The sequence below is a fragment of the Zingiber officinale genome, chromosome 6A, assembly GCF_018446385.1.
Source record: "Zingiber officinale cultivar Zhangliang chromosome 6A, Zo_v1.1, whole genome shotgun sequence".
Classification (NCBI taxonomy): domain Eukaryota; kingdom Viridiplantae; phylum Streptophyta; class Magnoliopsida; order Zingiberales; family Zingiberaceae; genus Zingiber; species Zingiber officinale.
The window spans coordinates 97,426,436-97,498,524 of record NC_055997.1 but is presented as its reverse complement, the minus strand read 5'-3'; the positions used below and the strand labels follow the sequence as shown (position 1 = coordinate 97,498,524).

The 72,089-nt window shown below is 36.2% G+C and overlaps 1 protein-coding gene across 1 annotated transcript; it reads right to left on the bottom strand.

Annotated features, from left to right (window-relative positions):
• Positions 1-59,700: 59,700 nt before the first annotated feature.
• Positions 59,701-68,976, bottom strand: LOC121997065 (probable LRR receptor-like serine/threonine-protein kinase At1g56140). Its single transcript, XM_042551284.1, has 25 exons — positions 68,771-68,976; positions 68,349-68,529; positions 67,579-67,650; positions 67,126-67,197; positions 66,964-67,035; positions 66,701-66,772; positions 66,538-66,609; positions 66,395-66,466; positions 65,333-65,404; positions 65,039-65,110; positions 64,884-64,955; positions 64,677-64,748; positions 64,505-64,570; positions 64,326-64,391; positions 64,070-64,111; positions 63,898-63,962; positions 63,408-63,787; positions 62,816-63,017; positions 62,570-62,743; positions 62,373-62,491; positions 61,897-62,107; positions 61,563-61,794; positions 61,339-61,486; positions 60,759-61,185; positions 59,701-60,268 (listed from the first exon to the last, which is right to left on the bottom strand). The coding sequence occupies exons 1-24, from the start codon at positions 68,934-68,936 to the stop codon at positions 60,796-60,798; spliced, it is 3,162 nt and encodes a 1,053-aa protein (XP_042407218.1). The 5' UTR covers positions 68,937-68,976; the 3' UTR covers positions 59,701-60,268; positions 60,759-60,795.
• Between the last annotated feature and the right edge of the window lie 3,113 nt (positions 68,977-72,089).

Below are 72,089 nucleotides of genomic sequence, written 5' to 3'. Positions count from 1 at the left end.
AGAGATTGAAGTCTATTGATGATGATGGGCTTTTGCACTCATGTGTCAATCTTCAAGAGTCTTTAACACATGATGGACACTTTGATTTTGATAGATCAGATTTATATCTAGAACTAAAGTTGTTAAGATACTCATTACCAAGAGAATCAAAAAGAGTGATTGATGTGTTGAATTATTTGAAGTAAATGGATAATTGTTATCCAAATGCTTATATTGCTTATCGAATTTTGCTGACTATAACAATTACAGTTGCATCTGTCGAAAGGAGTTTTTCCAAGTTGAAATTGATCAAAACTTATCTTCGATCAACTATGACGCAAGAAAGACTAAATGGCTTGACTATGTTATCTATCAAGAAAAAAGAAGTTGAGAAAGTTAATTATGCTAACTTAACCAATACTTTCGCTTATAAAACTGCAAGGTGAGTAATATTCAAGTGAGATATACTGGTTCAAAAGATGAATTTTATATTTTGTTTGGATCGTTTTGACTTTATTAATATTTACTTATGACATATTGTTTTGGATGATATATTTTTTTATCTTTTATTTTTAGAATTCATGTTACAAATATTGTTATATTTACGTTGATTGAAAAATATCTCAAGCTTTGAGAGTACCATTTTTTGTGCTCGCCTCAGGCTCCAAAATCACACGTCTGACTGATTCCATCTTATTTAATGCAGATTATTCTGATTAAGCATGTTTTTGGGCTTCTCCAACTCTTAATGTTCATGCAAATAGGATGACTAAGGTTCCATCCCCTCAGCTTGCTGTTTTGAAAATTGATTAGTCTTTTTCAATCTTTGTTTTTCTTGATTTGCGCATGTATTTTCAAATAGAAGATCAATATTTGCAACATCCAGAATGCGAGGATTTTTCTTGACAAGTTTGAGGTGATTCTGCATTCCCCAGATCATATTGCACCAGTTGGCATTCTTCATCCTTTGACTTTCCATCTCCAACATAAAGATTAGCTTTCAAGTTCCAATACCAAGTATCACTAGTTCAACCAAAGCAGGTTATGTATGTGAAGTACAAGGATAATCTAAACCATATGATACAGTTGAATCTCTAACCACCTCTTTGCAATACCATATTCCTGCAAATAAGAATCTAAGCTTAAGCATTTCTAGAAGCAACAAGGACATGCTTTCCATCAGTTGCTGGGTTCAGCATCAATCCAACACTTCAGAAGGTATCAGCACTTCACCTTGATGGTTTGGATGACTGGATTCCAGTGATTAGGATTTTGCATTTGTAGGCCTACAGGAAGATCTCACTTCTGTTCTCTTCAAAATTGAGTTGAGACTTAAGGATGATGGTTTCGATTGGCTGAATGTTTTATACATTCACCTCTATGTTTCAGATTGAAGAACTTGATCCACCCACAATGGGGCTTCGTTCAGGCGGGCCAGCTATTGAAACTGAGCAAGCACTGATGGACAGTGAGGCTGTGGCCAATTCCTTCAATGCTTCCCTCGCTTCCTCTTCTATCTTTTTGGTGGTCTACTGTTCTGCCTCTCTCACACTCCGTGAGAGAACTCGAATTCAGCACAAAATGGAATCTTTCTTGGAGAATCATAACTCGCGACAGTCCAAAAGAGTGCACAATCCAGTTTTCTTGTACTTGGTCTTGTTTCATTCCTCCATCTTTTTGTTTATCCTTATTAACTCTTGTTTTACAGAGCTCTTGCAGAGGTAAACCCCATTCTACACGTTCTTGTAAATATAGATGATGAAGCTGGAAACAGAGCACTACAACCAACTGGAAAAACTGCAACATGTGATTTTCATTTCGTCGAATGTTGCAATTCTTGTTATCAGATTTACTCAGTTAGAGGAAAGATCTGTATATATGGCCTTGGTTTTTGTCACAAAAGATTTGGCAGCCAAGATCTGCTGGTTCACAGATAAATCAGAATTTAGCCCTGTCGATCAGATGAGAATAATAACAAAAAAAAATCAATAAGATCCTTATTGACCACTGTTTCATTTGGGACAACTTGATGGTAAATTATAAGTATCCTCTTGTTTATGACCTGGTCTCGTTGAAAGTTATAGAAGCTTGGAATTCTAAAATCAAATTTCTGCTATGCCGTATTTGAAGTTCTACTACACTACAAGTAGTTCTCTGACAGCAGAACCCCTGAATCTCATATTTTCAGAGGTTTTTGCTGAATTCGCAGAGGCAAACAAAAGTCTAAAGATAGGACATGATCAGATTTTCAATCTTATTCCAGTTTTGAGCTCAGGACGATCAATATCTATGGAAGACATCATCAATTGTGAGCTATTTGTTTCAAAACTATGAGATACTGAAAATGAAGGACAGACGGAGGACGGTTTAGATAACTAGAATGTATTTATTTATTTAATTTAATTTTTTCAACTATTGAAAATGGTTTAACTTGCACAAAAGCATCAAGGTTGAATTGGAAGCATAATCTAGGAAGGATTTCAGATCATTCTACTTTTCTTTTCAAATTGCTGTCTGATTGTTGTATAGATGGTTTAGAAAGTCAAGACTAAGCATTTTAAGTCATTTAACTTGTAAAATTTAATTGGCTACTATGCTCCTTTTAATTTAATTTTGTTACTTTTTTTTAGATAATAATCTTCTGACCTGTGAATAATTTAGAGTTGAATCTCTCTACTAAAAATCCTTAGAACTAATCATTAAGGTTTCCAATTACTTATTATATTGAAACTCTTTTGTGATTAACTACTTTAATAAATAATATTTTATATTAAAATTATTTTATGTTCCATACACCCAATTTGGATACAAATAGTCTTTTCAATTAAATAATTTGATCTTAAACAAAATGATCTGACAATTATGATGGATAAGTAAAAATTTAATTAAACCGAATAAACACTTTTAAAATCTGGTTCGATTTATTAGAAAATTCAATTTTTTACTAAAAAATTAGTTAATTGAATTCGGTTTCGATTTTAAAATTTTTTATTCGGTTAGACCGAATTAATTAAATTTTTGGATCAAATTGAAATTCTAAATCCTATTTTTAAGACCAAAATTGAATTTTATTTTAAAAAATTTATTTTAAAAAAGAAATCGGTTAATTCGATTTTTACTGAATTAACTAATATTTAATTAGTTTGGTTTATTTAATTTCTTGATTTGTTAAAAAAAATTGATTCGGTTTTAACCAAATACTATCTTAATTATAATAAGTACAAAATTAAATTTGAAATTTTCAAATTTTAATGGAAGTATTCATTTGGTTCTAAAAAATATGAACAACTCTTTATAAATTTTAGAGAATTTATAAATTCACAAATAATAAAAATAAAGAAAACATTATAATGAGCTCTTATAGTAGTCCTGTTTAATATATCGATTTAATAAAAAGAAATTAAATTGTCATTAGACTAAGGTATAGGAAATAAGGATTTATGATATCGAAAAATTAAATACTAAAAGACCAACCAAATAATTATTCAATTTAAGAGATATGTAGACATAATAAGTGACATTCTGCTGCCAAGAACTTTATTATCTTCCACCAAGAAAAGGAAGCCAAAGAATTAGTTGAAGGTTAAGTCATTTTATTAGAAAGTCTTTATTATCTACGGGTGATTATTGTGAATCTGTAAATCGGTGTTATCGGCCACGGGTGATTTGGGTCTATGTCGTCTGTGTCTAGATTTGGGTTTGCGTCGTCTGCATTTGCATTGGCGTCGAAGGTTTGGAGCTAATCGCCATCTGCATCGTCTGCGTCTGCATCATCTGTGTCAGAGTCTGCGTTTGCGTCGTTGTCTGCGTCTGCGACTGTGTCTGGGTGCGTCTGAGTCCTCTTGGAGCTAACCATCGTCCGCGTCTGCATGGGTCCAAACCGGCAAAGGCCGCTATGGCACCGGGGGAATCATCTGTGTCTGAGTCTGGGTTTGCGTCGTTGTCTGCGTCTGCGTGTGTCTGAGTCCTCTTGGAGCTAACCGCCGTCTGCATCTGCATGGGTCTGGGTTTGCTTCGTTGTCTGAGAATTGACCTTTATATACGGCGAAAAATAGATTGAAGTCTGCAATCTGAGAAAAACTGGAGTATCATTTTCACTATTTTTATTTTATATCTAAATAATTTGAAATTTTAGAACTAAGCAAATAATAAATCAGCGACATACAACGTATTTTTGAAAAAAAAAAAACATTTTATTTGTAACTTTTTATGGTTTCCTTTTCAACTATGCTCCTTTTAATTTAATTTTGTTACTTTTTTTTTTGGACAATAATCGTATGACCTTTGTGAATAATTTGGAGTCTCTCTACTAAAAAATCCTTAGAACTAATCATTCAGGTTTCCAATTACTTATTATATTGAAACTATTTTGTGATTAAATACTTTAATAAATAATATTTTATATTAAAATTATTTTATGTTCTACGGATACATTTTATGCACCGAAGTATAATTTATAATAGTTGACCCAATTTGGATACAAATACTCTTTTCAATTAAATAATTTGATCTTAAATAAAATGATCTCATGATTATAATGGATGCGTAAAAATTTAATTAAACTGAATAAATACTTTTAAAATCTGTTTTGGTTTATTAAAAAATTCAACTTTTTACTAAAAAATTAGTTAATTAAATTCGGTTTCGATTTTAAAATTTCTTATTCGGTTAGACCGAATTAATTAAATTTTTGGATCAAATTGAAATTCTAAATCTTATTTTTTAAGACCGAAATTAAATTTTATTTTTAAAAATTTATTTTCTAAAAAAAATTTGTTAATTCGATTTTCGATTGAATTAACTAATATTTTATTAGTTTGGTTTGTTTTTTTTTTTTTTTTAAATTTAGGTTGATTTGTTAAAAAAAAAAATTGGTTCATTTTTAACCAAACACTCATCCTAATTATAATAAGTACAAAATTAAATAGAAGATTTTCAAATTTTAATGGAAGTATTCATTCGGTTCTAAAAAATATGAACAACTCTTTATAAATTTTAGAGAATTTATAAATTCACAAATAATAAAAATAAAGCAAATATTATAATGAGCTTTTATAGTAGTCCTGTTTAATATCATCGATTTAATAAAAACACTAAATGAGAAATTAAATTGTCATTAGATTAAGGTATTACTGAGAAAGTCTTTACTATCTACGGACAGTTGTTGTGAACTTGCAAATCGGTGTCATCAACCACGAGTGATTTGGGTCTATGTTGTCTGCATCTAGATTTAGGTTTGTGTTGTCAGCGTGCATTGGCGTCGAAGGTTTTGAGCTAACCGCCATTTGCGTCGTCTACGTCTGTGTCGTCTGCGTCTACATCATCTGCATCTGTGTCTGCGTCTGAGTCCTATTGGCGCTAACCGTCGTTTGCGTCTGCATGGGTCCAGACGGCCGAAGGCCGCTATGGCACCGGGGAAGGACCATGGGGAGGAAGAGTGAGAGGCTGGGAGTGGGGGTGGGAAGAGAGGATGATAGTTGACCCTTATATACAGGACTTGAACGGTGAAAAATAGATTGAAGTTTGCAATATGAGAAGAATTGGAGTATCACTATTATACTTGGACGGTGAAAAATAGATTGAAGTTTGCAATATGAGAAAAATTGGAGTATCACTATTTTTATTTTATATTTGAATAATCTGGAATTTTAGAACTAATCAAATAATAATCAGTGACATTTTTGAAAAAAAAAACATGTTATTTGTACTTTTTATGGTTTCCTATGCTTCCTTTAATTTAATTTTGTTACTTTTTCTGGATAATAATCTTCTGACTTTGTGAATAATTTGGAGTTGGATCTCTCTATAAAAAATCCTTAAACTAATCATTCAGGTTTCCAATTACTTATTATATTGAAACTGTGATTAAATACTTTAATAAATAATATTTTATATTAAAATTATTTTATATTCCACGGATACATTTTATGTACCGAAGTATAATTTAGAAGTTGACCCAATTTGGATACAAATAGTCATTTCAGTTAAATAATTTGATCTTAAACAAAATGATCGAATGATTATGATGGGTGAGTAAAAAATTAATTAAACCAAATAAATACTATTAAAATTCGGTTTGTTTTATTAGAAAATCCAATTTTTACTAAAAAAATTAGTTAATTGAATTCGGTTTCCATTTTAAAATTTCTTATTACCCAATTAACTAAATTTTTGGATCAAATTGAAATTCTAAATCCTATTTTTTAAGATCGAAATTGAATTTTTTTAAAAAAAATCTGTTAATTCGATTTTTGGTTAAATTAACTAATATTTTATTAGTTTGATTTGTTTATTTTTTTTAAAATTTCGGTTGATTTGTTAAAAAAAATTGGTTCGATTTTAACTAAATACTATCCTAGTTATCATAAATTGGAAATTTTCAAATTTTAATAGAAGTATTCATTCGGCTCTAAAAAATTATGAACAACTCTTTATAAATTTTAGAGAATTTATAAATTTACAAATAATAAAAATAAAGCAAATATTATAATGAGGGTGTGTTTGGTTCAAGTTATCATATATAATCTCGGTTATGTGATTACCAAATAATCATATAACCAAGGTTTTGGAAAATAAAACATAACCAAATGTTGTTTGGTTTAACATAGATAATGCAACAAATATTTATCTGTTTGAAGGTTTTAATGAATAACCTAGTTTAATATTTTATTAAATTACCCTTAGTTACAAAACTAACTATATATAATAATATATATATATATATATATATATATATATATATATATATATATATATATATTATTATATATTTAAACTCTATATATTTTTTATTTTTTATTTTTCATGTTATTTTTTATTTTTTATTTTTTATTTATTCTGATTATTTTTTATTATTTTTCCATTTTTAAAATTTTTTTAAATTTTTTAACGTTTTTTATTTATTTTTTTTTATGTTTTTCTATTTTTTATTTATATTTTTATGTTTTTTATTATTTTTTACGTTTTGTATTTTTTTAAATTTTTTACATTTTTTCTATTTTTCTATTTTATGTTTTTTTTATTATTTATGTTTTTTTCTATTTTTTATAATTTTTTTTTATGTTTTTAATTATTTTTTACGTTTTGTATTTTTTTTAAATTTTTTACGTTTTTACTATTTTTCTATTTTTTTTTATGTTTTTTTTATTTTTTTAAATTTTTTCGTTTGATTTTTTCCATTTTTTAATGTTTTTTGTTTTTTAAAAAGTTTTTTATTTTATTTTTTATATATTTTTTTATTTTTTCTTTACATTTTTTATCACATTTTTCTCTTATTCGAGGGTATTTTGGGTAAAAAAATTTCATTAATCCCGGAATCAAGAAAATCCTCACCTTGACCTACTTCGGACCTCTCTGTGCGTATTTGGTCACCCTAACCTACTCGCCTCCCTGTAAGTATCCGATTATCTTGACTCGCTCCAGGCCTCCCCGTAAGCATCCAGGTATCCTGACCTACTCCGGTCTCCTCGCGAGTATTCGGTCACCCTGACCTGCTTCGAGGTCTTTCCCAGAAGCATCCGGTCATTCTAACCTGTTCTAGGCCTCCCGAAATTAGCTTGATCCGGTCAATCTTGACCTACTTCGGGCCTATCTGTGAACATCCGGTCACCTTGACTTACTTCGGGCCTCCCTGCGAGCATCCGGTCACCCTGACCTACTCGCCTCCTTGCAAGTATCCGATCACCTTGACTTGCTCCAGGCCTCCCTGCAAGCATCCAGTCATCCGGACCTGCTCCGGGCCCACCCTCAACTTCATTCAAGGTCACCTCACATGGCATCTGGTCCGGACCATGGCTCTGATACCATTTGGTGTGCCCAAAGGATGTCTACATATCTCCACAATGACATGATATTGTCCACTTTAGGCCTAGACCCTTATGTCTTTGCTCTTGGACTCTTCCCAAAAGATCTCATGTCAATGGAGATATCATGCATCCTTTTAACTCCATGATCTTTACCAAATCTTTTCAATGTGGGACTTTGATTGAACCCCAACAGCTAATCTTCTTCACGTGGGTGATACTCCGGTTATCTAGAGTTGAGTTCATCCGAACCTAACTTCGTCCTTCTCCTCAAGTAGACTTTCTCCTTAGCTTCTCATCCCTTGAATATCGTGCACGCCCTTCTTATTCATCGGTGTACTCTTTCACAGTACCTCATCCCTTGCATGCACCGAGCCCATCAGCTCCTTTCCCATGTCATCATTCTCGCTAGCTACATCTTCCACTTGACTTCTTATGCTCCTAAGTTCCTATACACTTAGACACAAGGTATCAAAGATAAAGAGGACCTAACTTAACTTGATTCACCACATCAAAACAACTATAGGATACTTACAAAAAGAACCTTGCGCACAAAAAGAAACAACAAGATAAAATCTCAAGACTAGGTCTTGGATTAGTAGTGTGGGAGATAAAGAAAGATAAGGCTCAAATGACATTGCACCAATTTCAAGCAGCCAAATAAACTTTCAATGAAAAATTATCTGAAGAGGTAATTGTACCAATTCAAATAAATACAAAAAACTTAAAATCGAAACAAAGAATGCAAAATAAAAATAAACCCCCTGCTCAATTGGTGGTTACACAAATTTAGAGTGACCAAGGCTCTAATGTCACTTGTAGGATCGATGTGCACATGAAAAAGGGGGGGGGGGGGGGGGGGGGAATCATGTGTATTAGAAAAACTATTTTTTTTTTATTTGTAAAACAAAGTGTGCAGTGGAAAGAATAAAAGATACAAACAAAAGAGACAAAACACGAGCAGTTTACCTGGTTCGAAGCCTTCATCAACTCCTACTTCATGACCTACAATCCCTCGGACCATATCGATAAGCATCCACTAAAAACCTTTTCCTAAACAATCGAAAAAGAGAATCGAGTACAAGGAATAAAAAGAGTGTAACAGTCCTACACTTTTTGGTTGCAAGTTTAAATAAAAGTGTGATAAAATAAATTGTTACCAACACTTAGAAGACGTGAACTTGATTAAACTCGTGTGTTGGTGTCAGTTTGTCGACAGTGGTAGGATGTCATTGAGCACTAGTGCAGTAGCAGTATAACGTGTTCGGAGCAGCAGAGGAATCATTGAAGCTTGTAGAAGAGATGTTGTCTATTGTGTTGGTAAAACACTACTTTTAAAGAGTGTTAAGGGTGCCTCCAGCCTCATCCAAGGTGCCTCCAACCTCAAATATGATCCCATAGGTTTGGTCACAATAAGTCACACGAACTGTGGCTTCTATCCACTCAAGGGTGCCTTATAGGTGCTCTGAGGCACTTCTAGCACACTCTAGCTACCTCCCCACCGTGAGAACTTTATCCTCAAAGTTTATCTGCACAAGAGCGCCTCCTCTGGATCCAAGGCACATCCACGGAGCTCTGAGGTGCCTCCTCGACCCTCTAAGGCACCTCATACATTATTCATCTAAGGGTTTACATTTTTTTTACTCCTATAAAAATTCATTAGTTTAATAGAAAGATACTTAACTTGCAAAACAAAATTAGCACAATTTAATAAGATTATTAATTAGATCTTTTCTTCTAGAGACTAGGATCTAGTTATAGTCTCAACTTAGACTTCCAAAATGGATCTAAGCTGGACCAGTGCATAAAGACCCTAATTGAAACTCATCCTCACTATATCACTTTCCTCCAGTGACTTACCTTACTTACCATGCAAAATCACTTGACTCTCTTTTGACCTAGCAGGTCTTTCTGCCAATTGTCAGGTTCGCAAACCCAACTAGACTTCATTCAACAATTAGGCCTCGTAGACCCAACCAGACTTTCTACCAGATATCAGGTCCTCTAAATCTATCTAGGCTTCCTACCAGCTATCAGGTCCAACAGACCTATTTGAATTTCAGCCTAGCGTCAGGTCCTCCAAATATGTCAATTCTTGTACACTATGTAACAAGGTTAGATAACACAATATTTAACTTTAATCCATTTATCATTCATGAAAATCTAAGTTTGATCATTGGTGTTACTGTACCAACAACTTATGAATATGGGTATCTCTCTTCATCAACCTACTCCGTTATATTCTGATAATCAGAGTGTTATTTAAATTGGGCACAATTTAGTTTTTCATGAGCAGACAAATATATTAAAATTGATTATCACATTACATATCATCATCTTCAGATTGGCACCATCACATTACCTTTCGTTCTTTTAAATTTACATATTACTGATATGTTTAACAAGGCATATTTCAATTCACGCTTTCGTTTCTTATCTAATAAAATCTTAATGCTTCTAGCTGTAGTATCGTGAGTTTGAGGGAGGATATATATATATATATATATATATATATATATATTTATTTATTTATTTATTTATAGTTTTAGGTCAATTTAGTCTTTTTTCCTTTTCTATTTAGGGTATAGGATTTGTTAACTTAACTATATAAGGCTTTATATTTTGTATTTCTAATATTCTTTTAGATTCAATACTACAGCTAGCTTTTTTCTCTTCTTAATTTCTACAAAAGTATCTATCAGAAGTAAGATATGTAGGTGAAGAATTATTAAAAGTTTGGGAATCTTGATTCTTATTGAACTATTTATTAACTACAACATGTTGGTGCAATCGGCCTCCAAGGTTTTAATGTTCGACAAATATGTTTAAGTATGTTTAATAGAGCTTGATCATGGGAAGTCCTAGTCATGGCTAGGCACGGGTGAGAAGTCAACCAAGTGACTAGTCCTAACTGCGGTTATGCATAAAAAGACCTAGTTGTAGGCTAGGCAAGGGAAATCTCGGTAGATCGTGGAAACCAGGTAGATTCGATAAGTTTGGAGGACCTGATCCCTGGGTAGCCGAATACTGAGTCCTAGTTGTAGGATAGGGAAGGGAAATCTCTGTAGATCATGAAAGCCAGGTGGATAGGTCTGAAGGACCTGATCCTTGAGTAGCCGAATACTGAGTCTTGGTGAGTGAAGCTAGGCGGAGAAAATCCTAGGGGTGTGATAACCTTAGGTTTTGGTGAGTGAAGCTAGATGGAGAAAATCTTTGGGGGAGATAACCTTAGGTAATAAGAAGTCTTGGAGGAGTGAACTCCAAGCAAGGTTGATTGGATGGTTTCCGGTCAACCGCTCACGGTTGACCGGACCAATGGATCTTGGTGATTCTAAGTTTAGTTTTACCATAGCATTCTGTATTACTATTATTGCTGCTGGCTAATGTAGTATTACAGGAAAAGTCTTAGTGGATCTGGTGATCAGACACTGAGCAGAGAAAGTCCAAATAAGTCTGGAAGACCAATGTTTGGCAGGTAAGTTGAGATATGCAACTGGAGGAGCGATAGTGAGATCGTGTTCCGGAAAAGAACAACCTAAGGTCGCTGATCCAATTGAAAAAATCGGGAAGGTTTTCAAGTTGAGATCAAGACAGTCTTAATTGTTATACTCATGCATATTACTACTCATGTATTATAACTGTGCTAACTTTGTTTTGCAGGAATATTATTATTTTATCGAACTAACTTTGTGTTGCAGAATTATATGACCCCTTAAACTTCAAAGGATCATAACTTTTAACTCAGAACTCAGAATCAGACTCTGTCAGCAGTCACACATCCAACACTCAGAAATCTTCATTTGACCAAGGGTTCAATCAATTGAATAGGAGGTTCAGTCAATCAAAAAAGGTATTTTATCAGTCGACTGAACATGTAAAATTGGTAAAACAAATCAGGCTCGCAAACATGGTATCACAGCATGATCGATCGACCGAAAATGAGGTTCAGTCAACTGAACAACAAAATCATTAATGGAGCTTTAAGTACGAATCTCGGCGAGAAGGGAAAGTTCACCATTCGGTCGACCGAACAAGGTTATCGGTCAATCGAACAATTAAAGATCAGTTAATGCTCGAAGATCATATCTCAACGAATCTCAGCAAAGAAGGAAGGGAGAGGATTCGGTCGACCGAACCTGGGGATTGGTCGACCGAACATCGACGATTCTTATAAAAGAGAGCTTGAGGTCCGAGGCTGGAAAACGGATTCTGATTGATTTAAAGTTCATCTCTGCACAAGTTACTCGTGCTACAGGTCTTCTGCACATCTTCAAGCAAGCAACTTCATCCGGCCAACTAAGCTTTATCTTCTACTCTTGACGGTATAATTATTTAAAGCTTGCATTGTATTTGATTTAAAAGAAGATAGTATTTTGTTACTATCTTCTATTTGCATTTGTACGATCTACTTCTTTCTAAGGATTTCGGAAAGAAGGGTTTTAGTGGATTGCCTATTATCTTTAAAATACGAAAAGAAAAGTTTTTTTTTAAAAAAGTGCGATATCCCCCCCCCCTTCTATCACACTTATTTGATCCTACACAACAAGTGTTGTTAAAATTTGCCCAAGTGAATGTTCAAATAATTCTTCCCCATATTGCTGTAAATTCAATCACATAAAAATGGAGACTGATAGAATCGACAACCCCAGTTTGTTGCCAATTAAATCCTAGAAGATTTCACAAAATTTGTATCTTAATTTTCTACTTTTCGGAAACATTAGTTGATAGATTTGTAATTGCTCTAGTTTAAATGGACTCTTGCATTTATGGATATGTCCAAACTAGGTAGTGTTAGTATTAACCTTTAAAGTCAATTATGAGATGATTGTCAAGGAAATTTTTGTATCATATTTCATTAATAAAAGTTAAAGTTTATGGTTATTATATTTACTTCAGATCTGTGCCAAATGAATAAATATAATAATATTCTAGGGTAGTAGATTCTAGTCTACAGTATATCTATTGGTCAAATTGATAGTGGGAGACTATATATATATATAGTTAACACTACTCTTAACTATTTCTAGTTAATCATTAATATACAAGGGCAATATTAATGCGTTGAGACTAGCATGTAGGTCAATTAATAATTTAATCTTACAAGTTATGGATATAAGATATCAAGTTAACATATGGGTATATATTAGAGAATATGTACTAAATTGATCTGCCATGAGAATGTTTCATGGATCGTTATATGAGTGTCATAAACATTCTCATGGTGACTATTGGTATGAATAGTCCTTAGACCTGAAGTCACTACGTTTCCCTACATAAGGAGTTGTGTGTTTTGGTATCAGTAAGCGTCACCTGTAACAAAGTGGACTATAAAGTCGATCACTAGGAATGCAATAAATTATGTGGAGAGATGTGAGTGATGTAGATGAGATCTATCCCTTCCTTATGATAGAAGTGATATCTGTGAACCCTTTGATTGAGTAGGACTACTAAAATACATGGTCATACTTAAATAAGTCAATATGATATATTGAGCTCATTTGGTTAAGTGAGTCTACTTGGAGATCAAGAAATACAAAGATTGATAAGAGGATGGCACAGTCTATGCCTTATGAATCAATCTAGATATCGAGAATAGAATGATTGAGTTATACAAAATAATAGACACAAAAAGATTACGTTGGATCTCGATATTCTCATCACTTGGTAATAATAATGTATTGCTAGATGTCACTCATTGTTTGTATATCTAAAATGGTTTAAAAATACTATCAACGTTACGAGAACCTATTGGGTCGCACATATAGAGAACATATGATTTGGAGATATATATATTTTAGTTTGACTAAAATACTATGGACCTTAAGATTAGTGGATTAATCCAAATGAATCTGGATTAGACTCAAATGGATTCAGATTAGTCTCATTGGATTAATGGGTTAGACTTATTGGCTTATTGTGTTAATGGCTAATTGAATTAATGATTAATCCAATACATTAACATCCAACCCACTAAAAAGGATTAATGTCCATTAATAGAGATTAATGGAACATTCATGAAAAGGAAGATCAATACCAAGGCCATTTGCATTGCATTTTGGATAAGATCATTTTTTTCTAGTCTTCATCCTTCTTTTCTCTTGGCCGAACACCTTGCTGTTCTTAGCACAATGAAGATTGTTCTTCTCCAAAGGCTGAGTTCGTACGACAAACGAAGGACGTGTTCATGTAGATACCGTAGAAGCGCAGTCATTTTGATCATGTTGAGATCTATCGAATCAAAATTGTTACCGGAATTATACCGTTTATGCAACAAAGGTAATAACTCGATCAAACATGTATATTATATTAGCATAAATCTATAGAGGGATTGGTTTTTCTGCTATGTATATATTTTTTTCACAAAAAATCCCTACAGGTAGTGCATCCTAGATTTTGTTCATATCCATAATATAGAGAAAAAATCTGTATTAAAATAAAAAATAAAGCATTATAATTAAAAAAAATTATGTTCTAAGTTCTTCTTTAAATTAATATTGAAATATTTTATAGACTGCAAATAGAGTAAAGAAAAAGGCAGAAAAAAATTCATAAAATAGTTTTAAAATATAGATTTGAATTCCTTTTTCTTTTCCTTTATTTAAATAAATTGATAACTCATATACAAGGGGTATGAAGCTTACAGTTCCTTTAAACTTGTGTATTGTGAAAAGTCTTGTGAATTAATATCAGAATTCTTGCAGTTCCTTAACACTCTACAAAAATAATTATGATGTTATATGGGGCATAAAGCCTACGCTAAACAAGAAAACAAAATTTAACCAGGTTATCTTATAAAGTGCTTAAAATGTCAAGTTACTAATAAACTCCAAAGAAGAGCTCCCATTTATTATCTCTCTTATTCTTCTGCATAAGAAAGTTCAATATTTTCTTAATCAATTAAGAATTTATAGTTCGAAATATGGTGCTTTGTGTGAATCTGAAACATCATAGGCAATGGGGGATTGCCACAAAAGCAAAGATTAGAGAAATCTTACACATACATAGCACTTGTCGAACTGAATTTAGTTTGCACCAAGAAAAGAATCTCACATGATTCATTATATAAAACAACTTACAGTTCAGTCATTTGGTTGAGGTTAGAAAATGTTGCAGGAATTGGACCTTCAAAGGAGTTACCTTGGAGATGCCTACCAAGAAAAATAGTAAAAATAATATTCGAATTGTCTATTGTTGGTGCAATATCCCTGGGTCAAGGTTGACCTGGTTGACTAAACTTGAGTTGGCTCAAGCTTGAGTTTCTGTGTTTGAGTTTCGATATTTGACAATATAGATAATACGTGGAGATTACAGGTGTAATCATCCTATTAGAGAGATTGTTGGAGCAATTCCCCTCTAGTTAGGGTTTGACCAGTCTGAGTTTGAAGAAGAGTCAAGTAGGTCAACATTGACTGGATACTTGACTAGGAATTCCTAGTGAGTGAAGCTAGGTAGAAAGAAAAATCCTAGTGAGCGAAGCCAGGAGAAAGACCTAGCGAGTGAAGCTAGGCAGCTAGAAAATCCTGATGAGTGAAGTCAGATGAAAATTCTAGTGGTTGAAGCTAGGTGAAAGTCCTAGTGAGTGAAGCCAGGCAGATGGGAAGTCCTAGTGAGTGAAGCTAGGCAGATTGAAAGACCTGGTGAGTGAAGCCAGTCATGTGGAAATCTAGGTGGGTCAAGGTTGACCGGACACCTGGTGTTTGGAAATCCAAGTTGGTCGACCGGATACTTGGCAAGAGGAAATCCAGATGGGTCAAGGATGACCGGGCATCTGGTGGAAGGAAGTTCAAGCGGGTCATAGAGGGCCGGACACTTGGCATGAGATGGTAAGTCCAAATGGGTTAAGGTTGACTAGACACTTGGCGCGAGGAGAAAATGTCTAGATGAGTCAAAAGTTGACCGAACTCTTAGCGGTCGTAAGTCCAATAGGGAGTTGGCATGGAACTAGGAAGTTCGGACGTAGTAAACTTTCGAACGCCATAACTTTTGACTCGGATATCGGAATGAGGTGATCTCGGATGTGAAATGAAGCTAATTTCAAGCTCTACACAGTTTTCTGGGTTTCAATCGATTGGCCAATCAATTGGGGGGTTCAATTGATTGGTTGACACAATTTCACGCAGAAAACGTCTGGATCGATTGGGTAATTGATCAAAACTTCCCCAATCGATTGGTCAATCGATTGGGAGAGTTTCTGAGTGAACAGTAAGTTCCTGAATCGATCAGTTGATCGATTGAAACCTCCAATCGATCGGTCGATCAATTGGAGCGCTGGAAATCGCTCGAGAAGCCTTGAATCGATCGGGTAATCGATTCAGGACGATTCCAGAGAGCACAGAGGAGCTCTGGATTGATCGGCCGATCGATCCAAACCCTCCCCAATCGATTGGGAGCAATCCAATCGATTGGGATTCTACCGTTGGCGCAGATAAAGCCGTTGGCGAGCGTGTCTTTGGTACTTCTTCCATCTCTTCTGTACAGTGATTCCATAGCTTCTCTACAGAGCTCTCACCGTCAGATCTTGAAGGTTCTTGGAGGTATTTCCAAGTCAAGAGGCGGATCTACAGCAAGAAGAAGAAGCTAGGGTTAGGGTTTTCATTGCATATCTTATAAGAGATTTCTTGTATTTGTCTTCCCTTGCTTTCTTCTTGTATTGAGAGTGTTGTAAGGCTTCTCCGTCTTCGGTAGTTATCGTAAAGGAGTGATTTCATAGTGGAGGGTGTGTGAGTGTGTGGATCCTTGGATTAGTCACCTCTTCTTGAGGTGGATACCAAGTAAATCCCTTGTGTTAGCATTGTAGTTGTTGTTTCTTGTATTTTCTGCTGCACATCATCGAAGAAACAAAGCAACGAAGAACACAAGATCGTGAAGAGCTATTCACCCCCCCCCCCCCCTCCCCCCTTTAGCTACATTTCGGTCCCAACATTTATGAAAAATGATCACATATCAAATTGCAGTTTAAGGGACAATGAACATAATGAACATAGAATAAAGATGTACATGTTATAAATACCCCGTGTTAGTTTTGATTTTATCAACTAAATCAAGTTAGGCTTTGTGTATTTAATACCTTGCATCTGAGAGTGCAGGGATTTAGGAACACAAGAAGTCGAGTGGAAGATGCGACAGACGAGAATGATGGTACCGGAATAGAGTCGACGGATTCGGTGCATCCGAGGGATGAGAACCTGTAAAAGAGTACACCGATAGAGCTAGAAGGACGCGCACAAAGTTTCCAAGGGACGAGAAGCCGGAGCAGAAATTTGCTCGAGGAGAGAAGGACAGAGTTGAGTTTAAGTGAGCTCAACTCTGGATGGCTGGAAAATCACCCAAGCGACAGGAGCGGAAGACCGGACAAAGTCAACGTGAGTTGACCTTGCACGAGCACCTGGACCAAGTCTAGGTGCCCAAAATCTGGGTGCCCAGACCACTTTGCTGTCCAATGGGCATCTCGTCGCAATGAATCAACTTCGGATCCACGTTAGCAGTGGTCCGGGCGCCAGGGGATGGTCTAAGTGCTCAGAGTGGATAAATGCTTATCCCTTTACCGTTGCGAAGAGAATTGACACAACCAGCTAGGCAACCAGTTGGGGGCGCTCGGACCGGGTCTAGGTGCCCAGATTGCATCACATCATCAAACGGTTACTTTAACCAGTGAGCCTATAAAAGAAGCCCTGGTGCTCGAGATTTTATACAACACTTCTATACTTCAAATTATTTATTCAATTTACATTTTCTGTACTTCCAATGCTTGTAAGAGGCTTCTCCGCCTGTGACGAAAGGAGAATTTTGTTAGTGCTTTCAACACCTTGGATTAACAACCTCTCTAATTTTCAACAAATTAAAAATTAAAAGAACAAAATAGTTCAAAAAGAATAATACATGCTTCAATTCAAGCTCTTTTAGTTTTAGAAATTATGGCATGCTTAATTAGTATTTTAGATACCATAAGAGCTAAATTATAAAAGTAGATAGAAAATTAATTTCTTTAATCCAATAGAAAATAATTTATTTTGGACACTAAAATCATACTTATCTCAATAAATTAATCATGCTTGATTTATTTTGGGAAAATTAATTATTTTGTTAGCCTTTTGGTTATATTTTCTTGTTAAAATTTTATCTGTGAAAAATAGAAATATTATCTACTAAAAGAAAATTTTTGAATATTTTTTACTGGTATATTATCTTTCATGAATTTTTTAACAAAAGTTGTATTTTTTAAATTAAAATTACTTTTCAGATTAATTTTTTTAAAAAATATTTTTCTATGATAAAATATTATGTTCTCTATTAAAATAATTTTTTTTTGAAATTTTCTAATTGATAATTAATTTTCTATAAATTTTTTATCAAAATATTAATTTTTAATATTAAAAATTCTCTAAAAGCTAAGCTTCAAAAATTTTATTTTTCTATAGATATACTCGCTGTTTTATATACTAAGAAAAAATTATAAGATTTTTCAAACGCAAAATCTATTTTTAAATAAGTTTTTAAATTACATATCTCTATATAAAATAATTTACTATTTTTGATATTAATCTTGTTTATTTGTGAAAATTTTATCACAATTATGGATTCTTTTGTTTAATAGTGACAAAAATTTTCAAAATTTTTCAAAGATAAAAATAATTTTAAAACTATTTTTTCAAAAACCTATTTTTTAATCATAAAAATTTATATTTTTGAAAAATAATTACCATAATTTTTCTAAGTATTAATCACTTCTTATGTATCCCTTAAATTTTTTTTTTATAAAAATTTACTCCTATTTTTAATGTGATGAAAGGGAGAAATAAAAGATTAAGTCTAGGGGGAATTATTTGAAAAATTAAAAGTATTACATTGCATTGCATTTAAATTTCGCATAATCACTTCACTTTACTCTCTTGGTTTAAATTCTAACTTAACTTGGGTTGATCATATCAAAAAGGAGGAGATTGCAAATACTCCGTGTTGATTTTGATGTGATCAACCAAGTCAAGTCGGCGTTTGAGTGTGCAGAGACTTAGGAACGCAAGAAGTTGAGCGAAAGATGCGACGGACAAGAATAATGGCACTGGAATCGAGTCGACGAGCTTGATACATCCGAGAGACGAGAAGTTACAGAAAAGGTACACCGGTGGAGTGAGAAGGGCGCGCAGGGCACTTCCAAGGGACGAGAAGCCGAAGTGGAAGTCTGCTCAAAGAGAGAAGACTGGAGTTGGGTTCAATTAAGCTCCCAGAAAATCACCCAAGCGACCGGAACGGAAGATCAGGCAAAGTCAACCTAAGTTGACCTTTTTCGGGTGCCTAGACCAAGTCCAGGCGCCCGAACCACTTTGGTGCCAACGGGCGCCTCGTCGTAGTGGATTAACATTAGGTCCACGTTAGCAGCGATCTAGGTGCCCGGAGATGGTCCGAGCGCCCGAAAGTGGATAAATGCTTATCCCTTTACCGTTGTGAAGCGGATTGACACGACCGGCTAGGTGACTAGCTAGGGCACCTTGATTGGGTCCGAGCACCCAGTTCGCACCACGTCATCAAACGATTATTTCGACCAGTGAGCCTATAAAAAGAGTCTTGATGCTCGAGATTTAATACAACACTTCTATACTTCGAAGTCATTATACAATTTACATTTTCTGTATTTCCAATGCTTGTAAGAGGCTTCTCCGCTGACGACGAAGGAGAATTTTGTTAGCGCTGTCAACGCTTTGGATTAACAACCTCTCCAATTATAATCAAGTAAAATCCGATAGCCTCTTTTATTTCTATGCAATTTATTTCTATTTTTATAACAAGTGTTTTTCTAATCTAAAGTCAAAAGAATCGAAAAAGTATATTTCTTTTACAAGCAATTCATCCTGCTCTTGCCAGCTACCCAGACCAACACATGTTATATAATGAAATATTTTAATTAACATCTGTCAATTATTGGGGAATTCTCTTCTTAAGGCTGAACTATAATTGAAACAAGTTATTAATCTCAATAATTGGACTAAAGAAATGATTCGTATCCTTCCATAGGTAAGATTAGCGTTTGGGTTGACAATTCACATAGCTTATCATGATCTAATGTCTTTAATAAATAATATATTACTAATATAATATTAATTAGTATTTAGACATTAATGAATATGCTTTTATTTTTTCCATTTTAAAATTAAATTAACATTATTAAATATGATTTAATTACTCATTAATAATCTAATAAACATAACGTGTGTATCGATAATCAAATATCAGTATGATAGTATTATGATATATATATTGCCCGCTATGTAGAATTTTATTAAACTTCTATTTTATTTATTACTTAAATTGTGTATTGCCAATAATAATGGAATTTAATGAAATATGATATGCATCCTTCATAAGTTTTCAAATATCTTTAGTTATCGTGCATAGAAAATAAATTTCTTATATTTTTAAATTTTTCATACAACTTCCGATGATCTAATCAATCCAATATAACATAATACTTGAGATTCTTTACTATTTGATCCCAATCTTGATATTCATTTTGACAACTTTGAAATCTAAATTATGACAAAAAGCTGGCATCTGAAGAAACATGCTTTAGTTATAAAGTCCATTCTGAAACTAATACTTATCATGAAAATAAAAAAATATAGCCTTAAATAGAAGTTGAATAGCAGGATTTGATGCATGTATATTTTTCTGAATAGTTCAAACTCATGGCTTGAGATTCCAGGATTAAAGTACTGAATCTTACAAGATGGTTAGGTTACTCCATCCCCTATGTATTCAGGTATTCTTCCTGTAAAACTATTGTCTGAAGCCCATCTGAAGAAAGAATGAGATTCCATGTTGGACTAAACTATAATATAGCCAAGTTAGACTTTAGTTGAACTTACAATATCGTCAAGATTTTAAGATCGGATAGAGTTAGAGGTAGTTCACCGCTAAGTCCAGCACTATCCACATACCTATCCATCGGTAGAACAAAGTAGTTCAGCATGTATCAATTATGCAGTAAGGTAATTGAGATCGGGAATTCAAGAGGCAAGAAAAACTGACAATTGTTTTAGGTTGGTCAAATTCTCAAATTCTGCATACCAGTGAAGTTATTGTTTCCCAAACCCCTGCAAAAGTATTTTTTTTCCTTGCCGATTGGAAACTTGACAGAAGGTGCAAATTTAATGATCATTATATTACTAATCATGTCCTTTAGGATGTGATCATTTATTTCAGAAGTTTTATGCCATAAATGAAAAAAAAATGGAAGAAAACAATCTCTCAGGGAAAAGTTAAAAAATATATTTACACAGAGATTAACTTCTTAAGGTTCCCAAGTTTCTTGGGCATTGGCCCTGACAAAGCATTAACCCCTACACTTATGATGATGGTCATATGAACTGATTAGATGACACTTGACAGTGATAATGAAAAATAAAATTAGAACGTTTATTAAGTGAAAAAGTCTTACAAGTATTCCATCCCAGAAAAATTCCCAAAAAATACAAGCAAAGAACCAGTAAGGCAGTTCTTCCATAAATTTCGACAATATATATATAATAATAATAACTAAGTTTTATCCCACTAGATGGAGTCGGATATATGAATCTTTTTATAAATTGAGCTCTATCTCCTATTATATCATCATCTATACTTAAATAAATTCTATCTTATTTTATTATACTAATCAAGTCTTTTTTGTTCTTCCTCTTCCTAGTTTGATATGTGTGTTTGTAATTGTTTCACATCGCCTAACTAGAGGATTTATTCATCGTCTAAGTACATGCTCATACCATCTTAAATGTGTCTCTTGGAATTTTTCCTCAATAGATACAACTCTGACTTTCTCTCTAATTCTCATTTCTTATTCTGTCCATCATTGTATGCCCACTCATCCACCTTAATATCTTCATTTCTGCAACCCTCATCTTCTGATCATGTTCTCGAGTCATAGCCCAACATTCAGTTCCATATAATATAGCAAGTCTAACTGCGGTTTTGTATAACTTTTCAAGTTTTAAAGGTACTTTACGGTCACATAAAACACCTAACGTTCTCCTCCATTTCAATCATTCTACTTGCATTCTATATAAAACATCTCTCTCAATCTCTCCATCATTTTGCAAAAATGATCTAACTATTTAAAACTCTCAGTTCTGGGCAACTCATCATCTCATATATTAACAATTATCTCATTACATCTAATATTACTGAACTTAAATTCCATAAATTATGTCTTTATTCTACTAAGAATAAAACCTTTCCCTTCTAGTGTTTCTCGCCAAGATTCTAGTTAAGCATTTACTCATTCACGTTGTAGGATCGATGCACAAGAGGGGGGATGAATAGCGCTTGTGACTTTTCACATTTTTCGTAAAACACACAATAGAGAAAACACAATGGAATTAAAAGCAAAGGAAAACAAGCAATGCTAATAAAGTCAAGTTTTACTTGATTTGGAGTCTATGACGACTCCTACTCCAAGGCCTGCACTTGAGAGTGCTTTTATTGGGAAACCACTATCAATTCAAATTATTACAAAGCGTATCTTGTTTACAAAATAGATGTAAATATTTAAAAATTATCGACAACTACAGATCTGAAGTTTCTTGACTTCTGTTGTCGAAGCAGTATTTGGGCATTGTTGAGTCATTTTTGGAGCAGTGCACAAGAGCGAAAGTCATTTAGATTGTTGTGTTAAAGGTGTTGGTTGAACCCTCCTTTTATAGCCCACTTCGGGTGCCTAGATCCACCTCCAGGAGCCCTCACTGGGCTGACGTAGTTGCACCTCATCGAAACTTCATCTTGGAAATTTATCTATGTCCGGGCACCCGGACCACCTCCAGGCATCTGGACCGCTGACGTGGGTCGGCAACTTGAAGCGTGCCACAGCGAAATGAAGATGAACTTTTGCTGATCCGAGTGTCTGGACCCATCCAAGCGCCCAGACCGTCCAGGTGCCCTTGGCAGCAGCCCGGGCACTCCCTCTTTGCTACTAACCCAAGTGCCTGGAGCAACTTCGAGTGCTTGGACATGCTCCAAGTGTCTGGACTCCTCTTTTCAGCCATCAACTTTCTACAACACAAGATTAGCACAAGTACAAAATAATATATAGAGTAGAATAATTTTGATAGTTTTCGAACTGTTCAGTCTTGACTTTAAGTTTCACTGAAATTCTAAGTTGGACCGACGCCTACTGTTCCCTTTACAGGGAATGCATGCTCACCTACTCCTCTCAGGAGAGATTACCTTTTGCTAAATTGGTTCTCCAGACCATCTGGGCTTTTGCTCAGCATCCGAGACTTCGGGACTTCCACTTAGTATCCTCGACTCTAAGATTTCCTGCTTGGTTTCTGTAACCCCTAGGATTTCACCTAGTGCCCTCGACTCTAGAGTTTTTGTTCGACGTCCTCGACCTGCCAAGACTTCTCACAGTCCCACGGACTAGGTCTTCATTACCTAGTCACAACTAGGACTTTCCACCTGCCTAGTATCCACTAGGACTTTTTTGCTTAGCCCCAACTGGGAATTTTCCTCTTGCATAAGATTACTTAAGATTTTCCTGCACACTTAGTTAGACTTATTAGAATAACAGCACAACTCAACTTTAAACCTTTGCCAATATCAAAATTCAAGTGAGATTAGCTTGTGCTTTTAGCACCAACACATGTATTTTATCTATCAAAATAATATCATCTGCAAACAACATGCACCATTATACTATGTCTTGAATGTGTGTAGTGAGTTCATCCATAATTAGAGTAAAGAGATAGGGACTTAGAGTTTATCCTTGATGTAATTAACTCTATTTTTATTAAAAATGCTTCAGTTACTCTGCCTGAAGTCTTTACTATAGCTATTAAATCATCTTACATATCCTTAATTACTTCAATATATGTTATACTTGTAGGAATATTGCGGCCGGCTAGGAGGGGGTTGTTGGATATCCTGCAAGATCAAAACAAACGAACAACCCTTCCTCGAATTCTTTAAGCTAACACTTGTAAAATAAACAAAGCAGATAAATAAAACATTAAAAAGATGAGGCACAAGATTTACTTGGTTACAACCGATGTGGTTGTTAATCCAAGAAAGGTTAAGCGCACTAGAATACTCCTTCAGGCGGAGAAACCTCTTACAACGTTGAAGCGCAGAAAATAGAAGCTTAAATACAACTCTAAAGCATACAAGCGTTGGAAATGAATTGTTCTGAATTGATGAAAAGCTTCTGGACCAATGCTATATTTATATCCTTGGTCAGGGCGCCTGGAAGGATTCCGGGCACCCTGGGGGGGCTAAAACTTTATCCCCGACGTTCAGATTGCGTTTGACGCGATCTAGTTGATTTTCAAGGTTCGGGCGCCCGGAGCCATTCCAGGCGCCCCGGGCTGTTCCGAGCGCCTCGGATTGCTCCGGGCGCCCCGGACCCTAAGTCAACTCCGGTTGACTTTTTTCACCTCGGTCCGCTCACTTGGGTGATCTCTGCTATCCGGAAAAAGGCTCACCCGAACCCAACTTCCGATCTTCTTGAGCGGGCTTCCCTCCGGCTTCTCGTCCCTCGGAATCGTCGCATGTTTCCTTCTCGTCCACTAGCGTACTCATCCGCAGTCTTCGTCCCTCGGACGCACCGCGTGTCGTCCTTCTCGCTAGCTGTGTCTCTTGCTCCCCGAGCAATCTTCTGCTCCGGCTTTCGTCTCTCGGAACCACCGCACGCTTCCTTCTCGTTCGCCGATGTATTCTTCCGCAGCATCTCGTCTCTCGAACGCACCACGTGTCGTCCTTCTCGCTAGCTGCGTCTTCCGCTCGAGTACCTGTGCTCCTAAGCTCCTGCACACTTAGACACAAGGTTAGAAACAACACAGGACCTAACTTAACTTGTTGATCACACCAAAACTACATTGGGTTCCAACAATCTCCCCCTTTTTGATGTGATCAACCCAAGTTAAGCTAGGGTCAAAAATAGACATGTATAATGAAATAATTTATATTGCAATAACATGCAACAAGATAGAAAAAATTAATTTTAAAAAAATTCTAATTTTTTACCTTCCCTTAGACTTATACTTTTTCTTCTCCCCCTTTGATCACATAAAAAATTGAGATTGCAAGAAAAATCTAAGGGTTAACACTTAGAAAAAAGATAAAGATCTATTTCAATGATTTTCAGGAAAAAAATATTTCCAAGTCTAGGAAAATTTTCTAAGTCAAAAATAACTTTTGAAAAGTTTCTAAGTTTTCGCCATCAAAATTTTTTTTTCTAAGCCCAAAACATTATGCAAGAAAATTTAAGAGAATTGATAACATTAAGAGAAATTTTCTATGCATTTATTTGTTTATATATTTTATTCTATATACTTTTATCAGAAGGTTTTAAATTTTCATTTTAATATATCATAACTTCTTAAATCACACTTTTTCATATTTAAAGCAATAAATATTAAGCATGCAAAAAATTGTATCATGTTAATTTATATTAATAGTTTGTTGAGATACTTTAATCGACAAGCTATTTCTTTTAACTTTATAGACTTTACTTCACAAAATTCTTTCGATAACATAATTTGTAATTCAAAAGAATATTCGAATAAAATTTTCGGCAATATTTCTAACTTGCAAAATTCTTTTATCAAAATATTTTGTAATTCGTAAGAATCTTTCATCGAAACATTTTGCAATTCGAATAATTCTTTTGATAATATTTCTAATTTGCATAATTCTTTCGAAAAAATATTTTGTAATTCACAAAAGTCTTTTGGCAAAATTTCTAACTTGCAAAATTCTTTTGTCAAAATATTTTTAAATTTGCAAAATTCTTTCAAAATGATTGGTAAACCGAAACACTCTTTCGATAATTCAATTTTTAAATCAAAAAAATCTTCAGGCAACTTTTCTATTGAATTAACCAGTTGTTCAGAGGGTAGAGGTCATACCTTACTTACCTCGTCGGTCGTTGGTTCTCCCCCTGTTGAAATACTTTCTTCCGAAGACTCTCCCCCTTTCTCGATGCTCATCTCGAATGAGCTTTCTTTATCTGTAGGTGGGTCTTCCGCTATGATTGCTGTCTCGGCAATTTCTTCGGTCTTGGACTGTTCTGTCGGTGGCTCAGTGTCTGTTGAGTCGTCGGCTTCCAAAGGTTCTTCGTAGAGCTTCAAGAACTTTTCCCAAAGTTCTTTTGCGCTTTTGTATTCGCCGATTCTGTCGAGATCTTCATTTGGTATTATGGTTAGAAGATGAAATTCTGTCCGACCGTTTGCCATATACTCGTTCCGTTGCTTCTCGTTCCAGAGGCGTTTATCGAGTTCTTCTCCATTCGTTGTCTTTGGTGCTTCGAAACCAGATTTCAATATTAAAGAAATACCAAAATCTAAATTTAAATATACCTCTATTTTTTGTTTCCAAACGGCAAACTCCCCCTCGAATGCTGGTGGGTAGTTGCTAGCTCCGGCCATCGTTTTGTTGCTTCAGACGGCGGTTAGTCCTTCTGAGGCATCTCAGCTCTGATACCAATTGTAGGACCGTTGCGGCCGGCTAGGAGGGGGTTGTTGGATATCCTGCAAGATCAAAACAAACGAACAACCCTTCCTCGAACTCTTTAAGCTAACACTTGTAAAATAAACAAAGCAGGTAAATAAAACATTAAAAAGACGAGGCACAAGATTTACTTGGTTACAACCGATGTGGTTGTTAATTCAAGGAAGGTTAAGCGCACCAGAATACTCCTTCATGCGGAGAAGCTATTGGTTAATTCTAGGAAAACGTACCGGTTCCACTGTACAAAATTTTTTGTACAAGTGTCGAACCTTTCCTTAAATAACCTATTGTGTTCTTTAGAAGTTAAATTAGGAATCACAGACAGAACTTAACATCATTGATTCCAAATTTAACTTATCTGTTCTTAATGGTTTAGATTTGAATCGCAAGCGGAACTTAACACTATTGATTCAAATCCACCTATATTATTAATTCCATTAAATATTAGTTTCCAAAATTGGCTTCCAGGACTGCATGGCGAGGCACATGGCTTTCTTGGATATGGGAGCAACCATCACCGCCTAGTCAAAGCATTTAAGGAAAGCTAATATTTAATTTCCTTAAATAACTCTAGGTTAACCAAAAAGAACAATCAAATCACAAATTCGAAAAAGAAGAAACACAAACTCGAAAAACTTATTCGAAAAACTAGATCTAATTGCATCTTGTATTTAGAATTCTTACAAAGAAAATAACTAGTATGATGCGGAAGAAAATTACTAGTTATATCTTCTCTTTGTAAGCTAATGACCTTGAGATCTTCTGTCGTATTCCTCGCCTCACCTTGGACGTCGTGTGGGCGACGATCCTCCAAGATGAACACCACACAAAAGAGCTTCTCCTCCTTGTAATATTTGGCCACCACCACCACAATAGAAAAGAGAGCAAAGGGAGAAGAGAGGGAGAGAGGGGCCAACCACCAAGAGAGTCTCCAAGCCAAAGAATAAGAGTTGTGTCTCATGAAGCTCCCTCACCCCTTCTTTTATATTACTTGCCCAAGGCAAATAAGGAAAAACTTTTTACAAAAAATAAAATCATCCAAGAGTTTTTCCTTTTCCCTTTTAATTTTTTCTTTTCTTTCCTCTTGATTGAATTAATCACCAAATCAATGGTTGTGATCAATCCAATTTGGTTTAGGATTGAGTTTGGCCGGCCCCTTGCTTGGGCACCAAGCAAGGTGGCCAGCCACCATATTTAGGAAAGAAAAAATAATTTTTTTATAAAATTTTACAAGAAGAAAAATCTCTTATAAAATTTTACAAGCTCTCTTTCCTAGAGTTTAAAAAGGAAAGTTTTAAAAAATTAAAACCATGTTTTAAAATTTAAAACTTCTCTTATAAAATTTTCTTTTTTAACATGATGATAGAAAATTTAAATTTTAAAACTTATCTTCCTCCTTTTTTCTTAAACCATGAGGATGGTTAAAAAAGGAAATTTTAAAACTTTTAAAACTCTCTATTAAAACATGTGGCTAAATTCAAATAAGGAAAGTTTTTAAAATTAAAATCTCTCTTTTAAAACTTATAGTTTTCTACAAAGAGAAGATTTTAAAAATTCAAAAACAACCCTCCTTGTTTGAATATTGTGGCCAGCCCCTAATAGCTTGGTCACCAAGCAATAGGGTCGGCCCTTTAAGAGGAGATGTGGTCATCCATTGCCAAGCAATGGACCGACCCCCTTCTTGGACACCAAGATGGGTCTTTCTTTGGATGAACTTGAGGCTCTAATGAGGCTACGACAAGGACCTAGAGGAGAAATTGGTTTTGGCCTTCCGATGAGCTTGAGAATCCCGTGTTCGCCCTAACACACAACTCAAGTTCATCGATAATAACTCATTCCACTAGAGAGTTATTATCGCACTACCGCACCAATCCCAAATTACATTATGGGCTCCTTCTTATTATGAGTGTGTTAGTCTCCCTGTGTTTAAGATTACGAATGTCCACTAATTAAGTAAGTTACTGACAACTCACTTAATTAATATCTAGCTCCAAGAGTAGTATCACTCAACTTCATTGTCATGTCGGACTAAGTCCACCTGTAGGGTTTAACATGGCAATCCTTATAAGCTCCTCTTGGGGACATTCTCAACCTAGATAACTAGGACACAGATTCCTTCTATAATCAACAACACACACTATAAGTAATATCATTTCCCAACTTATCGGGCATATTGATTTATCGAGCTAAACCTCACCCTTTGATAAGTCAAAGAAATAAATATTAAATATATGTGTTTGTTATTATATTAGGATTAAGAGCACACACTTCCATAATAACTAAGGTCTAGTTCTTTTACTAAGTCAGTACAAAAAGAACTTACCTAAATGGTCCTACTCAATACACTTAAAGTGTATTAGTGTAATTTATTAGTCAAGATAAACTAATACTTAATTACACTACGACTATTCTGATGATTTGTTCCTTTCCATCTTAGTCGTGAGCAACTTGTTTATAATTTATAGAGAACCGACAACATGATTTCTGAGTGTGACACCATACTCTATGTTATCTACTATATAAATTAATTGAACAATTACATTTAACAATAAATGTAGATATTGACCAATGTGATTCTTTTATTTCAAAAATAAATGTTTACAAAAGCTAGGCTTTTAGTATACACTCCAACAGAAGCCTCTTACAACGTTGAAGCATAAAAAATAGAAGCTTAAATACAACTCTAAATCATACAAGCGTTAGAAATGAATTGTTCTAAATTGATGAAAAGCTTCTGGACCAAGGCTATATTTATAGCCTTGGTCGAGGCGCCTGGAAGGGTTCCGAGCGCCCTAGGGGGATAAAATTTTATCCCCAACGTTTAGATCGTGTTTGACGTGATCTGGTCGATTTTCAAAGTCCGAGCGCCTGGAGCCATTCCGGGCGCCCCGAGCTATTCCGGGCGCCCCGGGCTGGTCCGGGCGTCCCGGACAGTTTCGGACGCCCCAGAACCTAAGTCAACTCTGATTGACTTTTTTCACCTCGGTCCACTCGCTTGGGTGATCTCTGCCATCCAGAAAAGGGCTCACCCGAACCCAACTTCCGGTCTTCTCGAGCGGGCTTCCCTCCGGCTTCTCATCCCTCGGAATCGCCGCGTGTTTCCTTCTCGTCCGCCGGCGTACTCATCCACAGTCTTCGTCCCTCGGACGCACCGCATGTCGTCCTTCTCGCTAGCTGTGTCTCTTGCTCCCCGAGCAATCTTCCGCTCCGGCTTTCATCCCTTGAAACCACCGCATGCTTCCTTCTCACCCGCCGGTGTACACTTCCGCAACATCTCGTCCCTCAGACGCACCGCGTGTCGTCCTTCTCGCTATCTGCGTCTTCCACTCAAGTACCTGTGCTCCTAAGCTCCTGCACACTTAGACACAAGGTTAGAAATAACACAGGACCTAACTTAACTTGTTGATCACACCAAAATACCCTTGGGGTTCCAACAATACTAACAACTCTTTTTTCTAAAATTCTACATATAATTTCTCTTGGAACTCTATCATAGGCTTTTTCTAAGACAATGAATAGCATGTATAGATATTATTTTTGCTCCCGATATTTTTCAATTAGTTGTCTAAGAAAATATATAGTTTCTATTGTCGACCTTTCATGCATGAACCCAAATTGATTTTCAATTACTATGGTCTCCTTTCTTAATCTTTTTTTCTATTACTTTTTTCTAAAGTTTCATGATATGACTCATTAGTTTAATACCTCTATAGTTTTCATAATTTTGTACATCTCCCTTATTTTTTTTATAAGGGAACTAGAGTACTTACACTCCATTGATCAGATATTTTTTTTTATTTTTTATATCTTGTTAAATAATTTTGTAAGTTATTCAATACCTTATTTCCCTAGGTACTTCCATACCTCTATTGGAATATCATCTAGTCTAACGGATTTTTCATTGTGCATCTCATTTAAATCTGTTCTACTTCTAAAATTTGAATTCTATGATAAAAATTTAAATTTCTATACTTATTTGACCAACTTAAATAACCTAAGTTAGTTGGTCACCTATGTAGGATTGTAAAGTGTGTTGGTGCAGTTTGCACTAACAGTCTAACTCATGAGGTTTTGATGAATGACAAGTACGTTAAGTTAGGTATTGTTGTGATCTAACCATCTTACCAAGTGTGCAGGAGATTGACCAAATAGGTCAACGGGCCGACCGGATATCTGGTACGAAGTCCAGATAGGTCAACAGGCCAACCAAATATCTGGAAAGAAGTTCAGCTAGGTCAACAGGCCAACCAGATAGTTGGTACAAAGTCTAGCTAGATCGACGGACTGATCAAATATCTGGCAAGGAAGTCTAGTTGGGTCTGCGGATCAAACAACTGGCAAGTTGGTAAGTTAAAGTAAGTCACTGGAGGAGAGTGACCTTATTAGGGCGAGTCTCGGTTGAGGACAGTAGGCGTCGGTCCAGGTTAGGTCCATTTCGAATCCCTAATCTGAGACCTTGACTAGTTCCTAGTCCTGTGAGGACATGAACTAATTCATACTGCTCATTATTATTGTACTAACATTTGTCTTGCAGGTTATTATTTTGTTTATTGGACTAACATGATTTTGCATAACAAAGGAGCAAAATTACCTTCGGATAAATAGTGTCTAAAGGCGCATTCAAGTTTGATGGAAGACACCTTCGTACTATTCATAGAAGGCACCTTCCACGGGATGAAATTTGGACTTTGTCATGGATAAGTGTCGAGCTGTTCAGGATCGAGTTTTTCAGGTTGGAGGCGCCTTCAATGACTATGGAAGGCGCCTTCCATGCTCTTTATAAGCCTGCTAACTCAAAGCTTCAACATAAAACACGTACGAGCTACTACACATTCGATTGAGCTTCCGACTACTTTTGCTTCCTACTATTACTCTAGAAAGTCTATCTGTCTTTGAGCTACGCTTCCGGAACATCTGAATCATCTCCGGCAGATCGACAGCAACACACCGAGCTCTCCATTTTTTTGGTAACCTTTTTATTAGTGTTGCATTCTTAATTCTACTGCTTTAAAAGGAAAGTGTAGGTTGTTACACTGTCCCTATTCTTGTACTTGATTCCCTCTTCCGGAGGTACCGGAAGAGGCCTTTAGTGGATTACCCATCATTAGATCCGCGAGTGATGTGCATAGATTATATACACTTTTAATCATGTTTTGACACACATCTACTTGTATTTCATTAGCATAATCTATGTTTATTGCACCCTATTTTATTATAATATCATACTTCTATTATATTCTATTTGGAGATCTGTACTTTTCTTGTTTTGATTGATAGGATGCGATTTGGAGCAAAAATGGAGTTTAAATGAAATCTAGAGTTTCCAGAGTGTCTGGGTTGTGTGAAACTCACACAAGCATGCGAAAACCATTTATTTCCATGTTATGGCTATGTGGAATCCACACGACCGTGTGGAGGCCATGTGGGGGTTGTGTGGAGGCCGTGTGGAATCCACACGGGGTCATGTGGAGGTTGTGTGGAATCTACACGGGCGTGTGAATTTTTTAGCACTGTAGATTGAAACTAAAATAGTCATAACTTTGTGTTTGGTTGGAGTTATGAGCTATTCTTTATATCAAAATATAGATAACTCCAAGATCTACAACTCTTATGAAGGCTTCAACTAGAGAAAACCATGTCTTAAAGGTCGAAAATGTGTTTCTATGAGACATAGCCTTAGCACATGGCTGTGTCAAATCATGTATTTTCTACATTGTATACCAAGAGTAAAACAAGCATAACTTTGTGCTCTTTTGAAGTTTTTGGCTGTTCTTTATACCGAATTGTAGCTAACTTCAAGATCTACAACTTTGATGAAGACCTCAACTCAAGAATACCACGATACGAGGTGATAAAATGGCTTATAAGGATAGGTCGTGTGAGCCACACAACCGTGTCACCCCACCAGCACAACCAGAGCTAGGACGTGTGAGCCACACGGCCGTGCAACATTTCTAGGGAGTAAGAACAGCTAGGCCGTGTGAGCCACACGACCGTGCAGCATTTCCAGAGGTCAAAAAGAGCTAGGTTGTGTGAGCCACACGACCGTGTAGCCCATCCAGAACTAAAGCAGAACATAGCCGTGTGAGCCACATGGCCATGTCACTAGTCCAGAGAAGAAACAAGAAATGGTCGTATGGGCCACACGGCCGTGTGGACGGACCGTGTCATAACCCATGTCTAAGCTTATGAAAGGAGTTTTCTCCCCTTTTCATCCATCTTTGGCTCAGGGCTCTTCCTCATTACTTGGGGAAGGGTTCTCCCCTTTGGGGAGACCTTAGATCTTCCATCTTCGCTGATTCATCCTCCTCCGGAGCAAGGGAGTGCTTTCAAGGATGCTACGCCTCAAAGATAAGCATTCTCTTCTCTCTATCTCCATGTATTGAGTTGTAGATTGCTTTACTTATTATCTTTGGCTGTAATTCCCTTGTAATGGAGTAGATCTCTAGATCTAGGATGTAGAAAGTAGTTGTGATATGTTGTGATGTATGAACTATGTATTTGGACATTTTCCTATGCTATGAAGTGTTTATATAATATTCTATTGTGTATTGTGCCTTGTATGTGTTTGACGAAATATGTGTGAGGACAATTCATGTAGATATAAGGGATTTGTCTTTATGTTAAGGTTGCTACTAGATTGGATAACCGGGAGATCCTTGTGACAAAAGGATACTCATTTAACCGGACATATTATGCCCTTCATAACAAAGGACATCGATACTTACCCAATTTCTAGAGTCAAAATATATTAACATAAGGATTGATCCTTGTTAGGAAGATTAATAAGAGTTTAGAGGGTTCTCCCAAATTAATGTTATGAAGTGATCTGTGTAATCTAGGAACATAGACCGAGGGTCCTAGTGACAGAAGGATAGCTCTATAATTAGTCTTCCTAAATTACCTCTTCTACTTAATTACATTAATCGACCGTTAGGAAGTGACTTGTGTAATATAGGAATGTGGACCGAGGGCCCTTGTTACAGAAGGATAGCCCTATAATCGGACTTTCTGAATTACCTCTTCTACTTAATGACATTAGAACTTGGGTAGACTCTTCGGTGTAATCTTCGCGGGGTTGTATCGAACTCTAGTTAGAACTCCTATAAGAGTGTAAGCATGGAGCTAGGGAGATGAACAATGCACAAGGACATTAACTAGCATCGCAACGAAACCCAAATCCTAGTATCTATTTCCCTTCATTCACTTACGTTTTTTTATTCTCTCTCCTCTCTTTTCTTTCTCTCTAGTGTTTGTGAATCATTTTAGATTTTCTAGATAATCCGTTGTGTAAAGTTAACTAGTGCTTAATCAACAGCCCCTGTGGGATTAATAATCTTTTGTATTATTGACGACCTAACCGTGCACTTGTGGTGACGTAACAGCGGGACCTGGGTCTTGGAGTAGGAGTCATCGAAGCCTCTAAATCAAGTAAACTGCTTGTGTTCCCTTTGTTTCGTTGTGTTCATCTATTTTCTTTTTTTTGTTGCGTGTACTCGTGATTTTAAAATCAAGAAAATAAGTTTTTGAAAACCACATGATTCACCCCCTCTCACGTGCGTCTCGATCCAACAAAGTGTGCTAGAGGGGGGTGAATAACGTGAGTCACTTTTTCACTTTTTTAGAAAAAGAGAATACACAACAGAAAATAAAGTAAAAAAAAAAGCAATCACTAACACCTTTTATTTTTTTACTTGGCTCAGAGCCTATAATGAATCATACTCCAAGGCTCACACTTGTTCAGTGTTTTCGATTAGCAATCTACTAATAGCTCGAATATTACAAGAGAATTCTGAATTTAAAGTGAAATTAACAAAAATAAATATATTGATGACTTTAGAGTAGAAGATTGAGCATCGTCGTCGGAGGAACGTTTTAGCCACCTCATCTGCATGAGTGGCTGAGTTTGGGCCCATCCAGGCACTTGGACCTACTCTGGGTGCCTGGACCTCCGTTCTAGGCGCTTAGAAACCCTTTTTCTGACCAACTTTCAACTTTTGACTTCCTGCATCATAGAGTTAGCAAGACAAACATAATATAATCTAAGAATCATAATGATCAGGACAGTCTCGAGATTGTCTGGTTCTGACTTAGGATTTCTCTGAAATCCTAGGTCAAATCGACGCCTACTTTCCCTCAACGGGGAACATGTCCTCACCTACTCCTCATAGGAGAGTTACCTTTTGCCAAACACTTGGTTGGGTTTTTGCTCAACATCTGACCTTGACCTTCGGGACTTGTACTAGACGTCCAATCCTCAATCCATCTAGACTTTCGCTTGGCGTTCATGACCCTCAACACTTCCGCTAGATATCCTTGATCTATCAAGACTTCTGCCGAGTACACTCGAGCAAGACTTCGTGTTTAATCCCCTTGACCACGACTTCATACCCAATCCTCTCTACTAAGACTTCATGCCCAATCCCTTGACCATAACTTCGTGCTCAATCCCTTGACCAGGATTTCATGCCTAGCCTCAAATAGAATTTTTCTGCACACTTAATCAACATTATTAGATAACAAGAAACCTTAACTTTGAACATTTGTCGACATCAAAACTAGGTTCAATTATCTGGTGCTCCCTGCACCAACAACCTAAATATTCATTAAAAAGTTGATGAAAATACTTCTTCTACTGCATTTTTATTTCTCCATTGTTTACTAGTTCTATTACATTCATGTTTAATATATTTTATTTGAATAAGATCTCTTGTCTTCCTTTGTCTCACTTTAGATATTCTATAAATATCTCTTTCTCCTTCTTTTGTATTCAATATTTGATATAATCATGCAAAAGTTTCATCCTTTGCTTCATTAACTACTCTTTTAGTCTATTTCTTAGCTATTGTATATTTTTTAAAATTTTCCTCGTGCTTATAAATATATAATTCATTATAAGCTGTTTATTTTTCCTTCACTTTCTCTTGCACTTTCTCATTCCACCACCAAGGTTCCTTATTTAATAGTGTATGTCCTTCTAAATCATCGAGTACACTCTTCGTTACTATTTTTAATTCTGATACCATCTTATCCCATGTTGTATTAGAGTCACCATAATTTTACCTAATACCTATAGTCTACCTTCTCTCCTTAATTATATTTTTCTTCCATCCTTTAACTTCCACCACTTAATTCTAGGAATCGTATATATTTTTTTCTATTGATATTATGCTTGAGGAGTATATCCAACACAACTAACTTAAATTGGGTAGTTAAGCTTTCTCCAGGGATAACCTTGTAATCTTTACAAATCTTTATATCTTTCTTCCTAACCATAAGAAAGTCAATTTACCATTTATTATTCTCATTTTTTACTTTATCCTTTAACTAACTATCTATAACAATATTCACTCCATTTCTTACTTTACTCTTTCAATTTGTACTATAACTTAAAACTCTAGTTCTCTATCATCTTTGCCTTCTTGTTTACCTATTTTGTTTCTTGTACATACAAAATACTAATTCTTCTCATAATCATCGTAACCACTATCTCTATTGATTTATCAGTGAGGGTTCCTATGTTCTTTATTTTAAATCTTAGACTATTGATTTTTCTATCATATTTATTTTTATCCAACCTATGGTGTGGATACTCTTGTATATTTAACACTACACCCAAGTTCTTATATAGATATAGCGGTCCTTACCGATATGTTATAGTCGGACCTTGTAACGCGAACTCTTGCATATTTAGCACTACATCCGAGTTCTAGAGATGTAGCGGTCCTTACCGAGATGTTATAGTTGGACCCTACAATGCATTCCTTCCAAGGAACAACCTAATATTTACACAATAATTTAATGGATTCATTCATTGAAAATTTATCATAATTTTAATACTAGTTGATAACCTAATTTAATCTTTCTCTTTTTTCCGGATTTGAAATCGACCATGACTGATTTATCACGGGTTAAATTCTATAATAGATATATTTGGCATAATCAACGCAATTTCCGTAGTATTGCCATGATAGTCTGTGGATAATTATTCATTCTTCTCTTTATATGTTTCCACATTTGTACTCATTTTCCTTGTGTTACCTTCAGTTCTAACTTGGTTATCGAGTTGATCATGCCAAGTAATCATGGTTGGTTTTGGTTTCTCGATTGAGGTATATTGTGTAGTTAAGTTCTCATTTTGATGTTGCTTTAGATCGTGTGAGCCAACAGAATACACTATTCGCTAGATCAACTTCAGGCATAGCATGACAATATAATATGTAGAGAATTGGAAATCCTTTATCTTCAAGGACAAGTGGAAAATTAAATTGCATGATCAAGCACATAAATTATCTTACATATTAGTGAAGTAGGATAGATTCTGCCGCTCTAGTCGGATAGTTCAAGTCACATTCAAAGAATATACCCTTCTGAAAGTAAGATGAATAAAATTTACACTTATTTACAGGAAAATGAAAAAATTCTCAAAAAAAATAAAAAACGGAACACTTGCACTTATTTAGTAATGGTTCAAACACCATTCATGCAGGTTATAGAGGAGAAAATGTGACTAAGAAGGGTGATACATCGAGTAACATGGGACCCTTAAAGTTAGGTTCAACCTCAAGAAAGTGAACTGATATGACAGTCAAAGTTAATACAGGATCAACTCTCAAGTCATATCGATATCATGTCAAAATAAGTCTAGTATCACCGTTGAGTGCTCTAGTCGAGCGGACAAAAAGATCGATTGGACACGCTAGACACATCGCTCGGCTGGACCGAACTCTATACTCTAGAATAGTAGCCGCGTGTAAAATGAACCCCCGACATAAAGTTTGACTGGACATATTGTCCGAGCGAAGGTCAAATCCCCAACATAAACTCGGTCGACTCAAGGATGAATCGAACCTTAGGGGCTCAGTTCCCTACTTCTTCAAATGCAAGACTCTCAATTTATATCAGTCCGGCCTCAGCGTCAATTGGACTTACGGGGCTCAGCTCTCCACTCATGGGCATAACCCTCAGCTTACATCCACTCGGCCCCAGCGCTGGTCGGATAGTCGAGGTCCAGTTTTCCACATGAGCATGGCTCCTAGTCTACAGTCAATCATCCCAGAGTCGATCAAATTCTCTGTGGGAGATAGTATTATTAGAAAATAATAACAATCTATCATGGATATGCATGACTCTGACATATGCAGGCAATGGAGCCTTCCTCCGTCTATAGGAGAGTTGTCATACATCATCTACCATCCGACATACTCTGACACTAGACATTCTTTGCCGCCTCATTAATTGTGGAGGTTATGAGAGACGGTATAAAAAGAGGATTATCTCCATTGGCCAGATATGCTCACCTACGTGCATGAATGCATATACATCCGCACACTCATGCATTTACATTATTGTTCTATTATCCATCGTCTTCTCCATTTCACTTGACTACTGTTCTTACTTGAGCATCAGATGGTTTGCGTCGAGGACCCCTTTCTTGGTTCTTGCTCTAACACTTCCGTTGGCTCTATTTATGGTGTGCACAAGCCCACAACTCTTAGGTTCAGGAGTACTTAGAGTCATCTTCTTCCAACTCAGAGTTTTCTCCCAGTCAACATACAAATCATCTCGACGTCCTCTTAGCCAGCGTATCATCTCTTCGTTTTCAGACATGATCATATTGTAATACTAAAAATTGTGGTTTAAAAAACTATACTACATCATTAGTAGGCCACTCGTGGCAATAAGTGATGCTAAAATGAAATCTATTGCAACGAATCATGCGCCATTCAACCCTCGTGATTGAAAATGTTGGTACATAGAGCTGATCCAAACTTAATAAGTATAATGCTTATTATTTCTATATGAATGAAATGGGATTAAGATAGAACTAAGCAAAACTAGTAATTGAGACATACAATCAAGTTGAATGCTCAGAAACGTCATCAGTCACGATGACTTTCCAGTTCATCAACAAAAACTGAAGCATCACTCTGTCAATCATATTTCAAACAAGAAATAGATTTACCATAAGAACAATAAATTACCGACACAATCTGGTGATTAATTCCTCAAAAAAAGGCAGAGGAGTAGTATACTTGTATGTGATTTCTTTCCCCTTTCTTTGGATAGGAAAATCAGCATTTGTGACACGAGATGATGTAAAATTGACAAATACCCATAAAGAAGAGTAATAGAAACTATAAACTAAGAAATAGCTCTAAATTCACATTATTTTATCATACAGCTTAGTGATATGGCAGGTGGTGTTGTTGTAACCGCAGTCGCATTTGATTCCTGGGTCGAAGTCGTCATTATCTATGCTAGTTTCATCCAGTACTGCAGCACCACTGCACGGTTCACCACTAAAATTCCATTTTGACGATGCCTTCAGACCCCCATCTCCCAAGAATCTCGTTCAACGCCACAACTACAAGTTGTTCAATAAACTCAAGTTAGCCATGGTAAAATGAGAGCCATTAAAATATACAACTCTTTTACTGAACTGTAAAGAATTATGATTATTTTTACCATAGCACAGGACATGAATATGCATCGAGGGTTTTCATGAAATATAAAGTTATAGAGAGATTATACCGTTGAAAAAAAGTTCGAACGAAATCCATTCTAGAGACAAACGGATCTATCCAAACACAGTGAAGAATAAGGACAAAGATGATCGAAATTAGAATCTTTGGTACCTGTAGTTCGACTGATCCATTCTTCCACGTCTGATTATTGTGCTTGTGAGGATTATGGATTCGGATTCCGAGACTAAAGTTATATTTTTATTTTTAATTGTATTAATCCTTGTGGATTCGGCCCTATGGATATTTTTACTAACCAATAAAATAAATTAGGAGTCTATTAGTGTCCATTAAATAAAATTTAACTATTAATTTATCAAAATTAGAACCCAATCCCTAAGAATTTGGAGTTCTATTGGGATACTAAAGTTTTTTAATAAACAACTTCATCACTAAATAAATTACGTGACCCTTCAATTTTTTTCAAAACCATGCAACTCCTTCCTCCCAACTTCCTCAACACTATTAATTCGTCAATTCATTAAAAATATATATATACACATTTTTCGATGAAAATATTGATTTGTTTTCAATTTTCAATTTTTTCTTTTGTTCTTCTCTCTTCATATCATCGAATTTTACTTATGATTTAAAATTTTAAACTTATCATAATTTTAATTTATCATCGAAATAATATAACCTTGTTGTCTATATAATTTTGATATTTTGAAATATAAAATATGTGAATTAAAAATATTATTATAATATTTAATTATTATAAATACTTATTATTAAATTAATATTTTAAAAATTATGATCGAATAAAAATAAATTTAGAATTAATTAAATTTAATTTATTCAATTTAAGGATTTTTATTTAAGAAGGAAAAGAATAAAAATAAATAAATAAATTTAAGGATTTTTATTTAAGGAGGATTTTTATTTAAGGATGAGAGGGACTTAGTAAACTCTCTACTATTTTATACCAAGGACATAAAGTGAATGAAGGGCTTTAGTTCGAATGCGAGAACTAAGAGGATATTTTGAAGAGGTAGCCATAGAAACCTAGTAATTACATAAGAGAAGGAAAGATACTTACTAACAGAGAAAAGCGAAGGTTAATGGAGAGGGAAAATGACAAGAAGATGAAAACATGGATGTGAAGAAGACGACGAGATTTTAGGGTTAAAAAGGATTAAATGACGACAAGTAAGAAAGCGGCGGAAAACAATTTGCATCTACATGAAAAAGCTTTTTATAACGAATGAGTGAATCTCCAAGCTAAATGACGGAGGAGATGAAAGAATTTCCTCTATTGGTCGACAAATCGGTTAAATGAATACAAGATCAATTCGAGATCCTTAAACATAGTTCCCATAACTCCTGTGGAAGTAAACAGTTCAGATTTTGGAGTTTTTATTAAAAATGAGGATATGGACATTTATTGCTTAGGCATCTCCAATGATTAAAATTTTAAATGAATTTTTTTTAAGATCCTAATATGTCACATCAATAATATGAAAATTCATTGAAATATCTTCAATAGTTAAATTCTAAATGAGTTTTCTTATTTCTTATGATCCATGTCATAGCATGAGTTGCATGGCTTCATGCATATTGTATCAAATTTGACACCAAAGAGCAGATTTGTGTTTTCACTACTGTTCTTAAATTACAAACCTCAAATCTCATCTCTATAATGATTCAAAACTTTTTATTCAGCTTTTTTAATTTTACAAACCTTTTATAAACCTTGCATTGGAGATGCCCTTAGACTACTTTCTGAATGTTTTGGCTATTTGAAGAGTCAGCCTAGGAGTTGTCAAGATGGGGCCGACGCACAAGACTCCACCTTCAGTTGAACTATTTTTTAATATATATATATATATATATATATATATTTGATATCCTGCGCGTGCGCGCAGGATATCAGTGATTTTATTTTTTTTTTTTAATTTTTGAATTAAAAAAATAAAAAAGTATTTTTTAAAAATTTTATTTCTAAGGTTCAGGCTTTGGGTTATAGTATAAAAGCTATTTTTTTTTTTAGATTTTATCTTTGGGGTTCAGACTTCCTAATTAGATTATAGTGTTTGGTTTTAAAAAATAAAATAAAATAAAATTAATTTAAGTATTTATTGAGTATTGTAATATGTTAAGGGGATATATTAATGTATTAAGAATTTATATAAGAAAATGTTAATTTTTTTAATTTATTTTTTAAATTAAAAATATTAAAAAAATTAAAAAAACAAAGGATCTCCGCACAGTTGCGCACTGTGAGCATCACGCAAGAGATCAGTAGTCTATATATATATATATTTTTGGTAAAGGCTAATAAAATAATTTTTGTATTTATTAAAAAAAACTTTAAAATCTAATTATAAATTCTAAAATATTATGATATTTATTTTTTTTATAAAAGTGTCTCCCAAAAAAGAGAAAAATACGATGATAGTAAACATTTTATTCCTCCTTTACGAGTCTTTTGCTATATCTATTTTTGTAAACCCTAATCTTTAAAAATTTACTTTTGCTCATCCTCAAACTCTTCGTCCACACCATACAGCCATCGTTCAACATTGCAGTCGTCGCATCGTCACGTTGCCACCTTCACCCACTCATACTATATAGTAGTGGGTGTGTTTAAACACTTCGATTTAGATAAAATTTCCTTACTTGAATTAATAGGAATTGTTTTTTTACACCGGGTCTTTTAAAGTCTAGGGTGGCCCTGGCCACTTGTATGACTTTCCCATATTGCTTGGGTGGCGACGTGCTAACAAATATGAAACGAGGAAGCCATCTAGACAAGATAGAGAAAATATTTGCAAAGAAACTTGTCAAGATTGAAATCCTTAAAATATTTGGAGTATGGTCAATGCATGACAATTTTGTTATGAATGAAAATATGAAACATCTTAGTAAGGATATTGAAGAACCTTCAGAAGAGGAGAGTTAACTGGACACACTCATAATGAGGTGGAGAAATATAGGTATTATTATGAGATATAAGAGGTCAATTTTTTTTTACAACATAAACATTGATCTTCAAGGAATACACCTTTGAGAAGTAGAGGTTTATAAGACAACTAGTGAAAGATTATGTAGGAAGATGCTTAGGGATGATTTTCCTTTTATTGCTCACGCCTAGTCCTATGGTTAATGGCATCTTCTAGTGTCATGTCAATCTAGAGCAATTGTTGACTTAGTAAATTAAATTTTGCTTTGATTACTCTTTCTCTATGAAGGGCAACATTGAGCTCATGTCATGCCTAGTCTCGTTGCTACGTCAAGATCCTTATACAAGGTGAATCCACTCTTGTTCAGGATTTTGGTCAAGAACCCTATTTTAGTTAACACATCTAGATTGAGTATAAGATTCATCAGGAGACAAATGTGCACGCCATGAATTGAATAAATTGCTTAGATGATAAAGAAAAAAGTAGTAGGATATCACTAGGAAGAAAAATAAGTTTTCAAATCCAAGGAATCCATCAAAGTAAGAAAAGCGTGGTTAAAATCCTCAGATGACTCTTCTAAAGGAAAAGGCATTTGACATCTTAGAAGGTCTCGTCTTTCGACTGCTTAGGGTGTCATAACATCTAGAGCTTTCATCTAATCTCATAAGTGATTTTGTACCATCCACATAGGCAAGGAAACAAGTGAAGCATAGAAGGGATGTGAGCAAATGAAACACTAAGAAGTGAATGTGAAAAAATGATTTTGGATATACATTTATAAAGGAAGTATGAGAGCCTTGTCTATTCGGGATGGGAAGTTTCTACAAGGAAAAGTTGCATTACTCCCTCAGGAACGTAAGAGAAATAATGGAGTTAAATGCAATGCTTTGAATTATGACAAGACTCTTTGACAGAAAGATACATGAATCTGAACGTTAAATATTCACAAGACACATGTCAACGAAGCTAGAGATTAATATTGTGATGCACTAGTCCAAAATAAGAAAAAATAAATAAAGGTTAACAGGCATCCCCGTGAGTACATCAAAAGACGGGAGGAAAATACAAAATAATGATAAAATCCAAATTCAAAGATTGCTCATTTGCTCCTTATTTTGTGCAGGCTTCAACAAAAGCATGCGACAAATCAAGTTCTTGGAGTAACATCTTTTCCCGTTGAAGCACCTCCTCTAAAGCAGTCACTGCTTGGGAATATAATTTCTACAAAGCTTTTGCTCTGGCTCTTACCGATCGAAGTTGAGATCCACGATCAGGAACGTGGCACGGGAAAGAAGGTGAATGTGGATGAGCACTAGGACCTTCAATCACCAATGGACAGATCTCTATATTATTAGAGAAACAATTGCTCAGGCAAACAAGTATAAGGTGGTCGCAAATATTCGCTATCTTATAGGAATTAAGAGGTTAGGGATAACCCTTAAAGGTGAAGAGGGAATCGATGTCTCAAAGGATTCTTCATCAGAAGAATCTTTGGATATTTAGATAGGGGATGCAGAAATTATTGAGGAAACGGGCCTTGGACGAGACCTAATCCTCATAGATCATCTCTTGGGCAACATAGAGAGCTAAGAGACCCTTTTTGGGGTTTTCTTTGAAGTAACCCGAGTTTGCCATTGTGATGATTGACAAGTCAATCAGTTAATGCAAGATGAGAATGGTGATTTCGCTTGCTTCATCTCATGGTAACACGAGGGAATTGTGGGACAAAGAGGAAACAAAAAGGGAATTGAGGCTTTTACAAACGGACGCAGAGAATGAAAAAAAGGTGTATAAGCTTTTTATAGGCACAAGGATAATGATGGAAGTGGGAATATCAAAGGGTTTGGTTTTTTGAGATTCGAAATAGAAATATCATGAAAGCGGGAAAAGTTGACCCTACGCTATCTCGGATACCGCGGAGACTAACACAAATATAGCTAAGAAGCATACAAAATTTTAACGATCAGACAAAAAACAGCAAAGCAACAGTCTTAACAAAAACAAGTAATTCATTACAAAGATAAATGGTCAGTTCATCTGGCTATACAAAACAAGAGGCAATAATATTAGTCTTCCAACAGACATAAGTAATTAAGGGATTGCAGGTGAAGAGTCGCCCTCTCTCAGTTGTTCCTTCAGCCTCTCCACATGGGCTTGAATCCTACGCACCTTCATCAGAGCCACACTTTCTCTCAGTCATGATTCCATCAGATCATCTAAAGCTTGACTCTACTTTTCTGCCAGACTTGTGAAATGTTCATTATTCTTCAGGTAGAGTTCCATCAAACTATTGTTGATAGTCTCCATATCAGCAAAGATTTGTCGATAAGCGACAAACAGAGAGATGAATGTATGGTATCCCTCTGAACACGGGGATAGAAGTCAGAAGAAGTATATGCAAAACAACAGAAAATAGCGTTACCGTAGGTAAATGAGGAGGGGCCTCTGAGGACGGAGAAGAAGCATGATCGGCCATGTATATCACAAAACTGTGCAACTCAGATGGATAACGAACACTAAGGGATAAGAAGAATAAAAGAAAATTGAAGAACTTTATAGTATCATGAATGGATAAAGACAACATTAATGGTAGAAGTGAAGAATCATATGATGAAACTAATGATCCTAAGCGCTAAGTAATTAGTGCTTTCGAGCCATTAATAACTATCAATGCATCAAATATATTTTTACTACCTCCGAGCATCAATTTCACTACTTTCGGACATTAATCTTATTGCTTCGAAGCATCAATATAACGACCTAAGTGCTAGATAAATAATATTTCGGAGCTACTAATAATGGTCAATATGCCAAATATATTCTTACTACCTCCTAACATCAGCTTTACTACGTCTGAGAATTAATCTTACTGCTTCCGAGCATCATTACAAATATCAGAGTTTTTATTGTTAAACATCACACTACCAATTAATATGCTGGATGTAAAGACTCAAAAATTCCACATTAATTATATGTATATCTCATTGATTCTTTTTGGTTATGCATTATTACATTCTTAAAGATACTAGTGTTACCTATTTTATAAAGTTTTTGCAGAACAAAATAGTCTAATCATATTCATTCTGGATTTATAAAAACATAACAAAAACATAACTTTGTTGGTATTTATAACTTAATCAGACAAAACAAGGATCTCCTAGATTATGAAAAGACCTTAATCTTTACAATAATTTATCAAAGGATATACCTAGGTTTATGAATTGACCAAAAGCACATGCTATTTTGATATTTACCAAAGGACGTATTTTTTCAAGTGCACTTCCTATTCTACTCTCCTGATAAATCAGACTTTTTTTTTTATCATTTTTCTTTTCTCTACCATTTTACACTATCTTCTCTTTCCTCTCTCTAATGCATGCAGCTTCTCTTCTTTTTCCTCTCCTCTCTTCTCATTCCTCTTTTTTTAAACACATGAATAACGTAGGCTTGATATGCAAATCATATCAGACCCACAATATTTAAGGTTTAGTTGATTTTTTATAATATTTTAATACATTTGGAGAAGCCAAATAATAAATAAATAGTATATTTGAGCTCTTTACAATATCAAAAATTCATAGAAATTGAAATGGACGTAATCGGAGCTCTCTACGTCTATCAATGAGTTTCGGGCAAAATCCACTCATGAACCTAAAGATCTCATATTGCATCTATTTCAGTTTCTATGGATTTCTAGAGTTGCAATGCGTTCAGATTGCACCCATTTGTTCCTCCTTCACGAGTCTTTTCCTATATCTATTTTTGTAAACTCTAATCTTTCAAAATTTACTTTGGCTCACCTTCAAACTCTTCGCCCACACCAATAGCCATCGTCCAACGTTGCAGTCGTTGCATCGTCGTGTTGCCACCCTCGCCCACCAATACTACATAGTAGTGGACGTGTTTAAACACTTCAAAATCCACTCATGGACCTAGAGATCTCATATTGCACTCATTTCATTTTCTATGGATTTCTGGGGTTGCAAGGAGTTCAAATATGCTATCCATTATTTATTTTAGCTTCTCAAAGGTGTTAAAATGTACTAAGGAATAATTGATAAAAATCTCAATGTTTGGCCTAATATGATTTCATATCAAGCCCAACGTGGAGATTTTTGGTGATTTTTCTTATTACATTTTAATACCTCTGAGAAGATAAAATAGGCAATGGATAATATATTTGAACTCCTTGTAACCCGAGAAATCTACAGGAATTAAAATAGGTGCAATCTGAGATCTTCAGGTCTATCAGTGAGCTTTAACCGAAATTCACTAATAAACCTAAAGAACTTCGATTGCATCTATTTTAGTTCCTATGAATTTCTGATATTACAAAGAGTTCAAACATACTATCTATTATTTATTTCAACTTCTTGGAAGTGTTAAAATGTAATAAATAAGAATAGGCAAAAACCTCCACGTTGGGTTTGATATTAGGTATTATATGATTCCATATCAAGTCCACAATGTCCCTTAAACTATTCAAGGCTCCTCACCTCCACCTCTGAATAATTCACACGTCAACAAAAATAATTCACGGTTGGCATGGTCGGCTTAGTGTTGATGAGTTACAAGTTCAATTTTTTATAACTGACCTCTCAGATCATGAAGAAGATAAGTGGTCGATGGTCCACTAGTGTCATATAATTATCATGAAGACTAAACTTTTCTTTTGACAATATAAACAATTCATCTGTGATTGTACATGCATGGGAGCACAGGAGAATTCATTCAAGTTTATAATCCATAGTTCATACTTTCACAGAATAGCTGATTATGATTAAGCTAAGATATTATATTTCATTAAGTTGTTGGGCCTGATATGTTGTAACGCCCGAAAATTCTCAAAACTATTTTAGAAATACTCTATGATTTTTCTGAAATTTTGGGATATTTTTATAGAATTTTTAGAGCAGCGGAAGTAGCAAAAACAAATAGAACCGTAAAATAGCCTATACGGGAATTGAACCCGAGACCTATTTGGTCCTATGACTTATGGTGAACCATGGTAACCAATTGAACCCAGCAGGGCCGTGCTGAAAAGAAAGGGGAACAATTTTATTTAAGTTAGAGTTGGGCCGAAATTACCACTTAATATAAATAGGAAATTATTAAGTGGGGTTTTATTTTTGGATCGAGATATCTTCTCCTCAAACCCTCACTGACGCCACCTCTCCCTTTCCTCCCTCTCTCGGCGCCAACCACAAGCAAGGCTAGGGTTCCGTTCCAAGGGTTCTAGGAGCACCTCCCGGCAACATCAAGGGCACGAGGACGCTCCCCTCCGCGAGAGGAACGCATAGACGCGAGAAGATCGTCGAAGAGATCTCTCCTCCGTGAAACCTAGCGATTAGAATCGTAAAGAATTACAAACAGGAGGTAAGAAACCCCTCACCTGCAGTATAAGTAGCCTTCGAGTGAATTTCATGTATTAGTTTAGTAATATGTAGACTATCGACACAAAGGATGCGAATTAGCGCATACTAAGTGTTCGATTAAATTATTAGCACAGAAAAATGCAGCTTAGGCATTTTAGTAGCCTAAATAAATGCAATAGAAGCATTTTATAGCTTATTTAGTCTTGCTCCAGCTTTTACAGGACTAGATGTCCAATGGGTGGGCTCCCACAGTCGCCTCTAGGTTTAGATAACCTAGTTCTAGGTTTAGACAACCTAGTAAAAGCAAGACAAGAATTTATTAGCTTATGTTCAGTATTTTACTTTTCAGTGGCACTGTACGGGATTAGATATCCATTGGTTTGGGCTCCCACAGTCGTCCCTAGGTTCAGATAACCTAGTAACCCTACTAAATTCGGGACTTGTAAACCCGGGTCTAGTTAGGGATGCGCGCATAGCATGTACAGTTGTCGGGCCCATTAGCAGCATGATTACGTATTTTCATCTATTATACGTATAGTTTTTAAACTCTCACGAATCAGTTGTGTATACAGTTTAAATTCAGTATTAGCTTAGTTTAGTTTAGCTCAGTTCATGCCTCAGTTCAGTTCACTCTTATAATTGTGTATGATAGCTCTATGTTTAGTTCATGTTACACATGCTTTAGATGATAGTATGCCATGACTAGCTTTTGATTGCTATGTATTGTATGATAGCATGCCATGTTTTAGTTCAATCAGTACATGTTTCAAATAGCATGTTTTAAAAGCATATTGCATCGAATGCATGTTTTTGTGAGGTAGATGGTTTCTTACTAAGCGAAAGCTTACAGATACTTTTTCCTTATACTGCAGATAAAGGTAAAGGAAGGATGGACTAGCGGAGGCTGGAGGGCAATGCTACGAAGATGTGTGTGGATGGAACTTGGAATAAAGATCTTAGGAAATTTCAACAAACTTGTTTAAGCATTAGAACTTTTTAGCGTTTTGGTTATTTTGCACCTTAGTAAGTTAAATGTTATGAACTAGTTAATTATTCATTCTATCATGTTAGAACCCTATTTTATGATGTTAGAATATTTTGTATTTGGTTTAGAATAGTTATAAGTAACTTTGGCACGAACAAGTGCTGAAATCAGGCCTTTGGCACGAAATCAGAAACTCGAATCGATTCGAGAGTTTCCAATCGATCGAAGGATCGACTGGGCAATTGGACTCGCGAACAGTAGGCCTCTGGATCGATCAGCTGATCGATCCAACAAGTTCTGTCACGAACAGAAGGCTTTGGGATCGATCACTAGATCGATTGGCCAGTCTGGATCGATCAGCCGATAGATCCAGAATATTGCCCCGAGCACAGTAGCGTGCTGGATCGATCACTGGATCGATCCAACCCACGTCCCGGATACAGTAGCCTTCTGAATCGATCTCCGAATCGATTCGACCATTCCAATCGATCTGTGGATCGATTGGGAGGCCTGATATTAGCTAGAAACCTTTAGTTAAGTTCCTTGACCATAAGGGGAGGTAATAATGACATGAATAGCTTAGATTACACCCCTTAGCACATGTAGAACTAAGAAATGATAATAGTTTAGCAAAAATTTTAATTGGTACAGCTTCCGCACTTAGATTTAATGATGGTCATGGATTAGTTAGCACAGCAATGAATGTGATGATCGGCCTTACAGCTTAGTTAGTAGAAGGCGGGTCGTTACAGAGTGGTATCAGAGCGAAGTTCCATACTTCCTACACACACATCAGCATTGAACCTGCAGCTTCCAAGTAAGAAACATCTCCCTCTTTATTATGTTCTTTCTTTCATGTTTATGGATAATGTAGCTTGTTGATTAATGATAGTACCTAACATGATAGTGATAGTAGTTATATAAACATGATTGCCTTAGTTATGTATATCCTCTATGTCTTTAGCAATGGCACGAGGACGCCCAGCTAGAAGGGCACCAGCTACTGAGCCCCAGCATGAGGCAGGCAGTTCAGTGCCTCCCCTAGACCTTACAGCATTAGTGGCTAATCAGCAGAATACCCCCACAGTCACCCCTGAACCAAACCTAGCAACGCCAAGTTTCTAGAGGTTCCCCCAGTCCAGCCTACAGCACCAGTAGCTCCAGCAGCAGGAATACAGAGAGAAGCCTATCTGATCCAGTGGCAGAGAGTCAAGCCCGAGAATTTCTCAAGCACCAGCGAACCATGGGATGCTCAAACCTGGTTCAAAACACTGGAAAATACGATGGAGCTCCTGGACTGGCCAGAGCATGAGAAGGTGAAGTGCGCCTCCTTCTGCTTGACAGGAGATGCACGCATGTGGTGGGAGAGAATTAGAGCGAAGCGCCCAGTAAACCAGATGACATGGGCTGACTTCGAGAAGGAGTTCTTTGAGGAATTCTTTCACATGCGGGTCACAAACCGCCACTATGACGAGTTCACGGAGTTTCGCCAGGGCAGCCTGTCAGTTGAGGAGGCCGTGAAGAAATTCAACAGGTTGGCTCGTCTATGCCCTGAATTAGTCGGCACAGAAAAAGAGCGAGTTCGGTTGATGCTCAAGATGCTGAGGCCAGAAATAGCGATGAACGTGGCTGACGGCGTTCACAGGCCGCAAACCACCGAGGAACTAGTTAGCAGTGCTCTGACCACCGAGCACTACCAGAACAATATCAAGCAGCAGAAACAAGCTCTTTCAGAATCCAAAGGCCAAGGAGGTTCAGGCACTCAGAAACAGCAGGGCCACAGCTCCCACGGCTCTAACTAGAAAGGGAACTCCAGCAACAAGCGCAAACCAGGGAGTTACCCAAAAGGAGGACCAGCTAGTAAATAGCCCAGTTATCCAAAATGTGCTACTTGTGGGAAATTCCATCCTGGAATTTGTCGCAAGGGCACACGAGGATGCTTTGAGTGCGGACAGGAAGGGCATATGGCCAAGCAGTGTCCGAATAAGATCATCTTTCCTCCACCACAGCTGATCCAGTACGAGGCCAAGCCAGCACAGTTGCATCAGATGCAGGTCGCTTTAGATGGCCCCCACATCAGCCAGGGCAGATTAGAAGCCCCTCCAGTGACGACGAATGCACGGATCTACTCCCTGACCAGAGAGGACGTAGCAAATGCCTCGATAGTTGTTACAGGTCAGATTAGTATTTTGCAGCAAAGTACAACTGTCTTATTCGATACTGGGGCAACCCATTCATATATATCCAGGGCATTTGCTGAGAAATTAGCAAGACCTCCAGAGGTACTCAGTAGTCAGTTTCTGACGACCTTACCTTCGGGAGAAATTATGGCATCCACGTACTGGCTCAGAGTAGTGCCAGTCATTATAGCAGACAGAGAACTCTTTTGTGATCTGATAGTGCTAAATATGACTGACTACGATGTCATCTTCGGGATGGATTTCTTGATCAAATACGGTGCCTCCATCGAGTGCCGTAAGCAGAAAGTCATATTCCAACCTGAAGCAGAAGCACCGTTCGAGTTCGTCGGAGAACCCAAGAGAAGGGCCAGGAAGCTTCTCTCAGCTATAAAGGCACAGAGGTTAATGGATTCGGGATGTACGGGATTTTTAGCACACGTGGTCAGTACCAGTCAGGACAAGGACCAACAGCTAGCAGAGGTTCGAGTCGTATGTGACTACCCAGCAATCTTCCCTGAGGAATTACCAGGCTTAGCACCAGACAGGGAGATTGAATTTGAGATAGAGCTCATTCCTGGTACCAATCCTATTTCCAAAGCGCCTTATCGCATGGCTCCAGCAGAACTGAAGGAACTTCATGAGCAACTACAGGAGCTGCTTGACAAGAGCTTCATACGTCCTAGTCACTCACCATAGGGAGCGCCTGTATTGTTCGTGAAGAAGAAGGACGGGAGCATGCGCCTGTGTATAGACTACCGGGCACTGAACCAAGTCACGATCAAGAACAGGTATCCTCTTCCCAGAATAGATGACATGTTCGATCAGCTAAAGGGAGCAGCAGTGTTCTCTAAGATAGACCTCAGATCAGGTTATCATCAGGTGAAGGTTAAAGAAGGGGATATACCCAAGACAGCATTCAGGACCAGATACGGACATTATGAGTTCGTAGTTATGCCCTTTGGCGTGACAATTGCTCCAGCTACTTTCATGAACCTTATGAACAGGGTATTCAGAGAATACTTAGATAAGTTCGTTATCGTATTCATCGATGACATTCTTATCTATTCAGGAACTCAGGAAGAACACGCAGAGCACCTGAAAATAGTATTACAGACCCTTCAGCAGAATCAGTTGTACGCCAAGTTCACAAATGTGAATTTTGGTTAGATCAGGTGTCCTTCCTGGGTCACGTCATCTCAAGGGATGGTATCATGGTAGACCCCAGTAAGATAGAAGCTGTGAGTAGTTGGAAGAGACCCAAGAACGCTAGTGAGATTAGAAGCTTTTTGGGATTAGCATGTTATTACAGAAAGTTCGTAGAGGACTTCTCCAGGATAGCCTCCCCACTGACAGCTCTCACCAGGAAGAACAGAAAGTTTCAGTGGACAGAGGACTGTGAGAACAGTTTTAGCGAGCTGAAGAGGAGGTTGACCAGTGCACCTATTCTGACTCTACCAGAGAACGCAAATAGCTTTGATATATATAGTGATGCCTCTAAGTTGGGACTAGGAGCGGTGCTGATGTAAAATGGCAAGGTAATCGCCTACGCCTCCAGACAACTCAAGGATTATGAGAAGAACTATCCTACTCATGACCTTGAGCTTGCAGCAGTGGTATTCGCTCTCAAGATTTGGAGACATTACTTGTATGGAGCTCAGTGCAGAGTGTATACCGATCATCAGAGTCTGAAGTACTTCTTCACTCAGAATGATCTGAATATGCGACAGCGCAGATGGCTAGAGCTGGTCAAAGACTACGACATAGACATCCTCTACCACCCAGGAAAAGTAAATAGGGTAGCAGACGCACTTAGCAGAAAGTCCAGTGCTACCCTATTACCTCTAGCAGCCATGTCACCACCCCTACAGAAAGAGATCACAGATTTCGGTCTCGAACTCTTAGTCGGACAGCTCTCTACTATGACATTAGAGTCTACCTTGCTTTGTGACATCCAGACAGCTCAGGAGCAGGATCCTGAAATTCAGAAAATCAAGCAAGGTTTAGCAGAATCAGAAGGTGGAGAGTTCAGAATATCAGATAGCAGGATACTATATTTCGACGACAGGCTATGTGTTCCAGATCAGGAGGAACTACAGAAGAAAATCCTAGACGAGGCTCACAAGACTCCTTACGTGATGCATCCTGGCTCCACCAAAATGTACCAGGACTTGAAGAAACGTTTTTGGTGGCCTGGGATGAAGAGAGACATCGCTCGATATGTCAGCACCTGCCTAACCTGTCAAAGGGTTAAGGCAGAACATCAGAGACCAGGAGGAGTTTTGCAGCCTATTCAGATTCCAGAATGGAAGTGGGAAGATATTTCTATGGATTTCATAGTGGGATTACCCAGAACCACGAATGATTTTGATACCATCTGGGTAATAATCGACAGGTTGACTAAATCAGCCCACTTCTTAGCTATCAGGAACAGCTAGCACAGTTGTACCTCAAGGAGATCGTTAGACTACATGGAGTCCCACGAACCATAATTTCAGACAAGGATAGTAGATTCACGTCACACTTCTGGGAGCGTGTACAGTCAGCGTTGGGCACGAAGTTAAAGTTCAGCACAGCTTTCCATCCTCAGACAGATGGTCAGACGGAGCGGGTAAATCAGGTACTCGAAGATATGCTCCGAGCATGTGCCCTAGATTTCAAAGGAAGTTGGTGCAAATATCTGAGTCTAACAGAATTTGCATACAACAACAACTATCAGGCCACTATCGGTATGGCACCTTACGAGGCTCTCTATGGGCGGAGGTGTAGATCTCCAATCTGCTGGTATGAGAGTGGTGAACAGAAAGAACTAGAACTTCAGACGGATCTAGTAGCAGATACCACAGTAGCTATACAGCAGATCCGTCAAAGGATAGAGACAGCTCAGAGCCGCCAGAAAAGTTATGCTGATACACGACGCAACCCTTTAGAGTTTTCAGTCGGGGATTCAGTGTTCCTCAGAGTAGCTCCTATGAAGGGAGTAATGCGTTTTGGGAAGAAGGGCAAACTAAGTCCCAGATATGTGGGACCATACCTTATCAGCAGAAGAGTGGGCAAGGTAGCATATGAGCTAGAACTACCCCAGGAAATGTCAGCTGTCCACAATGTATTTCATGTCTCTATGCTGAAGAAGCATACCCCAGATGTCACCCAGGTGATTGAGCCCCAGTCGGTAAAGATCCGCGAAGACCTCAGCTATGACAGTCGGCCTATTCAGATAATAGACCGAGCAGTTAAGAAATTGCGGAACAAGGAAGTACCATTAGTCAAAGTTATTTGGCACAGTCACACAGCAGAAGAGGCAACTTGGGAGACAGAGGCCAGCATGAGACAGAAGTACCCAGAGTTATTCTAAATTCGAGGACGAACTTTTTATAAGGTATGGGGGATTGTAACGCCCGAAAATTCTCAAAACTATTTTAGAAATACTCTATGATTTTTCTGGAATTTTGGGATATTTTTATAGAATTTTTATAGCAACGGAAGTAGCAAAAACAAATAGAACTGTAAAATAGCCTACGCGGGAATTGAACCCGAGACCTATTTGGTCCTATGACTTATGGTGAACCATGGTAACCAATTGAACCCAGCAGGGCCGTGCTGAAAAGAAAGGGGAACAATTTTATTTAAATTAGAGTTAGGCCGAAATTACCACTTAATATAAATAGGAAATTATTAAGTGGGGTTTTATTTTTGGATCGAGATATCTTCTCCTCAAACCCTCACCGACGCCACCTCTCCCTTTCCTCCCTCTCTCGGCGCCAACCACAAGCAAGGCTAGGGTTCCGTTCCAAGGGTTCTAGGAGCACCTCCTGGCAACATCAAGGGCACGAGGACGCTCCCCTCCGCGAGAGGAACGCATAGACGCGAGAAGATCGTCGAAGAGATCTCTCCTCCGTGAAACCTAGCGATTAGAATTGTAAAGAATTACAAACAGGAGGTAAGAAACCCCTCACCTGCAGTATAAGTAGCTTTCGAGTGAATTCCATGTATTAGTTTAGTAATATGTAGACTATCGACACAAAGGATGCGAATTAGCGCATACTAAGTGTTCGATTAAATTATTAGCACAGAAAAATGCAGCTTAGGCATTTTAGTAGCCTAAATAAATGCAATAGAAGCATTTTATAGCTTATTTAGTCTTGCTCTAGCTTTTACAGGACTAGATGTCCAATGGGTGGGCTCCCACAGTCGCTTCTAGGTTTAGATAACCTAGTTCTAGGTTTAGACAACCTAGTAAAAGCAAGACAAGAATTTATTAGCTTATGTTCAGTATTTTACTTTTCAATGGCACTGATTAGATATTCATTGGTTTGGGCTCCCACAGTCGTCCCTAGGTTCAGATAACCTAGTAACCCTACTAAATTCGGGACTTGCAAACCCGGGTCTAGTTAGGGATGCGCGCACAGCATGTACAGTTGCCGGGTCCATTAGCAACATGATTACGTATTTTCATCTATTATATGTATAGTTTTTAAACTCTCACGAATCAGTTGTGTATACAGTTTAAATTCAGTATTAGCTTAGTTTAGTTTAGCTCAGTTCATGCCTCAGTTCAGTTCACTCTTATAATTGTGTATGATAGCTCTATGTTCAGTTCATGTTACACATGCTTTAGATGATAGTATGCCATGACTAGCTTTTGATTGCTATGTATTGTATGATAGCTTGTCATGTTTTAGTTCAATCAGTACATGTTTCAAATAGCATGTTTTAAAAGCATATTGCATCGAATGCATGTTTTTGTGAGGTAGATGGTTTCTTACTAAGCGAAAGCTTACAGATACTTTTTCCTTATACTGCAGATAAAGGTAAAAGAAGGATGGACTAGCGGAGGCTGGAGGGCAATGCTACGAAGATGTGTGTCGATGGAACTTGGAATAAAGATCTTAGGGAATTTCAGCAAACTTGTTTAAGCATTAGAACTTTTTAGCGTTTTGGTTATTTTGCACCTTAGTAAGCTAAATGTTATGAACTAGTTAATCATGCATTCTATCATGTTAGAACCCTATTTTATGATGTTAGAATGTTTTGTATTTGGTTTAGAATAGTTATAAGTAACTTTGGCACGAACAAGTGCTGAAATCAGGCCTTTGGCACGAAATCAGAAACTCGAATCGATTCGAGAGTTTCCAATCGATCGAAGGATCGACTGGGCAATTGGACTCGCGAACAGTAGGCTTCTGGATCGATCAGCTGATCGATCCAACAAGTTCTGTCACGAACAGAAGGCTTTGGGATCGATCACTAGATCGATTGGCCAGTCTGAATCGATCAGCCGATAGATCCAGAATATTGCCCCGAGCACAGTAGCGTGCTGGATCGATCACTGGATCGATCCAACCCACGTCCCGGATACAGTAGCCTTCTGAATCGATCTCCGGATCGATTCGACCATTCCAATCGATCTGTGGATCGATTGGGAGGCCTGATATTAGCTAGAAACCTTTAGTTAAGTTCCTTGACCATAAGGGGAGGTAATAATGACATGAATAGCTTAGATTACACCCCTTAGCACATGTAGAACTAAGAAATGATAATAGTTTAGCAAAAATTTTAATTGGTACAGCTTCCGTACTTAGATTTAATGATGGTCATGGATTAGTTAGCACAGCAATGAATGTGATGATCGGCCTTACAGCTTAGTTAGTAGAAGGCGGGTCGTTACATATGTATCATATCAGGGCCCAACATGGAGATTTTTGTCTATTCTTTCTTATTATATTTTAACACCTCTAATAAATTAAAATAAATAATGAATAGTAGATTTGAACTCTTTGCAATATCAGAAATTCACAGAAACTGAAATGTGTACAATCAGAGCTCTCTAGATCCATTAGTAGGTTTTGGTCAAAATCCACTAATGGATCTAGAGATCTCATACAGTTTCTATGGATTTCTGGGGTTGCAAGGAGTTCAAATATGTCATCTACTGTTTATTTTGGCTTCTTGAAAGTGTTAAAATATAATAAGGAATAATCACCAAAAATCTCTACGTCCCATGGGACTAATATAATTCCATATCAAGCCCACGTTGTGTTGAGACCTTTGTGCCCGCTAGAGGGGTGGTGAATAGCATTTCGTCGCGCTCCTTGCGTCGTCTGCTTTGTCTTGATAATGTGCAGCGGAATACAAAGACAAAACACAACACAATACTCACAACGCTAACACCTAGGGTTTACTTGGTATCCACCTCAAGAAGAGGTGACTAATCCAAGGATCCACACACACGACACAATCTTCACTATGCAAACCTCCTTCTCGGTCGCAGCTGGAGGCGGAGAAGCCTCGTACAAACTCACACAACAACACAACGCCACTACAAGAAGAGAATGCAGAAATACAAGTGAAATACACTTCTTCTTGCTTAATTGTTGCTCGTTGTTGCCTCTTGAACCTTGGAGAAACACCTCCAAGTGTCTTCAAGAACTGGCAGCGAAGATCTGAAAACTCGCATGAAGAATCGCAGCAAGAAGAATGCAAAGTTCTTCAGAGAAAACGCTCCGCCAAGCCTTTAAACAGTGCTCTCAATCGATCCAATCCATCCCCAATTGATTGCCACGTCAGCACCGCTCGATCCCAACAGTCCATCGCTCGTTTCCTGCCCAACGGTCACTTCCCAATCGATCGACCGATCGATTGGGATCATATGAATCGATCGATCGATCGATTCAGAACCATTTTGTGCTCTCGCGTCCGCGCGAGAGCTTTTCCTCCCCAATCAATCGAGCAATCGATTGGTAGCTCCCAATCGATCGGTCGATCGATTGGGATGACTTCTGTGCTCGCGAGTAATGCTCCCAATCGATCGACCGATAGATTGGAGCCATCCCACACTCAAGCACACTCCAATCGATCGACCGATCGATTGAAGCCTGGTTCAATCGATCGCCCAATCGATTGAACAGCCTGGACTTGACTCAAACTCAAGTCCAAAGTCTCCAACCCAACTCCCGATCAACCGTGACTTGTTGGGTCTCCATGCCTAGCATTTGACCACATCCGACCAACCTCGAACTAGCCTTCTAGCCTCCTCCATTAGCCTTGCGTCCCTCAGATATCTCCCATCCTTCACGCCTTGCCTTCAAAAGCTTCCTTCGGCCTTATCCTAGTTGTCAGATTATACGCCACACTCGATCAACCTCGAACTAGCCTTCTAGCCTCCTCCATCAGCCTTGCGTCTCTCGAATATCTACCCATCCTTCACGCCTTACCTTCAGGAACTTCCTTCAGCCTCATCCTAGTTATCGAGTTTTTCTTGCCAAATCACACTAGGACTTACCTTGCCAAGACCACATGCTTGGACTTACAACTTTTGTCAAGATCACACTTGGACTTTCCAAATGTCTGGCTCCTCACTAGGACTTTCCTTTTGCCAAGATCACATTTGGACTTTCCAGTTGCCTGGCTCCTCACCAGGACTTTCCCTTTGCCTAGCCATATTAGGACTTTCCAATTGCCTGATCTCACTTATCAAGACTTTCACCACCAAGTTTGGTCAACACTGACCTACTTGGATTTTCACTATTGTCAACCTTCCTGTTGGACTTACCTTTGCCTAATCTCCAATTATGACTTTCCCAGTCAAGTCTCCTGTCAACCTTGACCTACTTGACTTCTCTCTTGCGTAACCTCCAGTTAGGACTTTTCCATTGCCTAAACTCCAGTTAGGATTTACCCGGTCAAGTCTCCGGTCAATACTGACCCACTTGACTTGTCTTCTCATCAACCTGGTCAATCCCTTGACCATCTCCACAATCGAGCGATTGCTCCAGCAATCTCCATATATTGTCAACCGGGCGATTGCCCTAACAATCTCCATATATTGTCAAACATCAAAACTCAAATCCTAATTCAAGCTTGACTCAACTCAAGCTTAGTCAAACTGGTCAAACTTGACCTAGGGAAATTGCCCCAACACGTTGGACCTAATATAGTTCCATATCAAGCCCACCTTGGGTCTGATATAATTTTATACCAGACCCAACGTGAAGATTTTTTACCAATTCTTCCTTATTAAGAGAAGTTGCATGCATAGAAGACAGGAAAGAGGAAAGAGGAAAGAGAAGAGAGAAAATAGTAGAGAAAATTAAAATAATAGAAAAAGTCAATTTATCAGGAGAGTAGAATGGGAAGTGCACTTGAAAAGGTATGTCATTTGATAAATACCAAAGTAGCATACGCCTTTTGGACAATTCATAAACCTAAGTGTGCCATTTGGTAAATTGTCATAATCTTTATATTGTCAACAAAGACATCTTCCACAAAATATCTTCTGAGCAGTAAATATGAATAAGCACCAGGAGTGATATAACAATAACAATGATTAATCAAGGAGATAATATACCTCTCACACTTAATCAAACTTTATTTGGCTTCACTGTTCAATCTAACTTGAAAGAGAAACATCTTATGGTAATCAGATTTTTTTCTCCAAAGAATATTATCTCGGAACATGCACGTAATCAAATTTTATTCGACTTCGCTCATTAGTCTGACTTTAAGAAGAGATATTTGATGGTAGTTGGGTTTACCCCGAGTAATATAGTAAGGTTCTCTCAGACAATATAGTTGGGTTACGCCTTGTGAGATGAATAAATATTACTAAGCAATACAACCAAAGTTCTGTAGAGCAATAGTGATAGGATTTTGCCCGGTGATATCATTAAGGTCCGCTGAGTAATAATACTAAGTTCCGTCGAATAACATCCTCAAGGTTCCGCTAAGAAATAATACTAAGTTTTACAAAATAGCATCTTCAAGGTTTCGCCGAGTAATAATACTAAGTTCTGCAGAGTAACATTATTGAAGTCTATCGAGCAATAATACTCAATTTCGCAAGCTAACCTCCTCAAGGTTCCACCGAGCAATAATACTAAGTTCTGCAAAGTAACATCATTGAGGCCCGTCAAGCAATAACGTTAACTTTCGTAGAGTGGCATCCTCAAGATTCTGCAGAGCAATAGTATTAAGTTCTTCTAAGCATTGAGGATCACTCCACTTCGTAAAGCAAATCTTTTGTCATATATCAAGTGTGATAAAGCTTTTGGTTATTAACACGTGACGATCAACGAATGGAGAAGTGAATAATACATGCCAGAGGCAGTTCCCTTATTTCCTTATTCATAATAAGTGGCAATCAAATGAAGAAGTGAGTAATGGATGTTAGAGGTACTTCCCTTGATTCCTTCTTCAGAATACGTGGTGATCAATGAATGGAGAGACCAATAATGGATGTCAGATGCAGTTCCTTTGAGGCCTTCTTCGTCTTACATGACAAGGATTGGAAGAACAATAATGGATCATCAGAAGCCTCGCCTCCACTGACTCGGACGGGAAGAAGTAGAAGGGCACGAAAGCATGTGACATGGAAATTCCCTTCTAACAACTATATAAGTATCACGAAGGGTAAGTGCTAGGTGTGTTAGTCTTCTTCTTCTTGCAAGTGGAGACATCTCTTCTCCACCAAACTCCTATTCTCTTTACTTCATTTTCGTTCCCTTCCTTGGTGACTGACTTGAGCGTTAGAAGAGCCATGTCAACAAGCCAGGCCAAACTTTAATCGGTGTTGCATCTCAAGGCACCGAATCTAGCGAGTTGAAAGGATGATCCAGATTTTCTAGAGAGGAGGAACCTGAGCGAACAAAAAAAAAAAGCCATCAACTATACTCTATTGAAAAACATATAAGACACACATTAAGAAAGACAATGGAACGCTTTGATTTGGCCTTCTTAGTTGCGGCATCGACCACTGATCTGATTGTTCAGTGTCACACGGTGTGCAAAGAACTCTTGTAGTCTTGTTGCGCGTACCCAAACTCTTGCTCGGCCATTTTCAGCAACACTATAAAAAATGATTCCTTTAAGAGCTTAGCGTGCACCAAAAACCTCTCATAGCCTTTTGGCATTCCATCCTCCACATTATTTGCATTCCTCGCTCTCTTCTTTCCTGATTGAATTAGGCTCATTGATTCCCAGATTTATGTAGCAGAATTGAGCGGAGTTGACCGTTGACTTTCACTCACCCAGCACTGAAAGAAGAAGAACACTTCTAAAGTCAAAGCCACTCTTTTGGAACTAAAATTCTTTGTGAATTATTGATTAAAGAAATAATGGTACTCATCGGTAGTTGTCTCGTCAAATTATGATCAATCAGTAGTGCGGGAGGAAGTGTACAAGTAGGCTTGAAATTATTAAACCATGAAAAAATATGGTAAATGAAGGTTGACCATAACAAGCTTTGTCGTACTCCTTGCTTTCAAAGTTCCCAAATTTCATAAAATATTTAGAAAAAAAATTGAAAACTTTAATGCAATACAATATTTATATCAATTTTCAAAGAGATTTTCTAACTAATTTAATCTCTACATGTATATGTTGGAATTGGTGGTAATGATCTCAAACATGTAATTCACTCTACAAACATGAGCAAATCAAACAAATTAGAAATTCAATTTCCAAATATTTTAGCAGACCATACTCCGTTGATACGATCATGGATTCAGTATAACAGAGTCGAACCTTGCATTAACAGAAGTTTGAGCCATAGTGATCAAGTTCACCTTCCCTCATCGATGCTACTGTCTCCAATCGATCCAACAGACAAAATTCTGGTTTTCACATTGTCAGTGCTCCAAAATGGAAAGCTAGGTCGCTCTTTTACATGTCTTCTGTATGAAACATCAGAATTCTCGGCAGTTATAAAGCTGTTGCTCACATCCCTACACTGCCACAAAAGCAAATAAGAAGGTCTCTCGGTCACATCCATGATTTCTAGATCCCCTACAAGCATTGCCACAACCCTTGACATCGGGGGTCGATGCACTGGTGATGCTTGGGTACAAAGTAGAGCTACTCCAATGACCCGGTTGATCTCTTCCTCGTCAAATGATGTTAGGCTTCGATCCACCACCTCTATTTTTTGATTGTTCTCGAGTAGATTCCAGACCTGAGACAGGAATTTAGTCTCAGCTGAGATTCTCATAAAAAAGGCTAGAGCCTTAATTCATTTCAAGGAACAATTTAATACAATTAATCAGATCTAAAATGTTGGGATTTAGTTATACTACTTTATCATCATAATTAGCATGTGTATATGTACCCATTCAAGAAGGTAAACTGTCTCGTGATCAAGCCGATCAGAGTTGGGCCTTCCGCTAACAACCTCCAATGCTAGCACTCCGAAAGCAAAGACATCAGCTTTCTCTGTAAGATGCCCTCTCAACGCATACTCCGGTGCCAGATAGCCACTTAACATAATCAAATCAGTAATTATCAAATATTAGTTCATAGCGTAAAATCAATACCAGGTGAAGTAGCACTTACATTGTACCAGCAACCTTTGTGCTAATGTGAGAAATCTTGTCATCATAGAGCTTAGCTAGACCGAAGTCTGAGATTTTTGGGTTAAGATCAGCATCGAGTAGAATATTACTAGCTTTGACATCTCTATGCACAATACAAACACTTGATTCCTCGTGGAGATAAGCTAAACCTTTTGCTACACCCAATAATATATTGAAACGCTTTGACCAATGAAGATGAAAATCTTTCTTCACTGCACTCAGAAACAGCAAAATCATTTACTCCACAGTTTGGACTCAAACTCATACATGGTACGTGTCCTTCCATGATTTATTAAGCATCTAAAACAACATACCAAAAATTACTTGATCAAGGCTACGGTTTTCTAGGTACTCGTACACCAAAATCCGGTTTTCTTCATCGACACAACAACCGTGCAATTTTACAAGGTTTCGATGTTGCACAGCAGATATAGTTGCAATCTCTGTCAAGAACTGGCCCTTTCCTTGGTTAGACGTTGTTGAGAGTTTCTTAACCGCTATTTTTCTTCCATTGCTCAGTACGCCCTACATGTTAGCCAATTTGCTTCAATAGGTCCAACTTATTATTGTATGCATAAAGGATTGGTAACTTTGTGTAAAAATACAGAAAACAACAATTTTTACTTCACCATTAAATTATTGACTAATATGAATTCCATCTTTCATTTAGGGAATAACTTAAATGCACAACGCTCTTAAAAAAAATTGTTAACCATCCAAATTATGTAATTGTGTCAATGCAAATGATGCAGAGAAGCAAACTTGTTATACATTGAACAAAATATATTACCTTAAACACCGGGCCGAAACCTCCTTCTCCCAATATGTTGGCAGGATTGAAGTCTTCGGTTGCAGCCCTCAGTTCAGTATAACTAAAGGTGTAGGGTTTCACATCTAGTCCTTTTAATACTGCAGAACATTTTGCAAAAAGATCTAAAATATTAATTAAGATATGGCTATACGAGTGATTAATATGCTGGCAAGTACCTTTAGATTGCTCATTTATCCTTTTCTGTCTTTGAATTAACATAAAGGTTGCACATATAGCTAAGAACACTACAACAGAAACACCAGCCGAAACACCAGCAATTAAACCCTTATGCTTATGACCATTTTCAGGACTTGTTGTCGGTGGTTTGTTTGAAACATTAGGTGTAAAATCTGCAGACATTCTAAATATTAGGAGTTAGCCATAATCAAATAAGAAAGTGAAATTCTGCTTTGCATGACTACCATGGGGGTATACACTGATAGCAGAGATGGAAGGGCCATAATATCCTCTATAGGGTACGCAGCAAGTACCCTTTCCAGCCCAAAAGAAATGAATTTCAAGAAAATTGTTTGTTACTGGAGAAATGTATTCCTTAACAACAGCTCTAAAGGATCTCCCACCAGCCTCCTTCCTTATATCAAAGTCCTTTTCTCTACGTTCACCCTATAACAGTAAAGATATACAGGAAAGGAACATATAGAATTAGAAACTTCAGGTAAATTGCAACAGTTCAATGATTGTATGATCTTCTCATTTAAAGCATGGTTGTTGTGGAAATAATAGAAATTTTTCTTACTACTACAAGCTATTATTTAACTTTTTTAAAGTCTTCTGGGAAAAATAATGTAAAAATATCTAAAAAATTATAGTTAAATTAGAAAATCATACACATTGTTCAAGTTCAGTCAAAAATTGTTGTGACATCAGAGTAGTTTTGATGCAGGCATGTGATGCGTTATTTGTTCTCCACTTTGGTACTTTATCTTTTTTAATTTGTAATGAAAATCATTTGAATAAAGTAGATGGCTGCATATTCAGTTTCAAAAGTCATACCTGAATATAGATATCGAAAACCCTTCTACCCAAACTTTGCCAAGTAGTTGGTCCTAGGATGATAAACTCAGAGAATTGAAGCTTTATGGAGTAATTTCCATTCTGAAGACCGAAACCATAATATCTCAGTGAAGATGCAGACATTCTTGCATTGTGAAATAGACCTGGGTCTAGAGTATTATCGAATTCAGATCCGAGGTTAATTATATAATTAGCATTAGCAGCATCTGCAAAACTTCCAACACTGCTGATACCCCATTTAACGGGGTCGGTCACATAGTATGATGCACTTGAGAGACTTGCATTGTCTATCTCATACATAGTGCCATCTGAAGCTGTAATAGGACTATTACCTCCACATAATATACCAAAGGAATAATCTGAAATTATTTTAAAGATAATGCAGAATCAATAAGAATGTTTTGAATAAGTTTCTATCAAAAGGAATTAACACATATAATTATCAGTGAACAAAGTTGTAGTTTCTCACAGTTTGGAGAACCACGATAGCATGGGATATCATGCTGAAGACATTTTAACCCCGAAGGTAATTTGCTGCTTAGTTCACCAAACATAAGAAAAATGATTTTAAAACAAAAATACATTATACCAAAAAAAAACCACAACACTTGGGACAATTTTTTTTTGTATTAAAAAAGTACCTGTTGGAAGCATCAAGAGCAAAGTTGTTTGCCACCAAGTTCCTGGATAAATTATCCCAAGATTAAGAGAAAGGGGATGAAGAAACACAAAGAAGCTAACTAAACTGTTATGAAGAAAACCTTTTAGTCTGACTAAAGCTCAAGAGTACTCGAAGACAATGAGTTAGCAAATGCTCAAATTGATAATATTTTCAGAAACAATGCTAGGATTAACTGATTTTTATAGGGTCAAAGAAGATTCCTGCGTTCCACATACACTTGTAGATTCTGTTGGTTGACCCAAGAGGGAAAGCTTCCTGATAAATAATTGTACGACAGGTCACTGCAAAGAAACACGGAAGTCTATATAATAAGAATCAGATGAATACATATAAGGAAATAAAATAGATGGAAATTTAAACCAAGGTTTGAAGCCATAAGCAACAAGAAACATACATGCTCATTAGTGAATAACTCTTTTGCGCTGGTAGGTTTCCAGATAGGCTGTTGTTGCCAAGGAATCTGATTAAAGAGTATATGAGTAAAAATTTTAAATTCAAAAAGTAATCAATCCAGACCAAAAGAATATGCTAAATTAAATGTGAAGGACTAATAGAGCATTTCTCACAAGTAACGAAGTGAACTTAAATTGAAGAGGGACTGAGGAACTTGGCCTGTTATATTGTTGAAACTCAAGTCTCTGCAGAAGCAAATAGTTATGAATGGTGAAATCATTGGCCAGATGGACATTAAATAAAATGACGAGATCAATTAATAGAACATCAGTGAACATTACACAAATTGACAACTCGTATACAAGACATAAGAAGCTTACAGTTCCTTTAAACTTGTGTATCGTGAGAAGTCTTGTGGAATAGTATCAGAAATCTTGCAATTCCTTAACACTCTACAAAAATAATTATGACATTATATGGGACATGAAGTCTAAGCTAAACAAGAAAACAAAATTTAACCAGGTTATCATCTTACAAAGTGCTCAAAGATGTCAAGTTACTAATAAACACCAAAGAAGAGCTTCCATTTATTATCTCTCCTATTCTTCTGCATAAGAAAGTTCAATATTTTCTTAATCAATTAAGAATTTATAGTTCTAGATCTTAGAAATATGATGCTTTGTGTGAATCTGAAACATTATAGGCAATGAGGGCTTGCCATAAAAACATAGATTGGAGAAATCTTACACATTCATAGCACTTAAGGAACTGAATTTAGTTTGCACCAAGAAAAGAATCTCATGTAATTCATTATATAAAAACAACTTACAGTTCAGTCATTTGAGTGAGGTTAGAAAATCTTGCAGGAATTGGACCTTCAAAGGAGTTACCTTGGAGGCGCCTATGAAGAAAATTAGTAAAACTAGTATTTGAATTGTCTATGAAAAATGATCACATATCAAATTGCAGTTTTAAGGACAATGAAGATAGAGTAGAGATGTACATGTTACATGATGAAAATATTTTAATTAGCATCTTTCAGTTGTCAGTTGTTGCTGAATCCTCTTCTCAAGGCTAAACTAACCAAAACAAGTTAGGAATCTCAATAATTGGATTAAAGACATGAACCTTATCCTGTCATTTATCTGATGGTTAAGATTAACGTTTGGGTTGACAATTCTCATAGGTTATCACGATCTAATGCAACCTTCCATCTTCTTTTTATAAATAATATATTAATAATCTAATATTAATTAGTATTTATATATACATTAATGGATATGCTTTTATTATTTATTTTGATCTTTTTAAATTAAATTAACATTATTAAATATGATTTAATTACTCATTAATAATCTAATAAACATAACATGTGTATTGATAATCAAATATCATTATGATTGTTGTTATAATAATATATTGTATGTTAATGTAGAATTTTATTAAAATTTTATTTTATTTATTACTTATATCGTGTATTGCTAATAATATGGTATTTAATGAAATATGATATGCATCCTTCATAAGTTTTCAAATATCTTTAGTTATCATGTATAGAAAACAATTTTCTTATATTTTCAAAAAATTTCATACAGCTTCCGATGATCTAATCAATCCAATATAACATAATACTTAAGATTCTTTACTATTTGATCCCAATCTTGATATTCATTTTGACAACTTTAAAATCTAAATTATGACAAAAAGCTGGCATCATCTGAAGAAATATGTTTTAGTTATAAAGTCCATTCTGAAACTAATACTTATCATGAAAAAAAAAAAGAATATAGACTTAAATAGAAGTTGAATAGCAAGATTTGATGCATGTATATTTTTCTAAATAGTTGGAACTCATGGCTTGAGATTCAAGAATGAAAGTACTGAATCTTACAAGATGGTTAGGTTGCTCCATCCCCCTATGTAATCAGGTATTCTTCCTGTGAAACTATTGTCTGAAGCCTGCCTAAAGAAAGAATGAGATTCCATGTTGGACTAAACTATAATATAGCCAATTAAGACTTTAGTTGAACTTACAATGTCGTCAAGATTTTAAGATCAGACAGAGTTGGAGGTAGCTCACCGCTAAGTCCAGCACTATCCACATACCTATCCATCGGTAGAACAAAGTAGTTCAGCATGTATCAATTATGCAGTAAGGTAATTGAGATTGGGAATTCAAGAGGCAAGAAAAACTGACAATTGTTTTAGGTTAGTCAAATTCCCAAATTCCACGGGAATAGAACCAGTGAAGTTATTGTTTCCCAAACCCCTGCAAAAGTATTTTTTTCCTTTTCCTTTAGAAACTTGATAGAAGTTGATAGAAGGTGCAAATTTAATGATCATTATATTACTAATCATGTCCTTTAGGATGTGATCATTTATTTCAGAAACTTTATGCCAGAAATGAAAAAAAAAATGAAGAAAACAATCTCTCAGAGAAAAGTTAAAAAATATATTTACAGAGAGATCAACTTCTGAAGGTTCCCAAGTTCCTTGGGTATTGGCCCTGACAAAGCATTAACCCCTACACTTCTGATGATGGTCATGTGAACTGATTAGATGACACTTGACAGTGATAATGAAAAATAAAATTAGACCATTTATTAAGTGAAAAAGTCTTACAAGTATTCCATCCCAGAAAAATTCCCAAAAAAGGCAGGCAGAGGACCAGTGAGGCAGTTCTTCCATAAATTTCTGCAATAGATATATTTGCCATAATCAAGCAATTTCCGTATTATTGCAATGATAGACTGTGGATAATTATTCATGCTTCTCATCATATGCTTTCCACATTTGTACTCATTTTCCTTGTGTTACCTTCAGTTCTAGCTTGGTTATCAAGTTGATCATGCTAAGTAATCATGGTTGGTTTTGGTTTCTCGATTGAGGTATATTGTGTAGTTAAGTTCTCATTTTCATGTTACTTTAGATTGTGTGAACCAATTGAAGACACTATTCAATGAATCAACCTTAGGCATAGCATGACAATATATAATATGTAGAGAGTTGGAAACCATTTATCTTCAAGAACAAGTGGAAAATTAAATTACACAATCAAGCACATAACTATCTTACAGATTAGTGAGGTAGGGTAGATTCTGCAGCTCTAGCGGAATAGTTCCGGTCACATCCAAGGAAAATACCTTTCTGAAAGTGACATGAATAAAATTTACACATATTTACAGGAAAAGGAAAAAAATCTAAAACAAAAAAAGGGAACACATGTATGAGGTTTAGTACTGGTTCAAACACTATTTGCTCATGTTATAGAGGAGAAAATGTGACTAAGCTTGGTAATGCCAAAAATTGTGGTTTAAAACTATACTACATCATTAGTGGGCCACTCATGCCAAAAAGTGATGCTAAAAAGAAATCTATTGCAACAAATGATGGTACATATAGAGCTGATCCAAACATAAAAAGTATAATGCTTATTATTTCTATATGAATGAAATATGCTTAAGATAAAATTAAGCAAAACTAGTAATCAAGACATACAAGTTGAATGCTCAGAAACGTCATCAGTCACATTGATTTTCCAGTGCTTCAACAAAAACTGAAGCATTACTATGTTAATCATATTTCAAACAGGAAATAGATTTACCATAAGAACCATAATTACTGACACAATCTGGTGATTAATTCCTCTAAAAAGGTATAGGAGTAGCAATAATTTAATAACCCAATCATGATTGTCGTATGTGATTTCTTTTCCCATTCTTTGGATAGGAAAATCAGCATTTGTGACGAGATATGACATAAAATTGCCAACGATTTGCTATAAAGAAGAGTAATAGAAACTCTAAAGTAAGAAATAGCTCTAAATTCACATTATTTTATCATACAGCTTAGTGATATGGCAGGTGTTGTTGTTGTAACCACAGTCGCATTTGATTCCTGGGTTGAAGTCGGCATTATCTATGCTAGTTTCATCCACTGCAGCACCACTGCACGGTTCACCACTAAAATTCCATTTTGACGATGCCTTCAGACCCCATCTCCCAAGAATCTCGTTCAACGCCACAACTACAAGTAGTTCAATAAACTCAAGTTAGCCATGGTAAATTGAGTTATTTTCATCTTGTTACCATATAAGGCAATAGCTCTTTATTAGGTCAACGGTTCTCCGAGCCGTTAAAATATACAACTCTTTTACTGAACTGTAAAGAATTATGATTGTTTTTACCATAGCACAGGACATGAATATGCAATATCGAGTGAAGGATAATGTAAAGATTTTTAAGAAATAGAGTTATAGAGAGATTACACCGTTGAGAAGAAGCTCGAACAAAATCCATTCCAGAAACGAACGGATCTACTCGAATCCAGTGAAGGAAAAGGGCAAAGAGGATTAAACCAGAATCTTTCGCAACTGCGTCTCCGATCCATTCCTTCACATCTGAAGTGTGTTTGTAACTGCGTCTCCAATCCATTCTTCCACATCCGAAGTGTGTTTGTGAGGGTGGCGGATTCGGAAACCGAGACTGAAGTTATTTTTTTAATTTTTAATTGCAGCATATATTCGATTTAAACTGATTAAGATGTTTGCAATTAAGATAAATCAAAATCCATCCATCCTATTTTTAGTCAACCTTCCATTAAATAAAATTCCTCGATGAGAGGTGCTTTTTGCACCCCTCCTGGTACGAGAGCATATCTTTTGGATCATGTTTTTTTTGTTTTTGTTTTTGTTTTTTTTTGTTTGTTTTTTTTGTTTTTGGTGATTCAGGAGGAGATGAACCAGTCGGATCGTGATCGCAATCCAGCCGTAATTGATTATGATATCTTTCTGGGTTCACCGTCCCTATCAGAATATAGTTTGATTCGGAACTAGTGGCCAGAGGCCACCCGAAGGCCACCCGAAGGACACCGGTGGTGGATAAGTGGTCAGGTTACTGGGCGTCGAGCGAAGATCTCCTCCAGACGGCTTTCGACCGCCCACTCCGAACCAAACTATAATATGATGGGGACGATGAACCCAGAAAAGGATTACAACCAATTACGACTGGATCGCAATCACGATTTGACCGCAAATATGAATGATATATCCTGATCATAAAAAGTGGTCCAGGAGATCTTGGCCACCCCTTTCTCGGATCCCATCGTGAATTTTAGTTTTATTTATGTTTATGCCCTTTTATTGATTTAGTTTTGTTTTTTTATTAGTCTTATTTTTTCTGTTAACTATTTTTTTTTATCAGTTTTATTTTTCTGTTAAATATTTTTTTATTATATGATGGTAATCTTTTCTTTATTTATAAAAAACATATCAAAATAAAAATTTTATATATATATATATATATATATATATATATAATTAAAAAATACTAACAACTAATAGTAAATACATGTATAACTTATGAATATTTTTTTTCAAATGAAAAAAACAATAATAATCCAGTTAGTATTTATGGGTTTGGCATGTTTGATTGTGTGACAATTTAGATATCCTGCCGTAACACTATAATCCCAAGGACATGTAATAATAAAAAAAATAATGAAAATATATATAAATAAAATTTTAATCAATATTGTCTCTAAATTCTACTCTCGACATGTTTAATGGTATACCTATTATTTCGTAGCATAACTGAATATGTGTCCTATAATGAGTGACCTATGTTAAAAATTATATAAAATAAAAAATGGAAAAATTGATGAAAAAAATAATAAATAAAATTGATTAAAAAAATGAAACTAAATAAAAAAAATAAAATTTAAAAAAATACAAGTAAAGGTGTTAAAATAACTTGTTATTAGAAGGAAGAAGGGTATCAAGGTCGTTTAAAAAGGAGACCAAAGGGGGTGCTGTGCATGGGAGGGGGAGAAGCAATTTGCTTCATCGATTAATTTCATCCTAAAACTCAATCCTTAAGTGTAGTACTGTTGAGATACTAAAGTTTTTTTAATAAACAACTTCATCACTAAAATTGGATAAATTAGGTGGCCCATTCAATCTTTTTCAAAACCATGCAACTCCATCCTCCCAACTTACTCAACACTATTAATTTGAAAATTCATTAAAAATATTTTTTTGTTAATAAATATTTCTTCATCTCATTGAATTTTACCCATGTTTTAAAATTTTAAATCTATCATAATTTAAATTTATTATCGGAATAATACCATCTTAGTATGTCATATGATTTTGTTATTTTTTAAATATAAAATATATTAATTTAAAAATATTATTATAATATTTGATTACTATAAATACTTATTATTAGATTAAATTAATAGTTTAAAAATTAGAATGGAATAAAAATTAATTTAGAATTAATTAAATTAAATTTATTTTAATCAATTTAAGGGTTTTTATTTAAGGAGGAAAAGAATAAATAAATAAACAATCTTATGTATTTAAGAATAAAAAGAATTTTAAAAATAAAATATGGAGAGGAAGGAAATAAAATTAAAAAGAAAGAATTAACTATTAAAAAAATAAAAAAACTTAACTGTTAAAACAAGGAAAAAAATCAACATCCTAAATTTATTTTTAAAAATATAAATTGGAAAATAAAAAAACTCAACGGTCTCGCGCGAGACCTCCATGTAGCCACAGGGTTCACGGGAGGCCTCCACGTGACCGTGGGATCAGTCCGGTCAGCGGATAGAATGATAAATTTCATCCATACCATCCGGTAATTAGATATAATATTTAAACCATGATTTTAACTTAAGCTGACAACACACACAGATACCTTCAGCAGGATCTGTCTTAGGTTGAGTTTGGGCCGCTGTTCTCTCCAGCGATGCACAGAGCAGCAAACAGTACAGGACCGTGAAGAAGGACGCCATTCTTAACCGTGGAAGTTGGCTGGAAGAAGAAAGCCTCGGCCAGTTTGGTGAGCACCAAGCAGCTGCTTAACAACAAGCTGCTGCATCAAAAGCTTCTTATAATTTGATACGCAGTGGGAAAAACGTCCATATATTTTGCATGGGACCAAAAGGAAGACTTTCAGGATCGAATTTAATGTTTTTTATCGAATGAAAACTAGCATAACATCCACTGTTTATCCAGCAAAATGAAGCTGATTTGGTTCAGGTTTGAACGAGCCTCAGGTACTTTTTATTATTAATTATGACGTGGTGAGTCTTCAATTTGTAATTATATTAATAAGTAAAATACAAATGGATCCTCATTTCATCCTTGTCCATCAGAATCAAGATGACTGCTGACATGAGGAACTACCATTAGTCAATTAACAGAGTTAGGCAGTGCGCTAATAATAAAATTAAGATTGACTATATACATTACTCGAATCCGTATTATCGTATTATTTATATTTAAATAAATTTTAATTTATTTTGTTATTCCTAACTACGTTTTTTTAGGCAGAGTTTTCATTCTTTATTGTTGTTTGACTTTCTCTTTATATTTTCCCGTTTAAATTCACATTTGTTCAGACATTCATTTTGACGCCTTAATCCGTGTGATTTTACTCGTGTGAAAGTTGATTTCACATTATAAGGCCCATTAGATTATCAAAATACCTCATTCTTCTTCGTGATGGCATAATATAAATGTATTGGCAGAGTTGGTACGTGGTTTTTCTAATAGATCTTTAAGATTAATTTATAACGGA

Excerpts from the sequence above, each read along its gene's own strand:
- LOC121997065 (XM_042551284.1), bottom strand. The coding sequence starts at position 68,936 with ATGGATTGGAGACGCAGTTACAAACACACTTCAGATGTGAAGGAATGG. Across the intron at positions 64,749-64,883 it reads TACACAAGTTTAAAGGAACT|AGACTTGAGTTTCAACAATA; the intron begins GTAAGCTTCTTA and ends TTGCTTCTGCAG. Across the intron at positions 64,392-64,504 it reads AGTTATTCACTAATGAGCAT|TGACCTGTCGTACAATTATT; the intron begins GTATGTTTCTTG and ends GTTTCTTTGCAG.